General features: G+C 25.0%; 4 protein-coding genes across 5 annotated transcripts in view; 2 read left to right on the top strand and 2 right to left on the bottom strand.

The window, feature by feature from the left end:
* LOC145837019 (tRNA pseudouridine(38/39) synthase-like) overlaps positions 1-7,996 on the bottom strand; it is a 12,781-nt gene extending 4,785 nt beyond the window's left edge. Inside the window, exons 1-3 of the mRNA XM_082944789.1 lie at positions 7,876-7,996; positions 2,317-2,392; positions 47-179 (exon numbers count right to left, since the gene is read on the bottom strand). Coding sequence (XP_082800915.1) covers positions 47-104 — 58 coding nt within the window. The 5' untranslated portion in view covers positions 105-179; positions 2,317-2,392; positions 7,876-7,996. The remainder of the gene's footprint in view (positions 1-46; positions 180-2,316; positions 2,393-7,875) is intronic.
* An 8,195-nt stretch (positions 7,997-16,191) lies between these two features.
* Positions 16,192-28,572, top strand: LOC145844043 (uncharacterized). Its single transcript, XM_082951376.1, has 12 exons — positions 16,192-16,535; positions 17,995-18,076; positions 19,367-19,420; positions 19,649-19,695; positions 20,609-20,672; positions 20,870-20,963; positions 21,273-21,468; positions 22,208-22,275; positions 22,689-22,842; positions 23,207-23,288; positions 24,132-24,323; positions 28,359-28,572. Exons 1-12 carry the CDS (start codon positions 16,207-16,209, stop codon positions 28,374-28,376), a joined length of 1,380 nt encoding a protein of 459 aa, XP_082807502.1. The 5' UTR covers positions 16,192-16,206; the 3' UTR covers positions 28,377-28,572.
* Positions 28,573-34,256: 5,684 nt separating this feature from the next.
* On the top strand, positions 34,257-42,300 carry LOC145833529 (uncharacterized). Of its 2 annotated transcripts, none has more exons than XM_082940708.1 (17): positions 34,257-34,315; positions 34,523-34,616; positions 35,006-35,039; positions 35,575-35,599; positions 36,302-36,373; positions 36,553-36,618; positions 36,680-36,805; positions 37,031-37,164; positions 37,581-37,716; positions 37,773-37,805; positions 38,130-38,249; positions 38,482-38,597; positions 38,672-38,786; positions 39,249-39,325; positions 39,455-39,500; positions 41,689-41,786; positions 42,017-42,300. In XM_082940708.1, exons 1-17 carry the CDS (start codon positions 34,276-34,278, stop codon positions 42,116-42,118), a joined length of 1,434 nt encoding a protein of 477 aa, XP_082796834.1. In that variant the 5' UTR covers positions 34,257-34,275; the 3' UTR covers positions 42,119-42,300. The 2 variants fall into 2 exon arrangements, with proteins under 2 accessions (XP_082796834.1, XP_082796830.1); XM_082940704.1 differs by having other exon boundaries at positions 36,296-36,373.
* Positions 42,301-47,683: 5,383 nt separating this feature from the next.
* Positions 47,684-48,654, bottom strand: LOC145829093 (uncharacterized). Its single transcript, XM_082936825.1, has one exon. It carries the CDS (start codon positions 48,634-48,636, stop codon positions 47,929-47,931), a length of 708 nt encoding a protein of 235 aa, XP_082792951.1. The 5' UTR covers positions 48,637-48,654; the 3' UTR covers positions 47,684-47,928.
* Between the last annotated feature and the right edge of the window lie 23,435 nt (positions 48,655-72,089).

The following is a 72,089-nucleotide window of genomic DNA, read 5'->3' as shown; positions in this document are numbered from 1 at the left end:
CAAAAAATGTGTTACTCAAATATAGTTTAAGACACTTATACTAAACTATTATATTCCTTTTTTCCTGTAAGAGCATATGATTGGTAGTCCCAACCAGTATACATAAACTTTAAGGCAATTTTTCTAACAGATGTTTTTTCACGAACTATTTCTGAGACTTTAGGGACATCAACTTGAATCTAAAAATCAAGATTCTTCTTTAAAAGATTCAACAAATGTTTTCGCAACGTTTTAAAAATTTTATGCAGGTTTTTTAAAACTTATTTGTTTTCTTTGAATAAAAAATTGGAGTCAAAAAAAAACAGTATGATTGTCTCTATTTCAAAATTTTAATCTTGACTATACTCTTAGTATACAACATGTTTGAAGATTCTTATATAAGTCCATTTGTAACCACTGTTATTTTTAACTTTCAACTAAATTAAACAGCTTCTTACTTTTGTAGCAAACTTAAAATGTTAACCATGCACAAACAAAATTTAAAAATTTTACACACTTACAAAAGTTAATTCATAATACCTGCTAATTTTTAATATTAATAATCTATAACAGTAATGCACTAGTAATAATTTGTGGTATTTACTACCATCTAAAGCAACAACTAAATTTTATTAAAATTTATTATTATTTTCTTTTAGAGAGTTGCCACTCTTTCAGTCAAAAAACTATCCTGAGTGACCAAAAAATGTCCTGAGTGCCCTTAAACTATCCTGAGTTTGTTTTAAATCCTTCTAACCCTCTTGTGCAAACTACTTATTCCTAAGCTCATTCGAAAAAAAAATCATTTGTATAAGGTTCACATTTGATGTTTACTAAACTAAATTTTATATTTTAAATAATTTTTTACTCATTGTAGAAAGCTTTTAAATAAATCTGCAAAACAAAAACTGTAAATCATAAAAAAAATGTTCACACCAGTAAAAATAAATAGCATTAAAATTATTTTCATTAGATTACAAACAAAACTTTATTCCTTGTTTTAAAGTAAGACAATACTGGTCTATAATCATTATTTAGCATTGATACTGAATATAAGTATTTGTAAGTAGTTACAAACTATTTTATTTATGAGTTAACAACACATAAAACAATATAATTTTACTAAACTCTAAAAACAAAAAAACTTTATAATGCATAGTTTAACTTAATACCTCTAAACTTTTTTTGTATAACATTATAACAAATACTGATAGATATTAATTTCAGATTTAAAACAAAAACTACAATTTCAATAGAAATGCTAGCCACAAAACTAAAAAAATTTAATAAATATTTCAAAATCAATCAAATCAAGTTTCTTGAAAAAAAAAGTGGTTATACAAAATAATTAAATATTCGAACTGGATCAACTAAAGCTCATTCAAGATGTAGAAAAAATCTATCCAGAGCTTTTTATATGAAAACAAAACTATCCTGATTCAGCCTTAGTTAAAAAAAATCATAATATGCTGAGTTATACTGAGTTATCCCAAAATTATTTTAAATTTCAAAATAACTTGAGTATCCTGAGTGTGTGGCATACCTTAAATGTAGAAGTTCTTTATCTGTTTAAAATTATACAATACCTTAATTCTGAGTTAAATTTACAAAGCAATTGAAAAATTTTATATCTTTAAGCTGTTTTTTAAGCATACTTTTTTAGGTTTTAAGTCATTTAGTCTATGCTCTTACAGCAAATCGTTTATGTTTAAACTGTAAATATTTAAGTTTTACAAAGATTTTTTCTGGAACGATGTAGATTTTAATTTCTACTTCTTTTAAAAATATTGTTATTTACTTAGTTTTAAGTCTTAACAAACTATTAACATGTCTTAACACGCAGTTCTAAAAACCGAAAAACATATTTTCTACATTATTTATTATGATTGTATCTATGAAAATAAATAACATATTTTGTATTTAATAATTGAAAAATAGAAAAATATCTACATCTTTAATAAATATTTGATTTTTAGTTATAGCTAAACTACTACTACTTTTATACTATTGTATCAAAATGAACATTTGCTCCAGTTTGTAATTTTTTGTCTTGCTTTTGATAACTTTTAATTAACAATTAATTTTCAATGACTTAAATGTTTTTTTCAGAAATATTTATTCAATGCACTGCTGAGATATTTTAGAAAAACTTATTTTGTTGAATAAATTTTTGAAAAAATATAAATGAATAGTAAAAAGTGTGTATATGAAAGAACTAATAAAATTAGTTAAATTTGTTAAGAAATATAAATAAACCTTAATGAACATAAAACTATAATTAAATAAGTGTAAAATATACTGTAAATTGACTATTCAGTGTGATTAACTATGACATACCTTATCTCTACCATCAAAGTTCTTAGGATGATGTACTTCATGATAAGCATTTAGTTTTCTTTGAAGATCAACAACCCTAAAAAATTAGCATTATTGGAACAGTTTTTACAATTAAAGGTTTTTTTTTAACATTTAACTATATTCATAAGTAAATGAACACAACTTTAATATTATTATAAAAAACAATTAGCAACGTATTTATTTTTATTTAAAATGCTAAAATCCGATTTTTTTATCACAAATTTATTTAACTGTTTTAAATGTATATTTAATTAGATCACTAAACAGACAATTTAGTCATTGTAACTGTTTTAAAAAGTAGATAAAGGTTGAAAAATAAATCTTAGTTTATTAAATAGAAACTATAACAGTTTTCTAAACTTTTACATAACTATGAGAAGTTTTGTAAAAATAAAATAATTAAAACAAATAACCATTGAAACAATTTTAAAATAAAACAGACATATCAAACAAAAATTATTGACAACCATTCGTAAAAATATTAAAAATTATGAACTTACAGAAACAAATATTTTATTCTTGTTTAAAAAAAAAACATTAACAGTTTTTTTTGTTATTTTATTCACTTTTTTTTAATTAAATTTTATAATAAATATGTTTTTAAGAAATAAAAATTTTAAAAGTTTTAAAAGAGCAAAGAAAATATTTAACTTGTTTTGCATACATAAATGCATTATTTTAGTGTAAAAATAAACACTAACTTAAAGTTACAATTAAGATTTTTATTCATGTAGAAGTATAGAATTTGAAGTGTAAAACTGTTTAAATTTCTTTATATTTTCTTAATTTAAATGTTCCATTTAAGTTAGAACTAAACTTCGATAAAATAGTAAAATTAACCTGGATTTAAAGGATTATTAATAAATAAAAATTCTAAACTTACTTGAGAATAAATATTTTATCAAAGACTAGCATTTATTTTAAGTAGTAAAAAAAGATTTTAATGTGATAAAGTATTTTTTCAAATAAAATGATTGTTAAAGTAGTTAAATAACCACTTTTATTATTGTTGATTTAAAAATACTTTCATACCCCTGCTTTAAATGATTCACCTAAGTAAGCTTTTAAATTTTTATTATTCAATCTAAAATGTTTAGTTTTTAATTTATATTTTAAAACTTCCTCTAGTAAAACCTTATTAAATATTTATAACAAATTTCCTAAAAATTAAAGATCACTGACTCAACAATAAAAAGAAATAGAAAAATTACTGTTAAATTTTTTAATTGCTTTTATTAGCTTTTTTAATTTATTTTTACTTATTATTAAGAATTAGTATACTGTAAAGTATAAGTTTTTTTTTAAGCAAATAGATTCTAAATTTTAAGAGTTTAAAATAGTTTTAGAACTTTTAACAAGTAACGCCTGACCATATTACACTAACCTTTTTTTTCTGTTTAAATACCATTTATTATTTTATGGTAAATTAAGCTGAATTAGATATCACATGTTTTAATTGTATTTTTATACTTATTTTTTCTTAACAAAAAAAAAATTTTAATGCTAAAAAATAATTTGTTACAAAACTCAAAAGAATCAAACTACTATACATTAGCTGTATTATACATCAGATGTTTTGACTATATTTCTAAGCATTAATTCCAATACAAGTATATTTCTTATACTTTTAGTATGATATTCAATTTAAGACAAATGAGAAGTTTAGATAGTATTAACTTAATAAGAACCTAATTTTTTTTCAATCAACTTATAAATTGTGTTTAGGAGCTATACCTATTTAAGTATAAAAACGTCACAACTTTTAATCTTATGTATACAACATTTACACATCAAAAAAAAAACAGTTTTGTAGGTTGTTTTTTTCTCATTATATGCAATAATTGTCCCAAGCAATTTAAAATTCAAAAACATCATACATTAAATTCCAAAGTATTTTCATTTTAAAAGTGCTGTTTTTCTAAAAGGAATTCTATGTTTTGTTTTATTAGTTTCTGGAATGTATACAATATTTTAATGACAAGGTGACCACCTGGCTTATAATTCAAGTAAGGTTTAACAATAGTACCTTGTTAATTATATCTTTTAGTTTAAAAAAACTATCTAGAATTAAATTTTTATTACAACTATACAAACTAAATCCTCATTTATTTATTATTTTAAAATTATATGTTAGGGATAGTTAATGAGAAGGAACTTGTTTGCAAGGAATATGATTTACAGTGGTCTGATAAGAGGCAATTGAATATTTTTGTGACTAAAATATAAAAGTGTTATGTTTAATTTTTAGATTTTGAATTCTCCTTTTTAAAACTGATTTGAAGTATCTTAAGGGCATAGGGGAGTCTGACATTTTTTATACAAAAATTAACATTGGCTGTTATATGAAAGCTTAAAGTATAAACTACAAGTCAGTTTTCATAGAATATAAGAAATTTAGTTTGTTTTTGAGATATAGATGTTTTTGTAAAAATATTCCAATACAACCGTCTGGACTGCAAATTTTTCTAGGTCACTTATCTCGGAAGTTTAAAAATTCATTAAAAATCTATCTCCTTCATTTTTTAAGCTAGAGATCTATTTTTAGAAAACATTTCTTTTATAATTTAAAATATTTTTGATGTTGGGTTTTTGAAAATTTTGTAAAATAAAAGTTTTTAGATAAAAAAACAAAAATTGTTGGTTTAATTTTAATAAAATTTTTATATTTCAAAATTAAAAGAACTCCTGCATTAAGGACTTCGAAAGAAAAATTTGAAGATTTTTTTTTTAATGAAAGATAAGATAGATAATTAGTGAAATAGTCTATTTTCAGGTTTTTAGTTTGTGACTTCCATTAGGAACCAATTAAGGTCACTAACTTTGGTCACTTATATCTCAAAAGTTACTCTGAATTTTGTTAAGCAGTTAAAAATGTCTGATAGCTCAGATTAAACTGTATAAAATGCGATCAACTTGTAAAAATCAAAGTGGACCCTTTATCTATACCCTTAATAATTATACAAGTTTGAATGTTTTTTGTTAGATATAACTTCGTTAAGTACCAAAATTTATATAAATATATGTTAAAACTAAGGCCTGATACAACTAAACATAAATACTTATATATGAATAATTTTTAACATATTTATCGTATACTTATTTTAAAGGAATTTAAAGAGTTATAACGCTCTAAATAACACTAGAAAATCTAACCTATTTTTTATTAGATTATACTACTTATATTGGAGAAGCTGAAATATATTTTCAGGAATTCATGTTTTAAAGGACTAATTCTAATTTTAGGTTTTTGCAAGGAAAGTTTTGAAGCCTAATTACAATTTATAAGTAGCAATTTTAAAATCTAAAACAATTTATAAAACTTGATGTTTTCAAACTTATCTTTTTTATTTTTGATTAAACGCTATACCATTTTTAAAACAACATAAAAAACTATAAACAAACTATTCAGTTATTTTTGTGTAGTTTTTGCAAGCTATTTTTACACCAAAATCATCAGTATTTTTGAGTTTTTTTTCTTTTAAAACATTTTTTTTATCTTATTTAATATTCATACTATAAAGCTGGTTGTCTTAAAATTGCATTTAATAGAGTAAAATTAAACAGGGCTGCCACTCGTTTTTTCAAATTTTTTTCCAGGTTTTCCAAATTTCTTCCAGGTTTTTAAACATTAACATTTTTGGGTCTATTTTTAGTTTTAAGTAAGTTTCTATTTAAGAAACTGTGAATAATATAAAATACTGAAAAGATACTGTAAAGTTACTTAAAATGTGTTTTTTAATAAAAAAATGTTTTGATGATGACAAAAAATCTTAATTATATGATAGATTTTTTGTGTCAAATCAAAAATTTACAACTGAAAACGTTAAAATTATTATAAATTCTAGGTTTTTTGATCAAAATTCCAGGTTTTTTTCAAAATTTCTCAAATTCTAGGTTTTTCCAGGTTTCCAGGTAAAGTGGCAACCCTGAATTAAAAGAGTAAAGAACATTTGAAGTATTTATTTTGAAGTAGCACAAATTTTTACAGATCATATAGCCAATGAATTAAGCTACTGTTCATTATTATCTTTCACTTACTTTAAATAAAAGTTTCATAGTTAAGGGCATAGGGGGTAAAGCACCTTTTTCACAACTTAATCTTATATTATTGATTTTAACTAAGCTACAAGTTTTTTTTTACAGATTTTTAAAACTAAATATAATTTTTGAGATATAGCCGGTCGAAATCAGAGACAATAATAGGTTCCTTATGAGAGGCGCAAACTAAAACTGTATACAACTAAAAATCACTAAAAACTATCTCCTACATTTTTTGAGATAATTACCTCAAACTTTCAGGAAATGTTCCTTGCCATGTTAAGAAAATTCTGTCGTAACAAATTTTTTTAATGAAAAAACGAAAATTTTATTACCAAAAAAACAACTTTTTTTTTTGTTTATTTTCTTTTTTATAAAGTTTTTATTGTTTTATTTTTTTCAAGTTTGCACTGACAAAATTTTATAGTGTTGCAAGGAACGCTTTCTAGAAGTTTAAATTAATTATGTCAAAAAACATAGGAGATAGATTTTTAGTGAAATAGTCTTTTTTACCTTTTTAGTTTGCGCATTTGAAAAGGAACTTATTGTAGTCTCCGACTTTGACGGGCATACCTTAAAAACTATTTGTAAGTTTTAAAATCTGTAAAAATCAACTTGTAGCTTACTTAAAACTCAACAATATAAGATTAAACTGTAAGAAAATAATTAACCCCTCTTATGCCCTTAGTATAAATATTGTATTTTCTTTATCATAGATTTTAAAGTTATAGAATAACGTTTTCTTCCATAATGTTTTTATAAACATTCTTTTAGTATAAATGATAGTATCTACCAGAATAAAATTTAAAACAATAGATTTAGCATTGCTAAAATAAAAGCAGGAGTAGCATTCCAGTGGATGAAAAAAAAAGGCTTTTTTTTAATGTTAGAAAAACATCAGACTTCTTCTTCCCTCTACAACAATAAATGTTTTATATAGGTCAAGCAAGCAATTTGTCATCACATCTAATTTCATATGCCCCTTTGAAATTAACATTAAACTAACGAAAAAATAAAAGTAAAAAACTATCTATATAACTGAAAAAAAATTCTTTGGTGACACCTCATTCCACAAACACTTACAAGGTTAATATCTCAACACTAAAAACCACAAAGTGTGGTAAAATCATTAAGCTCAAATCCTCAAGCAAATATCTGCTGACCCAGTAACAAAAATACATCAACTATCCAATTGTGTGGTCACTAAAGGCTTAATCTTAATTTGTTTTAATAGATTTAATCTTATTTTGAGTCACTAAAAACTCAAAAAAATACTATCATCAACAGTTGTATATAATCAAAAAAATGTGCAGAAAATATTATAAAAAACTCAGGAAAACACAGCATTTTGTATATAAACACAATTATCCGGGGAAGAGAGAATCCTGATACTTTGATATAACCAAAAAAATTCATCATTAACATATATGCCTTATTTTTTATGTCTTGAATAAGACAATTTAAAATAAAAATATCTATTTTTATCTTAATTTAACTTACTTGTGTACAAGTTTAGTATGCTCCAGCTCCTGAAGATACTCATAAGACAAATTTTTGGAATATTGGTGATTTTTTGCAAGATTATTTATTTTATATTGATTGCTTTTTAGTATAAGCTTTGATAATCTAGCTTGAAAATTAAATGTCATAATACAAATAACCCAGTTTATTAATAAACTACTTGCAATAAAAATTTGATAATGGCAAATTTTTTGAATGCTGTAAATTATACTTATTTTTAACATAGAGTTATAATTTTAATTAAATACTAGTTTGCGTATTTGGTAGTTTACCTACAATGGAAAACTTTGAAAATTTCAAAAAACATGTTTGAGTTACGACAATCAAAGCCGGAATTAACCAAATATTTGCTTCTCAAATTTAGTTGTATAGTTTCAAACAAATGTTTCATAGTATTACATTCTATATAATATTAAATTTTTCTACTTAATAAAAGTTCTACACTTTTAAAAGAACTATTGTCTTTGTTTTTGATATAAACTGTTAAACATATATACTAAAGCTTTTAATAGCACATTAAGTTCAAAAAAAATTAATTACGAAATTAAATTAAAAAAATATATATTTCAAAAAAAATTGTAAATTCTAGTTTCAAAACAAACGATTATTTTTACTGAAAAAAAATAAATCTCAAATAAAAATAACAAAGTGCTACTCTTAAACCTTCCGTAAATACAAAATACTTAAAAATTAAAACTTTAAAAGCAAATAATCAAAAATATAATTTAATCCTTCACTTGAAAAATAAAATAGTTTCAAAAAATATATAGTTAAAAATTGCTAAAACTGTTTTATACTTACTAAAAAGAGTTTTAATCAGGTGTAAAGCTTGTCGCTTAATTTTAGTTTTGACCTAAAATTTAAATTAATGTAACAATAATAATAAAATTAGTATTTATAATTCATAAAAAATTTGCCTACTTGTTTAGAAAACTAGCACTGTTTTAAGTTTTTAAAAAATATGACTACAATGTTAAAAGTTTTTGAATTCTATCAGAATTCTCAGCTATATTTAAAATTATAGCACAATTAAGTCAAAAAAAAAATAAAGTATACAATACGTTAATTTAGTCCAAACTTATAATACCACAATTAAAGTTGTTTATATCGATCTGAAAGCTTTGTGGCACAGGAGTCTGTGCAGTTTGCAAACTTGCATTACATTGTGCGGATAGTTGCCAGATTTCTTTGAAAAAATGACCACAAAACTAAACAAGAAATAGATTCTAATCAAAGAAAAAAAAAGGTTTACTAGTGTTCAGACTTTAGAACTCAATATTTTTGGATTTTAGGCAACTATGCTGTGCGCCGCGGTTGCTTGGTGCGTACACACTTTATTTCAGTTTAAAAAAAAGTTTGTTTAAATTTTGTTTTGTAAAAAACTTAAATTCAATTAAAGTACAGTTTAGTTTCAAGGTGTATGATATTTCAAAAAGTATGTTTAGTTAAAAAAAAGTTTTAAAAGTTTTGAATGTTAAAAAATTCAAAAAATTAACGCTTTCGTAATTGTTAAATCGTTATTAGTTTTTATTTAGTCGTTATTGTATAAAGATAAACATTAAATAAATATCACGGTCACGATCTTTTTTTTGTTTTTTGCTATTATATTTTATATCAGAATAAGAGTATTAATACTTTTTAATCGCTTAGTAAATTTAACTTTCTGTAATAGTCATAATTTTTAACAACTTCTATAAAAAAACTAATAAATGAACTCAAGGTAGTCGACTGTTCTTAGAATAAAGATATAGTAAAATAAAACAACTTACTTTAGTGTAGAATTTGAACTTAATTTTATAGAAAATAGTTCACATTTCATAAAAAAGTGTTAACTTTAATCATTCAAGTTAAGAAAGCATAACATTTCTATTTGAAGATGGGAGAGTTAGTATGTACTGAACTGATGTTATTTTCATTAGAAAAATAAATCAAGGATTTTTCATCAAGGGTTAAGGGTTTTTCAATGTTGACTGTGTTTAATTATGACAATTTAAGTGACTTTCCATTTAAATTTTCTACAATATAAGGAATTAAACTAGTTTTTTTAAATGTTACAGAGTCTTCTAGATTTAAGCACAATATTTCAATAAAATTAAAAACATGTTGTTTAACAGTGTTTAACTGAATTTAAACATGTTGATTACGTTATTGTTTGGTAATCCAAAAAATATCAAACAAAATATCTTTAAATTACTTCTTCAATTCAGTAGAAGTTTCTATTGAACAAATAAAAACCTAAAATCATTATTTATAAGTAGATGATATTATACATTAATGCTATCAAAGCTAGAAGACAGTCAAACCAAATTTTAGTAATAAATACTAACAGTCTGATTTAAGTAAATGTCCAATTTGGCAATTAATCATAAAATATAATTCTAACACCTTTCATGGTTGCCACACACTCAGGGAAGTTCAGGGAATTTTCAAGTTATAGAAAACCTCAGGAAGACTCAGGGAATTTTGATTCTTTTTTATTAACTCAGGAAAACTCATGGCAGTTTTTTTTTAAGTTTCAGGGAAATTTTAAGTTTTACTAAAAAATCTCAAGGAAAATTTTTTCTGAACCATTTTCAATATTTTGTTCGAAAAAGGTAATTTTATTTAATTTTAAGTGCTTATTAGAAGTTTTTTAGCCTTGTGGCTAGTTCTTCTATACTCTTAGAATTAACATTGTAATTTTTTAATAAATAATAGAATTTTTACTGATTTGTTAAACCTCAGAGAAGTTTAAGGTTACTCAGGGAAGTTTTTGTCCGATCCGGGAAGAATTTTTGACTTAAAGAGTGGCAACCCTGACCTTTATGAAATGTATTATTTGTCTTCTTTTTTTGTTAAAATTACTCTGATTAAATTCAAAGTGAAGCTATCAATACATGTGTCCTGTTACTCCGGTTTTGTGTTTTTGTTTTTGGTGATTTAATTTTTTTGAAGGGGTAGTAGCCCTAACACTATTTTAATGTGTTTGTGTATATAAATACACCAATTTTATTTTGGTAACAGAAATAGTGTATAGTAAAAGTCTAACCTAAAGGTTGTCGGCAAATATTCACACTGAATTTACTAATAGAATATTCAATGTAAAAATTCATACAGCTATAAATAACATTAGATTATTATTCCAACATTTACTAGAAAAATGCACAATATTAAAAAAAATATTTTTTACTTGAAAAGATAACACTGTACTGTATTAATCATTGAGAACACCGCAAAATAAAACAATCACTGCACTGTATCATTAAATATTAATAACAATTTTAACAACTTATACTTAAAATTATAGCCTTTTGAAATAACTGGAACATAAAAAAAGCTAAACAAGCTAAAGCTCCCGCACAAGACATTAAACTGTATCTCTGGTGTGTGACTGGATAAACAAAATATTTTTTTTACACCTGGTCCTTAGACCAAACTTTTTGAGTACTTATGTTTCAAAAAATTGTAAAATATTATACATTTGAAACAATCAATAAATCATTGTATTTTTATACACTAAAACAACATAAAATATCCTGTAATTGCCTTTGAAAAATAGTTTTTCTACTAGTGATACATACTATTTGGGAATTTTTTCTCAGTATGATTTTGAAAGTAATTAATCTTTTATTTGAAACATTTTATTACCTATCAATTTTACAATCAAGATGCAAAATTAGCAAATTACACTTAAGTTGGTATACAATTTCAAATTTACTCCAGCATTATTTCTCATGAAGGGGTCTATCTTGTAAGTCCAACGTTTTCACCATCATGAGTGGAAATAGACCATGTGTCTGAAGACCCTTCAGTAACTAATGCTGCAATACAGTGCCCTACCACAAAGTCTTAGTTTTTGTCATCATGCATATTTGGAGAAGAGGCTTTGACAATCAATGATACATCAGAACCTGTTGGTAGTGAAAACTGTCATCACTTGTCTTTTCTTGTCATCTTCACTTGTCATCCTCTGCCACCAGAGCACATAAGTTAACTACTTTGGCTTGGAAATTTACTACTTTTTGACTAGATTAAGTTTTTAAAGTTGAATGCTGCTCTTCCAAGCTCACTACAGACCCACCACCACTTTTACGCAGTTTGAGATACTTGTGAAAATATGGATCCCTTTTCTTTCAATTCTTTACTATCTGTTTGAGCTCTATTTTTTGGTTTGCTGCTAACTGCTTCATCTCATTCAGAAAGTTTAAAACTTTGTTGATACCCTTTCTAGCTTTACAGATTTTTTCAACTTTACCCACAAACGGTTGCTTCAGTACTTAGTACTTAAGCCCCCTTGAATAAGATTACAACAGCAATTTCTCGTGACCATGCCTGCCTGATGAGTCCTAATTAGGACAAAACCGGTCATAGGTTGTCTTGGATGCTGTTGTTATTGATCTTGTGGTAAAGCTCATTATTTATATAGCTTTACAATGAAAAGAAAAGTATTAGTGGCAAGCAGTTTTTTCTTATCCTTTTTCTGTGAATATTTAGTCCCTGAACTGTGTTGCTGCTGCTTGCTTTTCAAATCCAGCAAGGTGCCTTTAAGATTACAAGTTATTGATTTGGAGACCAGCCAGTTTATCATAAGTTGAGCTCAGTAGCTGGTTGTTTAATTGACAAAGGAAAGTTTTGATAATCAATAAGTTAAGTTGCATGGAGACACTTCTTGTTAAGAATTTTTTGATACAACTCAGAAGTTAGGTACATTGATAATACAACATTGTCATCTTGGTTTTTTAAGCTTTATTTCAAAAGTATAAATGTTTTTGAAAAACAATTAGTCTTTAAAACAAACTTTAAACAAAAAATATAAAATAAAATATCAAAATTAAAAAACTAAACTTAAATTTTATAAAATATAAAATGTTATAAAACTATAAGAAGTAAAGTGCTCAATATATAAGAGCTTAAGGCCATAGGGGGGGGGGTAGGCCATGTTTGTTACAAGTTGATCTTATTTTATAGAGTTTTTATTAAGCTTCAAGTTGCTTTTTACCGTTTTTAAAAATTCGAATTAATTTTTGAGATATGACCGGCCAAAGTCGGACCGCATAACAGGTTCCTTATGGGGAAGGAAAAACTAAAACGGCGAAAAAAGACTAATGCATTCAAAATCTATCTCCTCCTTCATTTTTTAAGCAATCTTCTTCAAACTTTCACAGTCTATTCTTTATACAATAACAAAAAAACGTTATTTGTGACTTTAAAAAATTTCAAGTAAAAATACCTTTTTTTTGAAAAAAAAAATTTTTTGATAAAAAATCACTTTTTTTTTTTTTTGTCTTAAAATTTTTATTTTTTAAAATTATTAAAATTCACAAATAACGTTTTTTTCTCATAATGTAAGGAATATTTCCTGAAAATTTGAAGAAGATTGCTTGAAAAATGAAGGAGAAGATAGATTTTAAAGCCCGTTTTTAAAAACTTGAGAAAAACGGCTTTAAAGTTACCCTTTATAAAGACAACCCTTTATATAACCGGTCATAAAAAAAAAGTTACTTAATATTTTTAAAATCTAAAAAAAGCATCTGAAAGATTATGAAATTTACTATAATATAAGTCTATATGTTATTTTTGGTCAAAAAATGGCTTTTACCCCCCCCCCCCCCCCCCCCTATGGCCTTAATTATTAAAACATATTTTTTCAACAATTTTCAACTTAAGCTTACCCCGTTTCACCTAGAATGATCTTCAGAGTTTTTTTAAGTGACAATAAAATGATATGAAGCACTCAAATATATATAATGAGAAAGTAATTAGTAATCAATTAATAATTGTAATTAGTGCTTGAGCAAATACAAGGGAAATTAATTAATTTGTAGTTATGTGCTTGAACAAATACAAGGGAAGTTAATTAATTTTTTAAAGTAAAATTTAATATAAAATAATTTGAAAAAAGTTATTTTATCAAGCGTTAAAGTAGAGTTAAAAAGTTTGGCTGGTTTTCAAAGGATCAACAACTTAAACAAATTCAGCTAAAATTTAAAAAGTACTTTTTGTTGGGTAAAGATGTATATTATATTATTTGAAAATATACAATTGAGTAATAAAAGAGTCTTTTAATATATTAGCCATAAAAATTAAAAGATGGAATAATTAGCTACAGTATTTACGATTTTTTCAACTACACTGGTTGTTTCATTCCTGCATATTTGCTCTTCCATAACGTTACGAAAAAGTCAAGTAGGAAAATTACATCATGTCTTTATGTGTCCTTGCCCCTTCAATAAATACCACTAGTTATCTAAATTAAAAAAAAAAAACATCTTTTTAGATAGAAACTTTTGATCAATCGTTATTTGACAAGAAATATTTAGATTCAAGCCTCAAAATCACAAAGTATAGGGAAACTCTGCAGCTAAAGTACCCAAGCAAAAAATAATTGAGCAAAAACTAAAAAAAAAACATCAAAAATTAAACTGTGTAATTATTGCCACCAAATCAACCAACAATCAGTTGATGTAAATTACACATTAAAATAAATTAAATTCTGGGCTAAGGGGATTTTACCTTGTCTTTTAAAGTTTAGCTTATTTTGTAGAGTTTTATCTTAGCTATCAGACATTATTGACCATTTAACATAGTTTAAAGTAATTTTCGAGATATAAGCAATCAGATTCATCAAGCTCAGTAGGTTCCTAATGGAAGGCACAAACCAAAATAACAAAAAAAAACTATTTCATCAAAATTCTTTATTCTCCTTCATTCTCCAACCAATCCTGTAATTTCCACAGTAGGTCTATTACCAATAGTTAATTTTTTCAATGTTGAATTTTTTAAAATGTCATTGTTATATGTGTTGACTAAAAAAAAAAAGCTTAATTTATATATTAAAAAACTTATTTAAATAATTATAAAAATGCAAATTAACATTTCCATTTTTTACCAGGATTCAAGGAAAAAAGTTCTGGCCCTATCAAAATACTATCCATAACTGTTTATGAAAAACATTTTCAATAAATGTCACTATCTTAAAAGTTGATTTTAATTTTAATAATACTCTATTAAAACTGACTTTAAGTTTATATTTTAAGCTTTCAAACAAGAACAAATGTTAAATAACAACAAAGTTCTTACCCCTTTTTGCCTTAATAACTTTATCTAAAAACTAAAAGCTAAAGATAGAAAAAAAAAGTGTTATTTATGACACTCCACTAAGTCTTTGTTAGTAACAATCGCACGAAGTTAATTGCAATTAAATGTTATAGGTCATCTGAAAATTAATCAGTGAACTGTATAAACATTTGCAAATTTATTATTAACTCAAAGAATTGAACACTGAAAATTTTAAAACTTTTGATCAACAAAACATGTAGTAAATATCTCTGATGGCAGAAAGATTTTTTTCCTCATCTTTCTAATATTTTTGAGTGCTTACATTTTTTGTCATGCAGAGGTTTTTAGAAAATATTTTTAAATATCTAGAATATTTTATGCTAAATCTTTTGACAGTTTAGACTAATTTGAAAAATTTTTCAATTAAAATTAGTTTAAATCTGACTAATTTTATAAATTTATGTTATCAATCATTTTTCCTTTAAAATTTGTTCTAATTAAAACTCTTATCAACATTTTTTTTTGGTTAAACAGTAATAAAGCTTTTTTTCAATTTAACACATACCTGATTAGGCATTCTTTACAACTTTTATGCAAAACTAAGAAAAAGCAATTTTTAAATCTTTTTATGTATTTTGGTTAAAAGAGTCAATCTTTATATTTACAAAGCTTGTTCTAAAAATTAAAATTTTAAGTCATAAACTAAGTAAACTATAGTGATGATATATGAATATATTTACCAGCATATATGCAGTTTATATAACTTTAGTTTCCCAAGAAATTAGTTGCATTAAAATCTACAATTTATATACTTTTTTACCTTCAACAAAACTGAGTTAACTGCTCTACAGATTTTTATGTAGAAACAGATTTATTATTTAAAGTCATACTAAAATTTAATTACTTAGTTGTTAGTTAGATAAACTAATTTGATCACATGATACATATGTTTATTAACTATTTGAAAAAAAAAAGAAATAAATAAGTTAATAAAATTATTTCAAAATAAATTATGTTTATGTAGGTCCTATTGACTTATTTGAAAACTCTCTGAGTTAAATGTTGCATGATCAAAACAAAGTTGTTCACAGATAGTAAAAAATACAACAAAATACAAATTTATTTAAAATCATAAAAAGATTGTATATATATTTATACATTCTAAAACATCTAATATATGGAAAAATTTTGAGTTTTTAATTTAGACCTAAAAATATATTTCTTTTTAATCATAATTGTATTCTTACAGATGTAAATTGTTATCATCTCTAAATGGATGTTGACAAAAAAGATAGTTCATGTAACATGATTTGGTCTTCTATCAATAAAGATCAAAACAAATCATCATCTAAATCTAACCCAAAAACAATTTCTGATGACTGGATGATCAGAGCTCCTAAACCAATAAGATTTCCAAAAAAGAAATTTGATGTTTCCGAAGACAAGCTTAAATGCCAATTTCAGATTGACAAGGAAGTATCTTCCTTTTCACAAAAGAAAAGTTTTTTAAGTCCTGTGTTAAATAAAAATAAACAGGTTGAAGAAAACTTTCAAAGCTTGTATACGAGGTGTAGTAGTGCACCTTTACCAGAAGAAAAAAGGTATTTTATTTTAAAATGTTTTGTATACATAGTGTAAAAAGAAATTAATTATTTTATATTACCATTATGTTTTTCAAAGTAAGTCATTGCTCAACTATTTCAATACAAACTGTTGTATGATTGTTATACAGGGTAGGGTGTAGATCAGTGGTCGGCTGTCTTTTGTAAATTGCGGGCCGATTTTTTTATAAAAAAGTCTTCAAGGGCAGCAGGTATAAAAAATAGTTGTAGTAATCAGTAGAAGAATAGTACTTTTGACCAAAAATATGACAAAACAAGCAACATTAGAGAATTAGTAAAGAGTAGTTATTGAATTAAGAGCCAAACTGTAAGTTTTTATTGAGAAACATTTAAATTTTATGGTTTCAAATAAGTTTTTTTTAAGCTAGAAAGTACTTCACCAGCCGCAGGTTTTGAATTTAAGGGATGCATTTGTCCCGCGTGTCGCAGTTTGCCAACCCCTGGTGTAGACTATACCCTAATAAATTTGCACTTACAATGAAAAAAGTATTTAAGAATTTAACTTTGCATTTTACAAGTTGAACTGATTTTGTAAAGTTTTATTTTAGCTGTCAGACAGACACTTTTTACAGCTGAACAAAGTTATTTAGTTTTTTTGAAATTAAGCAGTTGAAAAGGGTGAATTTAATATGTTCTATGTAGAAGGTGCGAACTAAAAAGGCAAAACAAAGTCTTTTTTTAATTGAACATCTATTACATTTATTGTTTAACATATACTCTTCATACTTTTCCAGTTAATCTTATATAGTTAAGGTATCTAAGTTTGAGATTTTAAAAAATTGTATTGTAACAATTTAAGGAATGTTTACTAAAAGTTTTAGGTATTTTTCTAAAAACAAATAGTTGATAGATTTTTAGAGAATTTCAAAGTTTCTGAGAAAATTATGACTACCAAATAACTGTGGTCTGAACTTAAACTTTTTACTAAACTGAATATATATATATATCAAAAGTTAAATGTTATTTTTGAATTGTGTAAAAACAGGCTTAAAGTTTGTATTTAAAGCTTCCATTAAAAAGCCATAGTTAATTTTTGTAAAAAAAAAATGTTGGACTCCCCCCTATGGCCTTAAGCTAATACAAATGTAAAATACATATCAAACTTAAATAATGATACTTTAAAAGGTAGTCCAATTAGCCGTAGATAAAATATTTAAATGTTAGCTTTCTTATTTTCACTGTTAAATTATACAAAAACTAAAGCTTCAAAAACATAAATTAACTTGATAAAAAATGCTTATTTATAAAAGTTTATTGCATAGCATTAAACTTAAAATAATTGCACCAACTTCATTTTTATTCAAACACTTCTTAGAAACCACTTTAACATCATTAGTATTGACATATATTGAAAACTTTAACATATATATATACAGAGTATTATATAAAATAAGGTTATAGTTTCTACTATTTTACTTTTATTATTGTTTTCAAGCAGTTCCAACGTAAAGACTTTGCCTGCGATGAAAAGAGTAAGAGTTAGAACATCAAGTGTCAACATCGTTTCTCTTAATAATATTGTAAGTGGATTATTAAAAAAGTAGTTTTTTACAACATATATTGTTATTGCTATAAAAAAGTTAAATTTTACAGCTATAAAAATATTTAAAAATGAAATGTTATCAGAACCAGGGTTGCCACACACTCAGGGAACTCAGGGAATCTCAGGGAATTTTCAAACTGTAGAAAATCTCAGGGAATCTCAGGGAAACTCAGGGAACTTTGGCATTTTTCTTTTAACTCAGGGAAACTCAGGGAAGTTTTGATTTTTTCTCTAAATTTCAGGAAGTTTTTGAAAATCTCAGGGAAATTTTTTTCTAGATCTAGAATGAGGTTTAGTTAATCCAGTTTCAATATTTTGTTCAAAAGTAGTAATTTTTATAATTTAAGTGGTTATTTAGAATTTTTTTTAGTTCTTCAATATTCTTAGTATTAACATTGTAGTTTTTTTTAAGTTTTAAATTTATATTTACTTAAGTAAAATCAAACAGTTTAGAGAATTGAAAGTTGTTCTTAACTATTCATTGAAAAGTTCTAATAAACTTTTTGTTTTTAGTTACTTATGTAGTTTAAAAAACGCTATGTTGTACTATTAGTTCTTATTTTTTAAATAATAAAGTTATTTGTTATTTGTTTACAACTACTTGTTTTCAGTAAAAAAAATTAAAATGAATACAGATTAGTGTTGTATTACTTGTGTTAAAAAAATAGAGGTTAAATTTTTTTTGATAAGTTTAATGCAGAAGCATACACATACAACCTTCCTTTTATTATTAAAGAAGAAAAATGAGAATGAGGTATTAATAATTTGTGTTAGAAGAGAAAATTTTTTTTTTAAGATTTGAAAAATACTCAGGGAAACTCAGGGAAATATAAGGTTACTCAGGGAAATTTTTGGTCACTCAGGGAAGATTTTTTGGCTCAAAGAGTGGCAACCCTGCAGAACATAAAAAAATGTTTAAAGATATTTAAAGTTTATGAAAAAGTATATATTTGTTAATATGACATTACTAAGTTATTAAATATTTAGATTTTATTTCAAGTGACTCTTAAGTTACCCATAAGTCTATAAAAACAAAGTTATAAAGTATTTCCTGATAAATTTGCATAATATACTAAATTAATGTAAATTTAAGTAATAAAATGTTTACTCAAACATTTTTATATCTTTGAAACAGATGTATACAATAAAAATACGTATTATATTAAATAATTGTGTTCTAATATTAATTTTAAATGTATCTATATTTCTAAAAAACATTTGAATATATTTTTGTATGAATTTTGTTTAAATTAGTATATTATTGCAGTCACCCTGCCCAGGAAATGTTAATTCCAAGCACAGAATAAGCAAACTAAAGCTGGTAATTTTTTTTACTATATTTTTATTTCTTTTAAATTTCAAATGAAATATCTTTTCAACGTAAATATATAAAAGTATATAGCTTAATTTTTCAAATAGAATAAAGCGGTTTAAATTATTTTTTTTATAGTTAAATTATACATTCAGTAGGTTGTATTTAACTATTCGTAATTATAACGTTATTTTTTACCTTGTATTTTTCACTTTACTCTTAAATCGTTTTTTTTAGGAGGAAAGCATATCAGGAATGAAGTTTAAAGAAACAGAACATGAAAGGTAAATAAAGTTTACTATTTAGCTCTTTAGTCTTTTGGGTATAAAAAATCTGTTGTAGTTTTAATTTTTACAACTTCTTTTTTTTAATTTTAAGATTTTTTAGTGTTCCATAACAAAGCTTTATTTAATACTAGAATATTTATTAGACGTTATTCTATGCGCAATCTTGTTGTGTTTATCTTGATCTTATAAGATTCAATGCCTCGACCTATTTATAATTTATCTATAATTTTTATGATATAAATAGTGTTGCAGAAACAATTTAATTGAAATACTTTACAAATAATGAAGTTTCTTTATTAGGTTTTTCCTTTAAGGTTTTTTAACATTTTTTTCAAGTTACTAATACTATAAACTTTAACCATTTTCTTAGATTTTAAATTAAGTGATCTATAATATTATTTCTAAAAAGCAACTAAATTTCGAATTGTACATTGATTTAAAATATGTCTAACAAATTAATCAATTATTACGTCATATCATATCAAATAAACAAAGCTTCAAATGTGAAAGAATCGTAATCTGTTATTTTTTGTTTATAATAAAAAATACAAATAAGTAAGATAGTAACTGTACTTTATCCTCAAATTATAGAACATTCTAAACCATATAAAAAATAAAACAACAAAATTGGTATCTGTAGTATTGTACATATTTTTAAATAATGTTACTGAGATAAAGTTACCTTTAGGTTTAAATTTAGAGTTTCACAGTAAGTATTTACAGTAGTAATTTAAGTATATCATAATATATTTTATATTTGAAGATTATAAATCTAAGTTTGATTTTGTAATAAATGTTGGTTTGAATTAAACTTATAAATTTATACATAAAATTATTTGTTTTCAAAACGTTTATTAATGATACTAAATATAATTTTAACCTAAAAAAATGTTTTTATTATTGTTTATAGAAAACTACAAAGCAACATACAAATAGAGTGTTCACTTACATCAGATTGTAATGATCTTTCATTGGTAAGGTTCAAATAATAATATTTTTTTAAACATCAGTATTATGCACAATTTGTTCCTCGATTTTTTTACTTATTGATAATTATGATAAGGAAACAAAATAGCTTTAGAAAAAGATAACTTTGTTAATTACTAAATTAAAAACAACTTTCATTATTCTTAGTATTTTAAATAATGGTTTATTATTAATTGTTAAACAGACTGATGAAACAAAGCCAAAGAACAACGTAAACATCTTATCTAGTGTAAATAGAACTACTCTGAAAGCTTATAAAAAACTAGCACGGTCTTCAGGTAAACTTTTTATTTTTTTATAAACTAAGCTGACTATCAAAATATTAAGGGATTATTAACAAGTTTAAAAGTTTGATATTAGTAAAACGATTAATAATATTGTAAGAATAATTTCATTAAGTTTTTATGTTAAAATATTATCATATGCATAACTTCATTTTTAAGATATTAAGTCGTTAAAGTGATTTTAATTGTGTATCAATTTCAACAAAAGCACATTTTGTTCTCATACGAAATAATATTTGTTTCTGATTAGTGTTAGTACACTACTTCTTTCAAACAACAACAAAATTGTAAGTAATGTAACAGACAATGTCTCATGTTTGAACCCGTCAAGTTCTCCCGCCTCTCTCGGTTCAACCAACTTGCCCTCCCCCCTCGTCGGCTCCTCGCCCACCCCTCTCTCCCCCACCAGATCCATGTGCTGCGCCGTCGGCAGGCAGCTCTACTCTCCCTCCCTCAACAACCGCACTCCGTCTCCCAGCCCGACTAAAAAGTTCATCAAGTCAGTGTTTGTTAACAAAGTTAACTTCACAGTTTTTATTATTGATAAATTTCAAAGTAGTCATTCTTTTACAGGACGTTTGTAAAATATTTTAGGGTTGGAAACAATAGTTATAAAAATATAGGAAATGTACGATAAATGTATCTTTAAAACTTTTTGTAAGAATAGTTTTTTTATTGCGTTTCATTCAACAAGTGCTTACAAGTGCCTTTGTGCTGTTGTACTATATTCAAATTTTCTTTCACAAAAGTAGTTTGAATGTTTTTCTTAACTAAAGCTAAAGTTATACCTAGAAATTTTTAATTATCAATAATATAATTTTTTACTAAAATATTACATAAATTTATACGCATTTATACATTGCGTTGGTATAAGTCGTGAATTTAATAAATTTTTTATGTGTATATCTGTATGAAGAAAACGGTTTCATAAGAAATTTAATAACCGTTAAGTTTTATGTGTTTGTAGATTTTGTCTATAAAAGTTTTTTTTTTTTTAGTTTAATTAATAAGTATACCGATTTTACTTATAAAATTTATTCAAAACCTTTTCAAAAAATAAAAGTAAAACAATTTTACAGTTAGTATCACGTTGAATCAAACTTAAAAAAAAAGCTCTTACTTAGATACTTGAATTATGTTCATTTAAAATAAATTGTTTACTATGAGAAATTTATTTATTTAACTCAGATGTTTTCAATTTTACAAAAAAAAAGTTTATAAATAATTTCTACTTGAAGGCGCCGAAGCCAGAGTCCGGTTGTGATGCGACCCAGCGTTTTAGTCACTGGTGGACCGAAAAGAAAATGTAAGTTTGTTTTGTGAGAAATGAAACATAATAGTGCAATTCTCGCTCTAATACTTTACAATGTAAGCAAACGTTTAACTTTCGATAAAATTGGCGCCGCTTAATGCTGTTGTGGCTGACTATTTGAATTATGGTTAACATTTTCTTAGTTCACTTTTATTTATAAACAATATAAATATTCTATAGCCTTATATCATTTTATGAGCAAAAGTTTACAACTTTATTTAGGAATAAAAACCACCTAAAACAGAATTTAAAGTAATACTCTTGTATTATTTCTAAAGCATTTTTTACTCAAGTTGGGTAATTTGAATAAAAGTTAAATACAGTTTAGTAATGTTCTTATGTTTCTATGCAGCTTTTAGTAAAAAATAAGCAGTTTAATAATATTTAATTGTACTTTTCAAAAAAAGGGAATGGAGAAAGCAGTGAGTTCACTCTGTCTCCGAAGCGTCTTAATTTTGTACCGATGGCTTCATCAGCAAACAACTCGCCAACTGACGTCATAAAGACTTGTAATAATAACTGCTGGCCGTTACATCGCGTCAATCAACACCGACCTTCAAAGTTTATAATTGCTTTAAATTGATTTAAAAATAAAACTTTTTTATAAGCTTCTATCAGTGTTGTCTACAATTTTAGCGGAAATTATATACTGTTTATATTAAGATGCGTGATATTTATATTACTAACAATTTTTTTTTTGGCTGTTATTTTATCTTATCATTGAAATATTTTTGTCACCTTATACTCATTGGATATTTTTTTATCTTTAAAAATCTATCCTTAAAAATTAATGATTTTGAAATTTAGCTTAGTTTTTAATGCTTATTATTACATTTTACATGTTTTATTTGTGATTTTTTATTTAAAACAAGTTATTTTGTTGATAACACTCAGTCTAAAATTTTAAGTGACAATATTTTTTAAGTTTGGTGCATCCAACTCCTATGATGGTAAATGAAAAAAGTTCAACAAGTACCACTTCTTTTAAATCACACCCACTACAATTTGTTAGTTTTCATTAATTATTTTTAAAGCTTTTTTTTTTTGTTTGGTTTGTATAAACAGGATTGCCACTTTACTTAAAATCCTGGAAAAATCTGGAATTTGACAATTTAGATAAAAAAACCTGGAAAAACGTGGAATTTAAGAAATTTTGAAAAAAAACCTGGATAAGCCTGGAATTTTTAAGAATTTTAACATGATCAGTTGTAAAATTTCGGTGTGACCCAAAAAATTTATCATATAGATAAAAAAAATTTGTCATCACCAAATTTTTTTTTACTTAAAAAACACATTTTAAGTAGCTGTATAGTATCTTTTTAATCTTTTTATACTATTTAACACAGTTTCTTAACTTAAATTTAACTTAAAACTAAAAATAGACCCAAAAATGTTTACTTTTAAAAAGCTTGAAGAAGTTTGAAAAACCTGGAAAAAAATTTGAAAAAACAAGTGGCAACCCTGTATAAATTACTTAGTTCTTATTTCACAATATCATCGCTAAGTCTTGTGTGTACTTATCTCCATTTCTGTCTATAAATATAAAAAACAGAAATTATTGAAGTTAATCATACTTATTTTGATAGTAATTGAAATACTGTTCATAATTTTCTTTTTTTTTTCGATCTAAAGTAATGACTAAGATAAAGCATAAAAAAATGATAAGTAATTTTTAATTTATCAATTAAACCAGATTTATTATTATTATTTTAAAACCCTTATAAATGCCGAAAGTTTAAACGCCTAAAAACATACTTCGTAAGCAGTTAAGTTGCAGTAAAACATTAAATTTTTTCTCACTTATTGTAGGTAAAAAAAATATTATTTATACGAGAACTGTAAACTTTTAGATAACAAAAAATCACAACTCGGTTGACTCAGTTAGAAGTTTGTCTCCAGCTAGCTCAACTTGCTCGGTCAGCTCTCTAGAGCCTCTAGCGACAAGAATAATTGATCAGAAAAATTCCTTATATGACGGACTTAATAGCTCTTCGATGTTTAGACCTTTAAATCGAAATTACGCATTTAAATTTGAAACCAAGGTAGTTAGTTATAAAAAAGAACTAACCTTTAAACTTAATTTAAGTAGTTAGACTTTGATAATACTAAGTTTTTCATCAAATAGTTTACGTCTAATACAAAAAATTACAATAGTTTTGTGATGTTGCATAAAGTTATAACTATTACTTATAAAAAAAAATCATTAAATTTTATAAAGGTTTTAGCTTACTAGCTCTAATAATAGTTATAGTTGACAGGTATAGTTAATTATATTTTTCATACATAAATATACAAAGTGTTGTAAAACTGACTTACAAAACTTATGTAAATAAACTTATACGGTTTTAATGTTTTATTTATAACAAAATCAATAAATAAATAAATAAAAATAAAATATAGCATTGTTTTAATTTTAAAGTACATAAAACAAAGTGTAACAAGTAGTGTAACTAGACTATAATTAGAATGTTTAATTAAAACTGTTGTTTTTAGCGAAGTTTCAAAACTCACTATTACTATAGAATTTCAGAAGTTTATTTGGTATACTGTTAAGTTATTTTGTATTTGAATGTTGTCATAAAAGAGATGTTGTAAAAACAAAGAAAAAATATAAATTAGTTTTGAAAACATTAAAAAGTTTTTATTTATGTAGAAAAAAAAGTTTTAATTTAGTTTTAGAAAGAGATTGAAAAACATTTTTTATTTTATTTATGTTTGTTTTGCAAACAAAAACAGTTCAATTTTCTACTTTGTTTTATGCTCTTGTTTGCTGTATTTTAAATCTATTTTTTCAAAACAACTATTTAACTTACATAATACCATCAAAGCTTATTTTAATACTTTATTTAGAAATAAATAATTTAATATTTTTATTTTGTTTAATTTGTTTTATAAAATAGATTTTTAGAAAAATTTGTTATGTTTAAATATTCTTTGAAAAAAATCACGCCCAACTAAGATATTAGAAAATATAATTTATGAATAGGTCGAAAAAGGTTGTTTGATAAATTTATTCTATTTATTACTGATCAAGTTATACAAATAAAAGTTAAAATTCTCAATTTGGTCGGCTAGAAGTTACATGATATTTATTAGTAAGATTTGAGTTTAAGTAAATGCCTTTAAGACATGTTTTTATTTCAGATGAAAAATAACCTGGAAAATATTTCTTTACTTTTGAAAATGTGTATAGTTTTTAAGCAACGTAAATTATATTATTATACTAACTATTTGTCACAGCATTAGGGTATTTTTTATATATAAATAAAAATTTTATCCTAAATGTTAAATTTATGTATAGCTATTCCCTATATAATAGAATTTTGTTTGAAAAACTAATAATAAAAAGCTGTCTAAATTCTTGAAAACAAAGCACTATAGAAATCTATTGTTTATCAAAACATTTTCAATTGTACTGAAAATTACTTACTTAAAGAGTATTATTATACAATATATTATTTGTTTAGTTATGTTTAACAACTATTGAAATTTAATTTCGTTATTAAACAAAAAATTGAATTGAAAACGTAAATAAAATTTAGAAACAGAATGCTATCAAAAACTCAAAATAAAAATTTTAATTAAAAAGCTACCACTAAATTTTTTTGTATTGTACTGTAATTAAGGGTAACTAAATAATAATGAAAGTAAGAAACATAAACTAAGTAAGAAATCCCCTTGAAAGAGTACTTAAAAATAATAAACACTTATGTCATATTTCCTTTTTTTTTTGTACAATGTTGTATAAATATATTGTTTAAGTTAAGTTATGCTTTAGACATTTTAGTTTACTATTGTTCTGTATATTCTTAATTATTTCTTACTGGTCTTTCTAAAACTGCTTTACATATATGTATCTTCTACTTTTGTTAAGGTATTTTCTTTATGTTTTTTAATGAACAATTTACGCATATTGGTCCTTAGTTCATTGTTTGTTTTTATTTTTACAATTTTCTGGCAATTTATAACTTCCCCTAACTACTGTCTCCTTGGTTCTTAAATCATAAATAATGTATTTGTACTAAAAAAAATTAATTTAAAATTGTTCAGCAATCAAAAAACAGTTCAATTGAACTTTTAAAAAATAGACTAATATTTTAAAAGAAAATTGTTTTTTGACTGTCTGAGAATTAAAAATTAAACTTTTAAATTGAATATTAATTAAAAGTTTGTGTATTTTAGTGTAAAGACATATTATAAAAACCAGGTATCAGTACTTTAATTTTAGGAAAGATACGGACCATTGTCGTTAGTTCTAATAACATAGTCAAAGTCAATTTCTATTCTAAATTAATCGTTATATAAAATACTTGAAGTTGATTATTACCAATCATAAATATAAATATGTAATGCATATAACTAATGGAAATTTTTATAGCACAGCAGAGTAAAGTTTGACAAATGAAGTTCTATTCTTGTATTTTTATGTTGTTTTTAAGTGAAAATTTTATTTAAAGGTATAAAAAGTAAGTAAAAATAATGTTCTATATAGATAAATTTTTAAACATTAAAAAAAATTATATAGAAAAATGTTTGTTATTATATTTGAAAAACATTTTAACAATAATTTTTCTATATTATTCTAAAAAAGAAATGTTTTAGTAGTCATCTATACAGAATATTTTAAGTAAAATATGACAAAAGGAACTCTTTGGGAGCTTTCGTTTTATAACAACATTTTCAATGAAATACTGCTTATTCAAATAGTGAAATAATTTTAAGTTTAACTACTATTACTAAATAATATTCTATTTCAACAAGCAGTACTTCATTAAAAATGATGTTACAAAACGAAAGTTCCCAAAGAGTTTGTTTGGTCATATTTTGTTTGACAGTTGTTTTAAAGCTTTTATAAACACTCGCTTCTATAAATTAACAAACTGCAACCTGTCTGAATATTTAATTTTAATACTTAGTTTTCGACCCAGATTTTCCGGCTCTCGAAGTTTAATTATTTAAGAATATTATTCGCAAGTTTTAAACTATTATATTTTGGTTTTTAAGAGTGGCATTTTAGATCGAAAAATATTTTTGCAAAAAAGGTAACTTGTGCTTTACAAAAAGAAAAGCTAAGTTTTACTTTGATGACTAATATTATTAAGTTACTGGAACATTAAAAGTTTTGTAAAATGCATAAAAAAAGTAAAATTTTTATTTCTTTTAGACTTAAAACTTAAACAGAGCTGGTTTTAATTTATACTCTGAAAAATTAAAAGATTATTATATGTAAAAATTGCAAAAGTGACAAAGAAAAATTCTTGTAAAACTGTTGCAATGCTTTATACTAATTAAAAAATGTATTAAGTTTTACAACAAAAGTAATACAATTATTTATAATTAACTTTATCATAGTGTTTCAGATATATTAAGTTGAAAATATAAAAACGAAATTCTTAAAAGTATATACTTTTCTATGCTTTTAAGATATTTTTAATACTTTTCATTATGTCTGTTACAAAATTTATTATTTCAAAGTGTTCTTTGTTATTGGAATGGGAAAGTTTCATAACTGTTTCAGAATTTACAGAGAAAAGTAGATATTTTTTATGAATAAATATCACAAAACTTAACTACACCATTAAAGCTATTATATCAGTAAAGTCAGTTATAAATTTAAGAGTTCACCCAAGAAACTTTTTTTAGAAGAAGTAATTTTTAAACAGACACTATTTTTTAAAATTTAGACTAATAAATTCAGTTAAAATTGTTTTTTAAGCAACCATTTAATTAAATGGGATTTTTATGTTTAAGTTGTTTAGAAAAAATTAATGAAAGTTGACGAACAATTAAGTATTGTGAGGAGTTTTAATTAATAACTTAAAGATTTTTTATAAAATTACAGCAAGGTTTCCCAAACTTATTTTAATGTTCGCCAGTTTGGCAAACAAATAGTTATCAGACAAAGCCTGATATAGCTAATTACCAATTTATTTTCTTCTCAATAATACTTATTTCCTTATGATAGCGAAAATCGCCCTCATGGTACGGTATCGCCTTTTTTGGGAAATCCTCAATCAGAGGTACTTATTTAGTTGCAAATTTAAGCATTTTGTTTTAACATTTAATAATTTTTTCAGAATGACAACGGAAGATGAATGCGTCTTTACAAATGAGAAAATGATTTAGCTATTTTTCTATGAAACCAGATAAATGTATTCTAAATTAAACTTCTAGTCTAAGTATAGTACTTAACATTAACTATTTAGAATTAATATTATAATTAGCTAGTAATAAGTTTTTTAAATTGTTTTAAATTCTTATATTTAATGAAATTTATTTACTTTTCTATAAAGATCCTGTTAATATTCTTCAATATTATAAAAACATTGAAAAAAAGATATATATGTATTAAATTTTTCAACTGTAAATTTCGTAAAATAAAATATTAGATAATAACTAATTAAAAGTTTGATTAGGATAATATATAGGTTGTTAAATCACTTTATTAAATATTTATACCAAGACAACTGTGTTAAAATAAAAATTTATGCAGATTATTATTGAAACATTTACATTTCGTTGTAGCTGTAAAACTTGACAAAAACTTTCAATGAGGTAATAAATTTGCACACTAAGTTTATCAAGTTTTTTTTAAATTTCTTGAAATTTAAAAGTTAAATTAGTTTTCGAATTACAATCAATTATTTTTTTTAAGTTAAAAGTTGTTGTTTTTTCATATATTTATTGTTTGAACAAGAAAGATACCTCTAAGCTGTTCAATTTACAGCTAATTAGTTATTAACTAAATTATTTCTAATTTATCAATACTAAACAGTAAATTCGATGGTTTTTTTTTTATTTCTGTTGTGTTTATTCTACAACTAATTATCTTGGTGGTAATTTAATTTTTTACTGTTTTATTCAATCTGTTTAACGAACTTTTTTTAACATTTGTTTCTATCTACATAAAAGTTATGTTAACATCATCTTAATGTAATATTCTGTGTAGAATACTTTTATTTATTTTACAAATGCTTAAAGTTTTGTTCGGAGATGCTTTTTTTAATGTTTCAAATCCTTATATGCTTTAATTTTCTTACGTTAAAAATAAAAAACCCATTAAGTTTACTTTTTAATTTTGTTTGTGTTTTATTGTAAACTTAATAGAATAAAAGAAATTAACATTTATACGTATAGTTCTAATTTTTCAGCATTTTTATTAAATTTATTAACCCCAAACAATCAATCAACAGATATTATCTTGATTTTCATTTAAAATAATTAAAACTGTTTACTCTTGTGGATTTCTGGATAACTCAAGTAGGTTTTTAAAAAATAGGCAAGTCAAAGCTAGTATAAACATAGATTTATTGAAAAAAGTGTATAGTTATTTACGGTTTCTTTAACAAGTTACTTCTTTTACTATCAACGGATTTCAAAATGCAAGTATATATAACTTAATCAAGTTGATATAAATTAAGAAATTGTTTTAGTAGTTGAGCCCATTTTTTATAAACTTTAATAACAAAAAAAAAAGTTATTAGATTACACTTTCGCTTTCTGGATTTTTTAGTATTTTCAATTTCAAACTCAATAAATATTCAAATAAGTATTTACAAGAATGGTTTCAAAGCTTATACTTTTGCCAACCTAGCCTAGTTGTTAAAATTATTTTATTCTATTAAGTTAATCTTGTGGAAAAATTTCATATTTTATGACATGAAATTGCATTTTATTTTTTTACTCGACTTTATATTTTAAGACTTCAATTATTTTTTCATTTAGTGTCTAAGACGACAAGAATTTTGTTTTGTAGTTTTATTAATAATAAGTTTGATAAAGATGCTATAAGCTTTCTAGAAAGATCAATAATTACTGAAGATGTCAATTAATTACATATTAGTTTTAAACAAATGGTTCAGTTTTGTTTATATTACATACAAAATACATACTGTCTGTTTTTCAAGTATGTTTACAATGTAAGCCTCTTTCAGTCTGTTAGTAATCACCTCAAAATTTAATTAATCAAGTATCCTAAAAATAAATACTTGTTTAGACACAAAATTTTTGTTAACTTAAAACTAGTAATGTACCGGACTCACTATCCGGATCCGGCCGGATATTGCCATTTTTGTCTGATATCCGGATCCGGCCGGATCTTGATTTTAAAAAAGGTTCGGATCCTAACAGAGATCCGGCCGATTCAAATCTAGTTAGTTAAAAGAGCATACAGAAAAGTATTTTTTCAAAAACAAACCCTGTGTAAATTAAAAAGTCATTTTCGTCAGTTAAAATTAAACACCTACCGTGATTGGCTCATTTTGTACACGTGACTAATTTACATTTGTTTACATTTAAACTATGAAATAAACATTTTAGAAATGCAACTCTTTACCTATGTTGTAAAGTTAAAAATTTTACTACCAAATTGTCAACCTTTATTCTAGCTAGCTATTCTACTGATTATTAGATTAAAGTTATTTTTTTCAGTTTTTTAAAACCTCATTCTGACTCAGGCTAGTTTATACTTACTCTAGTTAGTTTTTTTTTTGACTTAAGCAGTGGCAACCCTGCTAGTTTGAAAATTTTTAGGAATTTTTGAAATCTTAGGCTGCCTCAGGCTAGTTTAGTTTTTAAAAAACTCAGGCTAGTTTTAAGATTTTTTGAAAAACTCAGACTAGTTTTTTTTTAGATTTTAAATGAGTTTGAGCTGATCCAGTTCTCAATATGTTGTGATTTTCTAGTTAATTTTTTTCAAGAACTTTATTTCAGATTGTTAATTGTAAATATTACCTTAAATTGTCAACCTTGTGGCAAGCTGTTCTACTTATTAGTAGATTAAAGTTTTTTTTTTCAGTTTTTAAAAACTTCATTCCGACTCAGGCTAGTTTATACTCACTTTACAGGTTTCCCATATCCCTAGATTTCTCTAGATTTTTGCAATTTTCCAAAAAAAAAACCCTAAATTTCACTAAATAAAATTGAAAAATTCATGAATTTCCCTAGATTTTACTTTTTTTTACTATTTAGATAGGACTCACTATCCGGGTCCGGATCTTGCCATTTTTGTCTGATATCCGGATCCGACCGGATCTTGATATAAAAAAATATCCAGGTCCGGTTCCGGCCGGATCCTAATTTAAAAAATCCGGTTCCGGCCGGATTCCAATTTGAAAAATAGTCCGGGTCCGGTACATCACTACTTAAAACATGAATTCAGACTACAATTATGTCTTAACGGTGGCAATTCTGTTGCTAGTAAAATTTTATTTTTATGACAAGATAATTAAAGTAAATGTATTTGTAGTAACGAAATAAAACAAGTAGAATCAGCCAATGTTACAGCTTCTTTTATATGTTTACTTCACTACTCGACTATATAGTTACTTACAAAAGCGTTTGTTACAAATTCTGGCAGTTTCAGTGCTGAGCGTATTGTCTGCAATTCTGTAATAAAAAATTACAAAATCACAATTTATGAAAAAAATGTAAATAAAACTTATGAAAAAAATCTTTCACAGGGTTGCCACAAAGTCAATAAATTTAGAAAAAAAGTGGTTTTTGGGAAAAAAGTCTGGAAACTTGATATAAACATGCTATTAGTAAAAAAAATTATCATCACTAAAAACTGCATTTTCCTTTTATTACTTGAAAAAAAATTTTGATTTTGCAACTCATCTATTTTTTCAGGGTCTAATTTATTTTTTGAGATAAATTAGAATCTTTTATGGTTAAATTTAATTCAGAATTTGGTTTAGAAAAGTGAGTAAATTTTTTGCAGCTCAATCTGTGGCAACCCTGCTATCTTGGAATAACTTCTCTATAAATATGTTTTTGCCAAACATTTAATATAAAGTTATTTGTTTTAATAAATATGTTTGTTTTCTTATAGATACTATGTGAATAAAATGTCTTTTTTTTCAAAAAACATTTAATTGTAAGAAAATATTTTAATTAAACTATAACACATTGAGCTAGATTAATCATTAATTCTTTTATATACAAAAGTTGAACCACTTGAGTGAATAATTTTACCGTGAAACAATATGTAACTAAAAAATATTTTTAAACTTATGTATTCGAATCATTTATGTTCTGTAAAATAACTGCAGCATAGTATTACGATTTTATTAAAACATTTTATCGATTTTTTTCTTTCTAGAAAACTTAATTTTATAATAGTAAATGCCTGATCAGTCTTATGCCGTATTGTTTAAAACTATGACAAATTTAAAAGTCATAAATAACTTATTAAAATCCCCACGTGACTATTAGTAATTGGTTCGTATAAAAAAATAACAGCTATATTTGCAATAAAACTTACTAAACTATTGTTAGGCAACTTACAACTTATGTTATTTATAAAGCATTAAGTCTTTGAAGATCTTAATGACATAAATATGTACGAAAAGTAACGGTACTAGTATAAATTTATTTATTGTTTAATTTTTTTTTTCACACAGGTCGATGATCACAAAAAAAAATATTATTAAACTTTTAAACATACTTCATCTTGTTTGTTAAATGTTTTATTAAAAAGAAAATTCTTAAAAACAAATAAATATTAAAAACAAAACTCTGAATTTTTACGAAGAGTAAAGGTTTAATAATATTATATCTTTATTTTACTGGAGAAAATTTGATAATGTACACATGCTTAATATTTGACTATAAACATACTAACTTATTCCAAATAAAATTTTTCCGAGTTTTTAATTAAAAAAAATTAATAAAAAACTTATTTAAAAAACAAACTGTATATAAAATTTTAAACATAAACACCTTTGAATCAGTTTATTGTACAACGAATTAGCAAAATTTAATAAAGGTAATGAAGTTTTTCTTTTCTAAAATAAAAATATACTTATTGGAGTAACTACTAATATTAAATAGCTTTAAAGTCAATGATAATTTATATAATAATCAGTTCAAAACTAATTTATTAGCTCACATTGTTTTATTATGTTGAAAAAATAGTTACAAAGTTATCTTAATTATTTATGTTTCTTATTAAAGTTACTTATTTTTTTAAACGAAATAAACCTATTAAAACTTAAAAACAATAATATAATATATTTATAATTCTGTAAAAGCCTTGATCGACTGATCTTAGAAATGAACTTAGTTTTGCATATTAGTATTGAAAAGCTTTTGAGTATATATCGAGAAGTTTTTAAACTTATTTTTATGCTTCAATAATTGCTTGTAAAGTGCTGATAGTTTTTTGAAAACTTAAAACTAAAGTTTCTTATAAACAACTAAAGTTTTTTTTTATCTCATTTGTTAAAGTTATTGTGAAATCACAAAGATACGTCAACATGCGTGTTATAACAGATATAAGGAAATGCGTTTACTTTTCAAAAGTATTTTGTGATTTTTGCTGCATTTTGCTTTTTTTAACAATTTTTCTTCTATTGAGTTTATTTTTTTGCTCATCCTTTTCTTAGTGACTAAATTGTTTTTTGTTATATAAACAGTTTTTTTGTATGAATTGTTACCAAGTTAATATTTTGTGTTATAAAACTGAAAGGTTTTTAAAAGAATCAGCACTCCTTTTAAAGAGTGATAAATTAAAATATTGTTTTCTATATATTTCTATGTAGAACATAATCTATTTATTTTTGAAAAGTATAACAAAAAAAAACATAGAAACCGTAGAAATTTTAGGTTCTGGTAAATTCCTAATTTTTCAAACTTAGTTATTTAAAACGTATATATATATATGTTCAAACACTGTACACCTTTTTTAAAATTTTATCTAACTTTTATACTCAAAATTATTCAAGTAACATATTGATAAAAATAAATAAACTACTTTAAAATCTTAACTAAGTAAAAGTCAGTTTAAAGTAAAAACTTGTTAAAAAAGTTTTTAAAGCTTGTTTTGTAAACTTTAGTTGTAGGTAATTTTAACAACTCTTAACAAAGGAGTAAGTTATTAACTTTTGTTTATAAGCTTTGTGTTGCCTTAGTAAAAAAAAATAAAAGAATTTCTTAAAAACTTTTAAATACTGTTAATTTTATGCTGTTTTACTAGCTAAAAATTAAACTTAAATGGAGGAAGTTATAGAGGCATGCGTAACTCAACTTGCAGGTAGCTTATGAAACTGTAATAAAAACAATACTAGTTTGCACAGTTTTGAATTAAAAAATTTTCATTTTAGAAAACTATGTAGCTTTTAAATAATATATGATATAAAAACAACACTAAATGAGTTTATTTTCTCAAAATAAATCTTAAATAGGTGATTTTACTTAATGTTTATTATTTGAATATAGTTTGTTTTTATTTACTTTGTAGAAGTTTTGTCCTTTTTGGAGAAAAGCGATTTTAAAGGAAGTCAAAAAAAAGAAAAGGAAAAACTAGTTCCCAAAATATTAGCAACTCTAGAATCGTCAGTAATATTAGAATACTTAAGAAATAACTTTGTATTTAATTAAAAGTTAATTTTATAAATTTTTATTTTTTTTAATGTTTTTATTTAACTTACGTCTTAAATTGCATACTTTGGTTTAAAACCCTTATTGAACTACTAAATACTTAAGTTTTTTTATTTGATGTATCTTACCTTTAGGAAAAACTCGGATTTATTTTACAATTTTGATATTCATAGCATTTTTTCTAACTTAAACTTCAAAAACTTGTTTTAATGTTTTTAATTTTTAGCAAAAAGATCATAATGTGATGTTATACGAAATTTAAATATTTTAAAAGAACATTAAAATAAATAAGCGAGAATTGTAGAATAGAAAAACAACACTGAACATTTTTTTTATTTTATAGGTGTAAACATTACGTCCCCTTGGAAATAAACAAGGCGAGTTTTCTATGTAGACTTTACTATTGCTGCCAACACGAATCTATTTACATTTCTGCTGTAACTTTTTAAATCAGAATCTTAATAAGTACTACTTCTTTAAACCAGTTTTGTTTAACAATCTAATCTTCATTCTAGACTAAGGGTGGGCAACGTATGGCCCGCAAAGCTAAAGTATCTGTCTTGCGACGTAGTTTACAAAAAATAACTAAAACTGAACTGTTTTATTTTTAATACTGAAATCGCCTTTTATTTGTTTTAGTGCAGTGTTCTGCATATTAACCAATTCTTTTATTACAACTCAGATCATGAAAAACTTGAAATTTTTATAGTTCAACTTTTACGCTGCATGCAAAGGTTTTTTTTAAACACGTTTGGCCCTCGAATGACTTTTTCTGGTAAATTCGGCCCGCTGCCCAAAATAGTTACTCTTTCTTATTTTAGAGGCATGATGATCTGAGTGTAAAATAAATTTAATTTATTTATTATTATAAATATAAAACTGTAAGTTTGAATAATTAAAAATTTTGAACAGAAAACTTCAAGAACTCGCTTAAGAGGTAAGTGTGTTATAAAGTATTTATGCATTGCTAAAAGTCTTTATAAATATTTAAAGAATAATTGAATTACGCTACAATTGAATACAATTTACTGTAAAAAAAAGAAGCGTAAAGTTAGGTTATTTTTAAATAGTTATGGTTAATTTTATACGCTCTTTTACAATATAGTCTAAAACTAAAACTTAATTTTATTATGTTTATGTTGTTTGAAAACACTCGGAAAATTTAAATATGTTGGACCAAAGTATCAATCCTCTTATTATATGCTAACTTACACAAATCTATTCTTGTGTAAAACATATAAATATAACTTTAGAAACATTTTAATGAAAAGTTAAATGAATGATAGGATCTTTCTACATCGTTTAAGGTTTTTACCTTTTGGGTTAGGTTTTTAGTAAAAATTAAAAAGCACAAATATAGTAAAAACGATAGAACAACATGAGTAGCAAAACTTTACTTGGAGTGTTTTTTATAGACATTTAATACTTTTTGTTCGAGAAAATGACAGATTATTTTAAGAATTGATTATTTCTATGATTTAGATAGTTTTTAAGATAATTTGTATTTTACTTTTTTAATTAATTTTTTTTGGAATTTTTTTGTTTATTTTTTGATTGTAATTAATATATGTTAAAAATGATTAAAAAAACTATTAAATCTATATTTAAAGTAAAAAATAAAGTTAATGTTAAGAAACAGAAACTAAAGAAACAAGTAATAATGTTGTGGCTGATGTTGGATTGTATGAAGACAATTTGACTTTAGTAGAAGGTTAGTTGTTATAAATTTAATCACACAATAAAAGACAGTCATTTAGTCAAAATTATTATAAAATTTCCTAAAAACCTACGGTTAGTCTTTATGACTGCTATTTTCCTTAAAGTTAATCAATGAAAATTAATTAAATTAAAGCTTGTTAATGGTTTTTTTTTTAAACAACCTTACTTTAGAAAAACCAAATGAAGACATTTACGAAGAGGAGTCCTACTATGAAGACAATGTTGTAAGTTATGAAGGTTAGGACCAATTTAGAAAATAGTAAAACTCATTTGTATAGCTTAAATCTTATTATAACAGACTCGAATAAATTAATAATACAAGAAGAGTTGGAGTTTAAAAAGGAAAGTCTTTTAAAAGTTTCTTGGAAACGTAGATTTTGTGTTGTCAAAACGGACCAAATGTATATGTTTGAAACTTCGAAAGGTAACAGTTAAATTTAAAATATATAGACTTAACTTCCTTTAAACTTTGCAGGAACTATTAGCTTTATAAGATATTGTGTACAAAAAAAAGAATGTCTAAATGATACTAAAATTTTGTGAAATTTCAAATTTTGTTTTGTGAAATGGTTTTTTAAATACTTTATTCTATTAAAAGCTATATTTTCTTAATTTTTACCATAGTAAATAGAACTAACTTTTCTTTTAGATACTCAACCGAAGCAAACTATTTTGCTGAGGGATTACCAAGCTTTTATAGGAAGTACAGACTTGATACAAGATTCAAAACGAAAAGATAAATGTTTTTTTCTTAAAAACCTTAACAGTGGTAAAGTATATGAGGTATGAATATAAATAAGTATATTTTGATAAAATTGTAAATATAACTTAGAATATACTTGGAAAACAAAAACAAAGTTTACATAAGCATGATTAAAAAATTAAGGTATTTACAAATATAATAAACTTCTTCAAATTTTATTGTTTTTATTAAGTTAATACTATTCTAATTTAAAGTTGTTATAGGTTTGGTAAAATTAGAATTTTTAAGAAATAAAACAAGTATTTTAAGTAAAAATTTTTTAAGTTTGTACTATTCAAACAACATTAGTGCTATCAACTGTTTGCTATAAATTTAGTATCTTTAAATGTCAAGATTAAACTCAAATTCAAAACACTTTTTTATTTTAATATTTATAGAAAATACATGCGCTTTTTCATTATTCAAATAAAAAACCTAATTTGTTTATTAATTTAAGTTTTGTGCAAAAACTGTTGAACGTGTTAACGCATGGAAAGTAGCAATTGATTCTTTAAAAGCAACAGAATTTTCAGAAAATACAACTTTATCTAAAAATTCAACTACCATAAAAAATAAAGAGATTGAAATAGAAGGTTAGTTATAATATTTTTATAATGTAAAGAAAATAGTAAAACAATATTTTTTACAGAAGAAACCTACGATGATGTCGCATTTAACTCAGGTTTGGATTTTTTATAAAAGTTTTGGTTTTATAATACAGTTTAAATAAATTAAAAAAAAATAATTTAGTTGTTTAACAACTTTATTTCAAAGTACCTTACTTACAGCGTTCCCTGATCTAATTTTATATTACAGTTTTTACAGAGTTTTATGTCAGTTATTATGTATTTGCTAATTTGTATTTAATGTTAATGTTTTGTTTGTTTTTGTATTAAAATAGACTTATTTTTTTAATTCTTTTAGTGTAAAAGTCGTTAATTAGTATATGAGTATATAAAAGCATTACAATATTTTATTATTAATTTACTTGATGATAAATTTATAGAAAACCTGATTGTATATGAGGATTACCTTTTCGTTAAATCTTCTTCTCGACTACGACCTTGGCAGAAAAAGATGTGCATATTAAGATACGGACTTTTCGAAGTCTACGAAACTAACAAAGGTATTTCTTATCCTCTATAATGTTTTTTACATAATTTTATGGTAATACAAATACTTTTAATTAATGAATATACTCAAATACTTATAAATTGCTTATAAAAATTATAGAATGCCCTACTACTTAATAGAAAAATTACTTGTGTTAAAAATTAGTAGATAAATAATTTAATTTATAAGTATAATGGTCGCTTCGTAGAAAGTTTAAAGTTGTTTTGACTTTTGTAAACTTTAAGGTTTCCAACAGCTTAAACAATCGTTCAAAATTAACAACTGTAGGTTTGAGCTTAACACAAGTAAAAAAGACTTTGGTTTCAATATTGTATCAGAAGATAATCAACTAACTATAGAGGTTTGTTTATTTATATTAACTTAAAATTTGATGCTTTATTTTTGAATTAAACGTTAGAAAAAAAAATATTTTAGCTTGCAGCAACACAAGACAATTTCTTTACTTGGAAAAGTAACTTTTACAAAGTTTTAGATGAAACAAGTCAATCAATGGAAGAAATTTATGATGACACTGAAAACGAACCTTTTGGTTTAATTATTTTTTTATAAAAAATTAGTTTTATGGTAAAATTTAAGCAACTAAGATAATTTTTTTCTACGTTATATTTACTTAACAGCAAGTTGATTAGCACTCAATATCTTTTTCGAAAAGAAGTTTCTGTAAGGTTGAGTTTTGTTTGAAAATTTTTGTTTAAAAATATTTGACTTATGTTTTTTTTTTCAAAAATTATTATCATTTTGTTTTGATTGGTATAAAATCAGACTATAATGCTAATGCCGAAATAAAAAATGCTCCAAAGTATTATGAAAAGCAAAAAATTAAAAGTAACAACACCCATTATAAATAGTTTCATGTCTTGAGACTTGTGCAGTAGTTATAAATAAAAATAGCTTAAAAAATAATAATTTATTTAAAACTTGAAGTAACAGTAAGTACACACAAAAAATACATCTGAAAGCAAATATTTTAAAAATATGTTTTTTGTTTAAGATAACAATGAAGTAAAAGATAAATTAAACGCTGTTGCCAAGGAAAAGTCATTGCCTCAATCGCCTACTCAACTTAGCGTAAGTTTAATGAATTTGTAAAACAAAGTTTTGCTTTTTTTACTCAAAAACACATAGCTAATAGTTTTTAAGATACTGCTTTAATTTAAGATGTTTACATTAAAACAGTCAAATTAAATACATTTACAGCTATCGCCTTGTGAAAGTATTAAAAGCGAAGACGATGATGACATGGGTGAGTTTTTACAAATTTAGTTTAGTCTCAAGTAAACAAGTAGTAAAATTGTATATTCATTTTTGTTAAATGTTACTTCTTATGACAAGACTAAGTAAAACAAAAAAAAAATAGTTGTAAGAAGTTTTTTAACATAAAAAAAACTCCAAAAAGTTGTAAACATTTAATACAAATAGAATCATAATAAACATAAAAAAAGTACTGTTTTATATTATTGATATAGTACTATTTACCTTTTTTTGAAGTTAAAGCATATTTAAATACAATAAACGTACAAAATTATATACTTTTTAAGTAGTTTAACTTACTATAAAAACAGAAAACATATTATTAAAAAACAAACTTTATTTTATAATAAAATTTTTTCTTCCAAGCTTTTGATTAACGCAATTAACTATGGTTAAATAACTAAAATTGACATTTAAAACTTTCATTCATTTTAAATACTTGACGTGATGTATTTTTTGTTTATAAAACGTTGTATTCAATAAATTAAGTATTTTTGTAGGTTGTATTTACTTTAATCATTACTTTTATATCCGAGCCAGATTTTTTTGCATTTTTAAAGCCATACTCCATTCGTTTTTTTTATAACTTGTTTAGAGAAGTTATAGAAGTAAAACAAGATTACTTTTAAGTTTAAGAGTTTAGTTTTACTTTGAATTTTTAATGATAAAGCTTCTAAATTACGCGAAGTTTGTTTATTACAACCATTACTGTTTCTTTTATGGTTTTTTTAAATAATTTATAGATAAACTTACTGCTCTTTTTTAAGAAGTTTTTATCAAACAGAGCATTCATTTTTTTAAATGATAGTTGTTAATGGCTCATTTCAAAACAGTTTTTAGGTCTAACTTATATTCGTATTTAGCTTTGTGTTAGAAGTATCTAGCTAGAAGTGTTAGTTTAAAGTCAGATAACCTACCGAAAATAAAGTTTTACTGTATTTATTCATACGTTTGTAAAAGTTATTTAATTTGATGTTATACTTTATAAGCAAAAGCATGTTATCAAAAAACCTATGTAAAACTATTAAACTATATTGTTATTTTTTAAGTCGATGTTAGTATAGTGCTTTATATGAAATAACTGTTTTTCATCCTTTTCCGTTATTAATGTCTCTATTTTTTAAAAACATAGTTAGCAAAAAGATAAAGTTCTTCATGCGATGTTATTGAACGAATGAAAAAGTTAGGTTTCTAAAATACAACCAGTAGAAAAACGTTGACTTTATTGCATTTTCTAATAATAATTTCTTGTGTCTATATATTGATCTAATAATTTATCTTTTTAAATAAATTACAATTTATGAAAAAAAATAAATTGGTTGAATATTTTATTTTAATCTAAAAACTTTTTTTTTGAAAAAAACTTTTGCATAAGTTAAGAAGTATCAGACATAAAACTTTATTGAAAGGTGTAGATCAAAGTGTAAACTGGGCCAAGTGGCCCCCTGGGAGGCATTACAAGAATTTAGGGGGCCATCAGCAGCAAATGAACAGTAAAGGGGGCATGAGATATTTGATTCATAATTTGAAACTTACACCAGATGTTTGAAGTTGATGATGAAGAGCAAAAAAAAGTCTTAAGCGCGTTTAAGTAGTAGTTTTTTGAGAAACTTTGTTGGAGGGGGCCATAGCTTTTTTAATTTTTCTAAAAAGGACCTTTTGAAAACCAGTTTGGGAAATCTTGGTATAGACTAATGTTGTTTTAGGACGTAAATGGTATACAAATACTATAAAAAAAAAGGTTAAACTTTTTATGTAAGTTTAAATACTTTAAAAACTTTAAGTAAAACAAAACAAGATTTTATGGGAATATATGATAGATGTCTTCGTGTAGTTGACATAAATAACCAATAAGTTCATAACATTTTAGACTAATATTAAATGGTATTTTGGTTAAAGAATATTTTTATTGTTATTTAAGCTTGCACTATGTTTAATTTTAGTTTATCTTGTTCATAATTTTGAAAAAAAGTATTTTGTTTTTTTTTAATAGTTGTAATTTGTGTGTTTTATCCACTAGAATATATCACATGTTATGACTTTAATTTTATAAAGATGGATAGAAATTTTTGTTTGAAAGTTGTGTTTTAAAATATGGTAAAACGTTCACTAAAAAATCCAAAATAAACTTACTACGAAAAAAAAAATAGTAGGTAAATAAAAAGTAAAATGTTTTAAAGATTTTTCTTCTATGTACTTGTGTATGTGGGATTGTGAAGCAGATGAAGATAATGAAATTAGTTTTAACAGAGGTGATATGCTCAAAATAATCTCAAAAGTTAGTCTAAAAAATAGATAGAATGTTTATAAGTATGGTAAAAGTTTATGTTCAATTATTACATAGCAAACCCTTTATAGTTATTTAAGTAACGTAAAAATGCATATTCCTTCAAAAACTTTTTTTTTGCATAAATGTGTTTAAATACAGATTTTTAACTAAAAAATATTTTTTTTAGAATTTCTAAAAAAATTTAAAAATAAATTCTCAATATCCTACTACTTTTTAAGGATCATGACTGTTATGGATGGTGGGAAGCAAAACTTAATTCTGTTGTTGGTTTCGTTCCTAAAAACTATTTGATGAACGCTTATGATGTACAAGTCAAATAAATCTTTGTATACTAAAGTAATATTTTGTAAAACTCAAAAAAAACTTTTTTGTCAAATATTTAATATTCATGATATGAATTTTAAATAATTAAAAAAAATATTTTTGTTAAACTTGTTTTATCAACCAATTGAAAATACTTACTTTTAAACAACTATATCTTTTTTTTTGAGAAAAAAATTAAACAACCTTTGTAATAAGCTTAGAGTAATGTTTGTATGTATCAATAATGATCGAAAAATTTTAATAAAATAGTGTTAAATAAACTCTACTAAATTTAATCGTAACCAAGATTTTGCTGTTAGTGAAACACTAAAAACTATTAACAACTTCGAAGGTAGATATGATAATTTTGTTTTTGCTTATCTTATAACATTTAAACTAGTCTATGTAGTTGTATTAAAAGTGATGTTTTTGATAAATTGTAAACTTAAAGTTCGTACTATAAGGGTAATATAAATGATAACTTGCATTTTAATGAGTTTCTACTTCTTGATAAAAAACTAGCCGGAATTTATTTAGAAACCTTAAATACATTTGGGCCTTAAACGCAACTGGCTTTCCTTTAGGCAGCCATTTGGAGGTCGCGGGCCACAGTTGTAGTTTTTACTCTTAATACCAGAACCGAAATATCTAGCACAAAATTCAAATTTCCCGTAAGACCATTTTTTGCTTTTCACCTTAAACCCCAGAATATCTAGTATTTTTCAATTGTTCCCTTGTGGGCTAAACTTATGCTGCAGGGCCGCACGTTTACCTTTCGCAAGCCGCATGTGGCTTGCGAGACACGCAATTTTCGGACCCTGCTTTAGACATTAGTATGCCTATACTAAACTGAAACATAACTAAGAGTATGGGTGTACTTAAAGGTGTTTATAAAATCAGCAACTTTTGAATATTCAGCTGAATTTTTTTTTAACTTGGCAAATACCACAAAAACACCCTGTGTAAAGTTTGAGCTGATTTATAAAAGTTTTATAGAGGCTATTTTCGGTTTTCGGAAAACGACCCCAATGCAAACTTTATGGGACCCAAAAAATTCAACCTCAGGCTTGAACAGGGGTTCCCAATCAGGGGTGCTCGCACCCCCAAGGGGTGCGAGATGGCTTTTCATTTTTGTATGATAAATAAGGAGATTTTCACTCTCTGATAAAGTTTATAAAGTTAGAAAATACATTCTGTTATAAAAAGAAGTTGGTGCTAATTTTCTGAATAAATTAACTTTATTAATACGTCATAGAGCACGAGCGCTTTTCTAGAAGTAAATTCATTATATTAATTTCGTTTAATAGCTATTATTTTAGAATTAATATTTCAGTAAAGCTTTCTTAGAGTTTTACACCCGTGAATATTAATCATCTATTCTTTAAATTTTTATTTTTTTCAACTGGCCATTAATTGTTTAAAACAGTTTAAGAGCTAGCATCTATTTTAATAGAAATATTTAGATGAAAATAAGTATCTTCAGCAGGTTTTTTATTAGCTGTTTAAACAGGTTCTGTTAAGTCTATTACATTTATAATGTAATCTTTTATTAAGCTTAGTTGTGCAAAAATTGGTGCTTAAAGATTTAACACCAGTAAATTGTAAAGTTCACAGCAATTACTGTATGTTATACCATTTAAGAAAACTTGTTTTTAGATTTAGTGAAACCAATTTTTGTAGATCAGCAAAAGTATTTAATGCATCAACTTTATTTTTATTCATTCCTTTTTTGAACTTAAACCGTTTACCTTTTTCAATCTACTTGTTTCTATTTATGTTGGAAGTATACAAACTATTTTTTTTGTGTTTGCTTTTATATAAATCTTTTTACAATTCAATACTAAATATATTTTAACTTTTAAAAATCTTAACTCAATCCTTTATTATTTTGAAACCTCCTAGCTGATAAAAGTTTTGAAAATGAAACATTACATAAGCTTAACTTAGAACAGATAATTATTATTTTTTAAGTACATATATGCATAACAAAATGTATAAAAAGTTTCTAAGCCTAATATTTATTACTTTTCTAGTGCTTTTTCCTCACTTCTAATTTTTTTTCAAACCTTTAAAAACTAAATGACGAAGTTATAGGCTGAAGCATTGTTTCCGATAAATTTTATAAAAAAAATGTCTTAGTAATTGAATTTTTTTGTTTTTCTTAGAATACAGTTTATTTAATAAGTACTCAATCATGTCAAAGATAAGGAAGTGGAATAATAGTTATGTAAGTAAAAAATAAATAATAATAAATATTTTTTAAAGGTCGTGAAATAATAAATGCTTTAAAAAAGTTAAATCTCTGGTGTCGACGAGTTGAAAGAGGCAGTTTATCAAACTTTCCATTACTCGAAGAAGTGACTGATGAAGATGAGTGTTTAGTTCCAAGTGTACGTGAAGAAATTATGAACCATTTGGAAATACTATCCAAGTCATTTGACGGATATTTTAGAATAGGAGAACTGGAAATTTTGAAGAATGGATAATAAATCCATATTTTTTAATTTGAATCACATGTCCGATGATGAATCGTTAAAAGATGAAATTATTGAATTATGCATGAACCGTTTTCTAAAAATGCAGTTGAAAGCAAACCTCTTGAATAATATTGGTGTTGTTCAATGAATATGTTTCCAAAACTTGGTGAAAAAGCATTAAGTACTCTCATTCCATTTGCGACGACTAACTTGTGCGAGTCTGGATTTAGCACTCTTTTAAAAAATTAAAACAAGAAACCGCTTGAATGCACAGGCAGACATGCGAATTGCCATCAGCAACAAAATGCCTTGTTTTCAGAAAGTTTTGTGCAATAAACAAGAACAAACAAGTCATTAACTTTAGAGTAGATTTAAAATCATGTTCTTAATCTTTTCAAAATAATATACCATGAATAGAACTTTAATAACTTGTTAAATACCTTGTGAGTATAACGATGTGTCATTTAAGATTTTTTATTAAATATATAAGATAAATTTAGTTTTTGTTAATGTTAATTGATTTTTTTTTTTTTATAAAGATAGATTGTTTTTTTTGTTTTATTGAAAAGTAATTAATTTAGTTAGTTTAAAAATGAGCAGGTAGAATTACAAGTGATGAGCTCCAAACTCACTCGCTTGACCTTCAGAAAACGTTTATCGTTGAAGAGTGAGTTCTGATGTTTTCTACCTTATAAAAATAGATAAAACTTCTTCGAATATAGTTTTTTTATGTTTTTAAGTTTACAAGTATTTTATTTTTGTTAATATAGTACTCTATCATAAAAATTAAAATGCAAATTATTAATTAATAAAATCAATGATTTTATAATCAAATTATTAATAAACAATTATAGCATGTAGTGTTGGGGGTGCGAGATCAAATTAAGAAACTTTAGGGGTGCGGGGCATCGAAAAGGTTGGGAACCACTGAGCTTGAATCTCTTTTTAACTGATTTTTTTTTAATGTTGCCAATTATCATAAAAACACGTTGTGCACAATTTAAAGAAATTTTTATGCTTGCATTTTTTATTTTTTGAAAAAAAATGAAGGAAACTCAAGAAAACTTATAAAAAAGGATAAATTTACATAACACCAAGAATTGCCTCAATAAAAATTATTTTAAATTGTGCACAATGTGTTTTTGTGATAACTGGCCACATGTTAGAAATGTTTAGCTGAAAATTCTAAGTTGAATTTTTCCGGTCCAGTACAGTTTGCATTGAGGTCGTTTTCAGAAAATCTAAAATAGCCTTTATAAAAACTTTTTAAATCAGCTTTAAATTTGCACAGGGTGTTTTGTGGTATTTGCCAAGTGTAAAACAATATCCAGCTAAAAATCTAAAAGTGGCCGATTTTATAAGCACCCTAGTGTATATATGTGCTCGTACACTCTTATTTTACAAAAGACTATAAAATGCTTTTGTTGGAGTTAAAACAAATAAGAAAAAAACTTTAATTGAATATTCGAATGAAATGAGCGCTTCAAGAAATATGTAACAAATGGTTTACAGAGTTCTATAAGTAATTCTATTAGCAAAATATATATTTTACTTAAGCCTGTTACTCCTAATAGAAATAAAGTGATTATTTCCTTCAAATAACTTCAACATTTGGCAAATAATAAAACTATCTAAAAAGTCGATTAGTTTTGTATTAGCTAGAATACATAAAAACATAATGTTTAATTACTTACAAAAATAAACTATTACTTATTATAACAGAATTTTCTTAAACTAAAAAGGCAATGAAGACAGTTACATATTTTATGAGTTAAGTTGTGTTGTAATATATCCTAAACTTTTATACAAATAGTTTTCGTGAAATACTTAAGGATTAAATTTAAACTGAGATTGTGCAGTATAACACAATGTCTAATAAAGCTTTAAAGTTATTGTTTAGAAATAATAATAAATATATAATTTGTAAAACTATTAATTTTAAAACCTATAAAACGGTTGTAAAAACAACTTATTTTTTTTCATATATACACTTATTTCTCCAATAAGTAAACTAATAGTAAGTGAATAAGTATCGTCTAATAAAATATATTTGCTTACTAAACAAAAACTTGGTATAATGCTGAAAACAAACAGCAGATCATTTATAGCTGTTGTTCAAGATAACACAGGCGTTCAGCTCAGAAAATACTGGTGTTAAGATGTCAGTAAAGACATATAATTAAGCATTGCAGAAAAAATTATATATTAAATGTAGGAATTATTATAGTTAAGTTAAGTTTGTTTGAAATAAGTTTAAGTCAAAGTTACTTTTAAGTGGTATAATTTAAGAAACTTGAAAGTTATTTTGTAAGAAGTAGAAAATCTAAATTATATTGAAGTTTTGATACTATAAATAAATAAAGTTAAGCAAAAGAATTTTTATATATCAAAACTATTTAAGCTGAATCACAAAAATTATACCGACCTGTAACTTAGATTAAATACTATTTGTGCGGAAAGTAATATAAGAAGTGGAATAACTTAATACAAATCAAAGATATTGAATAATTAGATAACCTATCAAGCATCTAGCGTAATTAAACTGTTAATAAAATTATGTATTTTTATTTTTATTTAAGAAAGGGAATTGATACCTCTGATTTCAAAATCTAAAAGCTAGTAAATATTATAAAGTTTTTAGTTTTAAACTTAGTGTAAAAAGAAGACTTATATATGTGAAAGTTGCGAAGAAAAACTTACATGTCATGAAAAAATTATTGAACTTATTTTATTCGAGTAAAAATTTTTTTTGTAAAAGTAGATAAAACTTAGTCTTATAAAAGTGAAAATATAGGTATAAATATGCAAAAAAGCTGTTAATTAATAGTCATAGTGTTTTATATAAAAATATGCTTGCTTAAAAAATAACAGAAATTAAAATTTCAAATTTTCTTAAAGAATTAATAAATGAGACCAAACTTCAACCATTATTATTTATCTCTACTTAACTTACCTATATTTTTTCTTGTATTAATCACCTAAATTTCGGATCATTTAAAAAATTGTTGCTTAGTCTAAGACGTCATGATATAAATTAAAAGTATTATGTAATTTAGAATACTAACATTTTAACCTTTAAAATCAAATTATATTTAAATAACAAAACATTCGTACAAAAATTTATTAAAATTAAAAAATACGGTTAATACATAGGCTGTTGTAATTAGCTATAAGACTCTTTTTAAGTCTATAACACCATGATAATTTATATTTTTATATAATTTATAGTTACTAAAAACATTAAAACTTTCAGTTTATATATTTGGCTTTAATAGATGTATTATATTAAACAACAAAATATTTGTTACAAAACTTCATTGAATTTAGAAAACTACAGTTAATACGTAGTTCTAATGATCAGTTGAACCATGGTGAACAACATACTTGTTTGGATCCCATTTGTACTTAGAGTCAAATGTGTAGTTGGTATTTTGTTTCAACTCTTTCATCTTTGGATTTATGCCAGTATCTACCTCAAACATGGTCTCTTTTCCTGTGTCTAGTTTGTCTTTAGGTCTTGTTTCGGGATAGCTCTTGGGAGCTTCAAACGAAAACAACCATGGAATGTGGTAATAAGTTACATAAGCAAACCCAAAGAAAAGAACGAACCAAAACACCTGTCTTTTTCTTACGGTGGTGTTGTCTACAACACCAGGAGTTGTATCACCAACAACGGCATCATGGCCATCAAGAAAATAAAACATAGGCTCACCCCAATTACGCTTCAAAAACGGATCATCCCAATCTTGGCTGGCGTCTCTTGCTCTTGTTGACTCCAGAGGTAGATCAGGGTAGTCACCAACGTTGAAAACTGGGTTATTCATTGGCTTGTAATCTTCTGGTCTCATGTTCCATTTAGCAGCTCTCAATGCTCTTTCCCTTTCTGACAACTCAACTTCATTATCCAGTGGCTCAGCCAACTCATGATCTCTCAATACAAAGCTGTAGTATTCTGGAGGGCCACCAGGAGCTGTTGCTGCACTTCTGCCTGACAAACGAAACACAGCTACATGCTGTTTGTAGAGAGCTTGTGCAGGTTTGGTTAATTTACGCAGCATTTTGCTGCAATAATAATACTTTCTGAAAAGTATAAGTTTAAAATTATATAGATTTTAACAATTAATATGAACAAGCTTTTTCAACCATAAATCAAATGCATTTTAGTGCAACAAACATCAACTTTTTAAAGCAATAAGTAATCTAATAAGTTTATTAGTAAAACTTTAGAACTATTTTGTACAGTTTTTAACAGATTATTTGGCGTATTGACTTACAACTTATTTGTGAAAAAAAACTAAATAAAAAAATATATATGAACATTTTAATAAAAATGTGCAGTTTTTGCTGTATTCTGCATGATTTGCAAAAGACCAGGGTAATTGTTTTCCATTTTTAAAGTACTATAAAAAATATATAGGATTTATATTTATTATATTATTTGTTAAATTTAGATTCATTTTTAAATGTTATGTTTAAAAATTATTTTAAACCTAAAACACATGATTTATCAAAAATTCAGTATGAAACATGTATAAAATAAAATCAAAAAATTCATCTAAATTTATTAAAATAGTATAGTAAATGTATCAATTTTAAAATATATCTGTCAGAATCAAACTGCTAGTATAAATGAGTGAATTGGCAAATAATTACTCTAAATATTTACTTTATCAGTAAATAATTTCTATAAATTTTAGTTTTTTGCTTTACCCTACAACAAACTGTTTCTAATGTTACTGACTAATCAAGACTATATTAAAGTGACTTCTTACTACAAGTGTACTTTAAATTTCATAATGTTTTATATACAATTACAAACATTAACAACATATTCAATTAGTATTTGTAATATTATCTAAAATTAATACTGTTAATTTTTTAGTTCTTGATAGTTTGCTTAAATCCTATGTCTTTTCAATGTACTTTTGGTACTAAATGTGATTATTCTATAAGCTTTAAATTATTTTATGAAAAAAAATTCAAATTATACTATATGGCATAAATTGAAACTGCCAGATCCAATAGTTAGCAAAAAAGACTTGATCTCCAGATCCAGTAGATTACTACTTTTAAGTAAAATTGATTTTTCGAAGTCTTCCAGCGCAGTGGAATCCCTGTTATCAGCTGTAAGTTTATTAAACAGGATGGTCACACCTTTTATTAAATTCTATGAATTGATTTAAATGTTTTAAAGTGAGTGTTTTTTTTACTCTTTTTGCAGGTTAATAATTTATAAAGACATTAAAAAAATTAAATAAAATATACTTTATAAAAATTTTCAGTTGCGTTTTGATGCATCTTCTTCTTTAACTTTAATAGTTTATATTACAGCCATCAAAATAAAAGCTTAAGGGCATAGGGGGGTAAACACTCTTTTTTGGTTTTTGATCTTATTTTATATAGTTTTTACTAAGCTACAAGATGCTTTTTACAGATTTAAAAAATTCAAAATAATTTTTGAGATATAGCTGGTCAAAGTCGGAGCTAACAATGGGTTCCTTATGGAAGGCGCAAACTAAAACGGCAAATAACAAGAAATCACTAAAAATCTATCTCCTCCTACGTTTTTTGAGATATCTACCTCAAACTTTCAGGAAGTGTTCCTTGCAGTATTTAAAAAATTCTGTCGGAACAGAATTTAAAAAACTTAAAAAAAAATAAATAAAAAAAAAAAACAAAAAAAAAAATGTTTTTTTTGTTTATTTTTTATATAAAATTTTCATTTTTTATTTTTTAAAGAATTCCTTACAACAGAATTTTCTAAATATATCAAGGAACATTTCCTGAAAGTTTGAGGTAGTTATCTCAAAAAACATAGGAGAAGATAGATTTTTAGTGAAATAGTCTATTTTTGCCGTTTTAGTTTGCGCCTCCCATAAGGAACCCATTGTTGGCTCCGACTTTGACCGGCTATATCTCAAAAATTATTTTGAATTTTTTAAATCTGTAAAATGCATCTTGTAGCTTAGTAAAAACTATATAAAATAAGATCAAAAACCAAAAAAGAGTGTTTACCCCCCTATGCCCTTAATTACATTTTGTTTTCAATATTATCATGTTTATAAAATGACACAAATTCATGTGATATGCAACTTTTAAAGTTTAAAGCATGTTTATCAAGCATTTGTACAAACAATTATTAAAAATACTGCAGCATCAAATAAGCTAACTGATGAAACACTAAAGTTAGAAAATAAGTATTCAAGTAGATTTAAACTATAAATTGATTTGTAATATGCATCAGACAAAAATACATTTAAACACTGTAGAACAAAGCAATAGAGATCCAACACTTTTACTTGTAATAGCTAATATATGTAGATCAACTTTTTCACAATTTTGTTTCATTTTATTGAGTTTTAATCAAGCTACAGGTTGCTTTTTACAGATTTTTAAAATTCAAAATAATTTTTGAGATATAGGCAGTTGTAGTCGGAGACCACAATAGGTCCATTATGAGAGGCTTTTTTTTTAATTTTGTTCTGACAGAATTTTCTAAATATTGCAAGAGACGTTTCCTGAAAGTTTAAGGTAATTATTTCAAAAAACATATGAGAAGATAGATTTTTAGTGAAATAGCCTTTTTTTGCTGTTTTTGTTTGCGCCTCCCATAAGGAATCTATTGTAGTCTCTGATTTTGTCCGGCTATATCTCAAAAATTATTTTAAATATTTGAAATCTGTAAAAAGCAACTTTTAGCTTACTTAAAATATAACAAAATAAATAGTGAAAAAAGTGATTAACCCCCCACCCTATGCCCTTAAAACTAAAGAATAACAAAATGAAATATCATAAAGCAAATTATATAGTTTTTAGACTAGTTAGATAAAATTTTGCAAGTGAAGCTAAGTTGAACTTTTAAAAAACATACCAACCATTTGTTTGTACCACAAACTTTGTCATAAATGTCTACTCCTTAAAAACTAAGTATTAAAAAAACCCAGAGCTAAATATGAAGGATTTTTTTTTGTTAATTCTTAAATCTCTATTATTTTAAAAGATACTCTAATAAAAAGGTTGTTCTTCCAATAAAATGTTTCTTATTAAGCAAGTTGCAGTATTAGTACTAAATATCCCTAAACTTAACTTTACCAGTTAGGTGAAAAATAAAATTTCCTGGTCATTGAGCTGGAATCAAGTATGCAAAGATGTTACTTGTGGAAAAATGATGTTGTGTATACTTTACTTGTTCCAAAAGTTGTCATACTTAGTTTGTTACTTCTTAAGGATTTATACATCTCCAGTACAAGTTGAAATATGTGCATTAAAATTATTATCAGGGTTGCCACTCTTCAAGTCAAAAAATCTGTTCTGAGTCATCAGAAGTTTTTTAAAATTATTACTAAATTAGTTAAATCTTATTCTGTCCTGAGATGTTTTTGATCTTTAAACTATCTTGTCTTTTTTGTCTTTTTTATAAAACAACATTCTATCCTGAATCAACCTGAGTTAAGAAAAAAAACAAAATATCTTGAGTTATCCCCAGATTTTCAAAAAGTATCAAGAGTTTTCTGAGTATGTGGCAACCCTGTTATTAGACGACTACAAATAAAATCAGAAATGTATAGTTGAATGAAATTTTAATTATAACTGAGATCATAACTGATAAAGGATCTCATTGATTAAATGAATGAAACATTGTTTTATAAAAAAAAATTAAATTAATAAGTTTGTTTTTATCTCTTAAATTTAAGCTAGAACTTTAATTGTAACTCAATAGGCCAAAGTGCATATTAAATCTTTTTACATTCCTGGATTTCTATGATTTTTGTTCAAATTCTAGTTTTTATACATTTTTTAAAAGTATGGAATTCCAGTTAAAAAAGCCACTCTTAAAATTAGTGTTGAAGTACTTTTTTTTAAATAAATAATTAATAAAATATTGTGGGTCAAATATTTTTTTTTACAAAAACTAACATTGAATTTTATTTTAAAGCTTCAAGTATTAAATATAATATATTTTTATAAACATTTTGATAAACTTTTGAGATATAATCAATTATATAGAAAAAATTTTCATGCAAACAAATGTAATTGAAGTTTTTTGTCAGTGTTTTTCATAATTTAGAAAGATTTTCTAGAAATCTATCTCTTTCTTGATTTTCAATATTACAAATAACTTGAACGAAGAAGCGGATATAAAAACAAAAATTAAAAATTTGATGAATTTAGAAATATATCAAATTTTGTCAATAAAATATAATTAGCAAGAAACTTGAGAAAAATCTATAAGTTGTATATAAATTAGTAAAGATTATACCAAGAAAGTTTAAAAACAATTGCTAAAAGACTATAGGATAAATTTAAAAAAAAACTCAAATTTTTGCCTTTTTACCTTGTGCCTATTATAAGGAATCTATTGAACCCTTAAACTTTGATCTTTTATATCTTAAAAGTTTCTTTGAATTTCTTAAAATGGTTAGAAAACTAGTACCTTAGATTTTTAATTAAAAAATAAGATTACCTTTAAGCATTAAGTAGTAATGTCAACAACTTCAAATTTATTACTAATCGAACTAAAGTATCATAATAATAATAATAAAAGGTCAACTTGATATCTAGAAAAATAAAAGATATCTCAGAAATAAGTAATTTAAACTTTTAAAAACTAGCCTGAGATATCAAAAAATATCTCAATTTTAATGAGTTTTGCAAAAACAAAAAAGTTCACACTATTCAGTTTGTACTTAAGTTTGAAGCAGGGGCCACCAACTTTTTAATTATTAGGGTGTTTTATTAATATTTTTTATTTGTTTATCTCAATTTATGTTAGGTTAGTACTGTGTATATTTATACTGATATTGTTAGCTAGTTATGGTTTATTGATAAGGATAACTAACATGTGAAGACCTATTGGTATGAATATGTAAACACTTACTATTCTATAATTTGTTTTATTATAATTTATTTTAGTTTTTTTGCTATAATTAATTAAAAACAATTATTTTTTCACTTGTTTAGATTACATTTTAGTACTACATAAGATTAAGAAACTTCTATTTTTATTAGATAATTTATAAATATTTTTTTGTTTTAACTACAAAAAATAGTATATAGTTTTTTTTTGTTAAGATAATGTTTTAAAGTTTGTATTTGTTATAGTAATAGTTTTAAGTGTTTGTCAACAACTGATTGTCGCTTAATCCGGTGGCAGAGATCACTTTGTTAAAATTTTGGGTAATTAACTAGGATGATGTTGCACCAATATTGAACTGAAACTGTATTTATATAACTTAGGCTCTAAACCAGGGGTTGGCAAACTGCGGACCGCATTAAAAAAAATTTTCAACTAGTCTAATTTTTTAATATTCTCAAAAAACAAAAATAAAGTTTTAGTGTTATCTTTAAAGGATAATCTATTGCCAATTTTTTTTTCCAAAATAATTATTTTTAAATATTTTTTTTAAAGCACATAATAAACGTTCCTTTTTAACCTGTTGACCCCTGCTCTAAACCTTAATTTAAGACTGGTGTTTAACAAAATAAATACATCTATAAGGTACGCACTTTAAAATACACATCTACATAAGGTACACACTATATTTTTAATAACACATTTATCTGTTGTATATAAAGGTTTTCTTTAAGAAATACGCACCCGCATAGAGGTACTCACTAAAGGTTTATCTATCAAGAGGTTATACATAATGCATGGAAACTTATCTTTTTATCGAATGGTGTTTTTGGGAATTTTAATAAATACAAATAACTATAACTATTTAAGGGCATAGGGGGGGTAAACACCCTTTTTTGGTTTTTGATCTTATTTTATATAGTTATTACTAAGCTACAAGATGCTTTTTACAGATTTAGAATAATCAAAATAGTTTTTGAGATATAGCCAGTCAAAGCCGACAATAGGATCCTTATGGGAGGCGCAAACTAAAACGGCAAAAATAGACTATTTCACTAAAAATCTATCTTCTCCTACGTTTTTTGAGATAACTACCTCAAACTTTCAGGAAATGTTCCTTGATATATTTAGAAAATTCTGTCGGAAGGAATTTTTTAAAAAATAAAAAATAAAATTTTCTAATAATTTAAACATTATACTTTATTTTATAATTTTTTTATGAATAAAAGAACACTCTAATTTTTTAGTTTTTTTTTTTGTTTTTTTGTTATAAAATTTTTATTTTTTAATTTTTTTAAATTCCTTCCGACAGAATTTTCTAAATACTGCAAGGAACATATCCTGAAAATTTGAGGTAGTTATCTTAAAAAACGTAGGAGGAGATAGATTTTTAGTGATTTCTAGTTATTTGATGTTTTAGTTTGCGCCTTCCATAAGGATCCTATTGTTGCCTCTGACTTTGACCGGCTATATCTCAAAAATTATTTTGAATTTTTTAAATCTATAAAAAGCATCTTGTAGCTTAGTAAACACTTTATAAAATAAGATCAAAAACCAAAAAATGGTGTTTACCCCCCCCCCCCCCCCTATGCCCTTAAAGTGACCTTGTATCAACCCTTTGAGGGCCATTGTAGAAATTTAGGGGGATGTAAGCAGCAAAGGATCCAAATGGGGGGAGGGCATTAGCAGTAAAGGGGCTACAGGGGGCCATGAGGCCATAAATTGAAATTTAAATTAGACATTACACTTACACTGGAGTTGATGAAGAAGAGCAAAAAAAAAAGTTCTAAGCACGTCTAAAGTAATTATTTACTACAGTTAACAACTTTGATTGTACTTGTTTTATTTTTAGAACATATTCTTCACCAAATGCTTTGGTCCACTGTAAAATGAGAGCTGTTGCATACGCCTTAACACAATTTTTCATCTTTTGTGATTTTGGGTTAGAACAAATGTTAAAAATGTTAATAGCAACATCATAAGTTGTTGGTAGGCAATCTCCCAGAATTATACTTAAATTACTACTATTATTCATCTGTAAAAAATTAACAAAAACTGTTTTTTTAATCTTTAACAGTATAGTGAACTTTATAAATCTTTAGTACAAAAGCAACGAAGAAGTAAGTAATCAAATTTTTTGAGTCAACTATAAAACACTTGAAGATCTTGTAGATATCTAATACTTTTCAAACCACTTAAACAATAAACTAAAAATTAAATAAATTTCTATCTAGTGTGTAATAAAACTATAAAAAATTTAATAACTATTAAACTTTTAAAATAAATAAATTAAAGCAGATAACATATAATTTAACTTTAACTTTTTATCTAAAACTCAAAATTAATATATTGATGATTTGTTGCACTAGCCAGTTTTACTGCACTGATAAAATAAAACTGATAAAAAGTTGCATCATTGATTTTAAACTTCATTTCTCATAACTGCAACAAGCTCTAAATATTCTCTTGAGTTCAACAATGAATGATGCAAGCATTAGTTCATTACACTAATGTAAAAGCACAACAGCAGAATAAATTAGCTCTTTTTAATAAAATGTACCCTTACAGTCAACATTTACATATTTTGTGTGATTATGACGTCATAATGTTACAAAAACAGTTAAAATGTCTTTAAATGTTTGCCTATAACTGTAAACTTTAATTTAAGATAAAAATTATAAGTATAGGACATGTATAAGTGATTTTATTACTATTTAAGTCAAAAATCATGAAAATAAGTGATTTTTGGGGTCAAAATCAATTTTTGGGTTCGGAATTTTTTTTTGGGGAATTTTTTTGTTTTTTCAATATCAAATTCTTCTTAATAATGCTAAAACACATCTAAATCGAAAAGAAAAAAAAGTCTAGCAAACATCACCCAAGTACTCCCTACCCCTACTGCACTTTTAATGATAGTTTTGAAACTTATACTAAATATGATGGAAAATAATTGGGAAATGTAGGGGGCCATAAGCTGTAAAAGGGGGAGCCACTAGGTCATACTTTGAAACTTACACTAGATATTTTGGAGTAGATGATGAAGAGCAAAAAAAGGTCTTAGGTGTTTTTAATGGTAGTTTTTGAGAAATCTTGTTGAAAGGGGCCATAGCTTTTTTTACTTTCTTTAAAGGGGGCCTTTTGAAAAAAAATTTGGGAAACCTTGGTTTAGAGCAGGGGTCGGCAAACTGCAGCCCACTGGCCTCATTAAAAAATTTTTAAACTAGTTTACTACATTAATATTATCAAAAAACAAAAACTAATTTTAGTGTTATCTTTAAAGGATAAAATTGCCTAAAAATGTTCTATTGCCTAAATTTTTTTTGTTCAAAAAAATTATCTTTAAATCTGTTTTTTAAAGCTCATAAAAAATCATTAAAATTTTTATTATTTATTAAAAAATTACAATGTAAATTCTAAGAATATTGAAGAACTAGCCGCAAGGATAAAAAATTTCTAAATAAGCACTTAAAAATAAAAAAAATTAACTTTTTTGAACAAAATATTGAAACTGGATTAACTAAATCTCATTCTAGATCTAGAAAAAATTTTCTGTTCTTTTTTAAAAAAAATTAAAATTTACCTGAAATTTTTAGAAAAAACCCAAAAATCCCTGAGTTAAAGAAAAGAATCGAAATTCCCTGAGATTTTCTATAACTTGAAAATTCCTTGAGTTTCCCTGAATTCTTTGAGTGTGTGGCAACCCTGTTAATGTTCATTTATCAGCATTTCTAAAGTTTGAACATCTTTGCACAAAACATTTTAATTAAGAAAAAATGTTTGTTTTGTTGTATTAAAATTATAAAAAAGTTTAAACTCTACTTAAACGATTATTCTTACTTCAATAATATGTTGTAGTGTATTTAATTAACTTTGAAACTTATACTGATACTAGAGGAAAATTTCCGAGATTTAGAGGCCAAAAGTTGTAAGGTGGGCACAAGGCCATAATTTGAAATTCACTCTAGATAATAAAGAGCAAAAGAAGGTTTTAAGTGTATTTAAGAGTGGTTTTTTGAGAAATCTTGTGCAAGAAACTTTTCATTTCTTCAAAAGGAAACCTTAATTTTGGGAAACCTTGATCTAAAGTGTAAAGAAAATTATATTTTGTGTGATTTTTTTTTATTGTAACTCATTTGTGATAGACACTCACAAAAGAGTTAAACTTTGCTTGTATACCATTTGTTGGAATTCTATCAAAAGGTTGTATTGACTTCATTGAATTCAACATTCAGAGTTTAGTAATACTTTGTTTATTGGTAGCAATGTGTCCGAAACTGATATGATTTTGTCATTATTCAAGAAGCACTGCACGACTATCAACAATCACGGACGTTCTTCTAAATCTCAGGGTATAAATATTCGCGAGAAACCGCAGTTTAAGTTAAATCAAACGGGTGAGCAACTTAAACTTGTTTAACAGAAAATATGAATAGATAGCAACATTACTATTAAAAAAATGAGGTTTTGTTGGTGCAAAATGTTTTAATTTATTTATTTTAACTGTCCTTGACAAGACTTTAAAAAGTATCCGTCGTGTGCGACTCGATAACCGAAAGGTTTTTCGTACACCAGGTCCTTGGACTAAATGAGCGTCTTTTTTTGTCGTTCAATAAACTGTATCTTCTTGCTTATCAATGGCTTATCAATGGCCAACTAGAGTTTTCTCTTTCCTCATTAATTTTTATAACAATATGATATATAAGTCTTATGAAGTAGTTGTTGAAGTATTTTCTTATCTTAAAATTAAAAACTGATCTGTTTAGAATGAAAGTCTTTTTTAACTTAACATCAGACTTTACGTGTACTTTTAGGGCGTAAACTAAACTTTTCTATTAAAGTTTTCGTAATCTTACACGTTATCTTTAGTATAATATTTCTAGCTAATTTTTTTTTTAATTTATAGCTGTATTTATTTATTTTTGTAAACAAATTATCATAAATGACCGATTAAGCTTAATAAAATACAAATTTAACTATTTTAATAAATAAATAGACATAAAACTACTTTAAACTAGTGATCTACTAGAATCAAGATTCTGATCAGATTGAATTCAAAATTTTAGAATATCCGGATCCTAGCTGAGATTTGGCCAAATTCGGATTCAGTAGTTTAAAAAGACTAAAGCTCATTCTTTATAAAAACAAAACGTCTATTATTTTTAATAAATTCTGATAAAAATAAAAATCCAACCAAGCAAAAAAAAATCCTGTTATTTTAATTTTTACAGATTGTAACTATGTAGGTTTACAGGCATAAAAAAATTCGTTTTAGTTGCTATATAATAAGTAAAAGTTTATTCAAAAATGTAAATTTTTTTTATCTAGTATCATTTACTACGTATTTTGCAAAGACTGGTGTGCAGTTATTAATCTTTTTACTTTAAATTCTATATAGTTATTTGTTTTTTTTTCATTTTAAAATATTTAAAAAGAACTTTAATTTGTTTTTAAGCTACACAATTAGAGTTCAAACTAAAAGTTAGCAGTTTAAAATTTTAATTACTTAAAAATCATTATTATTTTGTTAAACTATAAAACGATTTTAACTACTTAAAAACAGTCTTAACTAAACAATGAAGATTACTTAACTTTGAAAAGCAAACGTTAACTTAAATTAGATAAAGTAAGTAAACTTCATGTTGTACAATAATGTAAACTTGCAAGTAGATTGAAAAAGTATTTAAATTAAAATAAGTCAGATAAAAGATTGCTTATACAAAAAGTTAAGGGTTGTAGTTTTAGTTACTTATAGTTTTACTGGAAAGAAACTTAGTTTTTAGTTGTTCATAAATAATTTTACAAAGAAAACGATTAACAATTAAAATAAATCAGTTATAAATACTTTTCGAAACTTTTGGAAGTTTTTGTGTTGATAAATGTTAAAAAATGTTAACAGCTAATTGTAATTTACTTTAATTAATAGAAAATATACTACTTAAAGCAGGGATGGGCAATGTACTACCCGCAAAAGGTAAACTTAAAGAAATTAAAGCTATTTTAAACTTGAATTACAAACACAAATTTTTTTGTTATTAAAACTGACTATTCTAAGATCCACTATGAAAAGCAAAAAATAAGTATTCAAGGTTTGAAATTTACACCAGGTGTTTTAGAATCAGTGATATTTTTAACTCATTAAATATGATTTTATTGGCATTTGTTTATATTTTATTTCTAGTTAAGTTAGCTCTCTGACTGATAACATTGTTTACTTACGATTAAGAGTTTTATTTTAGCCTTAACTTGCAAACTATAGCAAAATTTCAATTATCAAATTTAATTTGTAAAAGAAACGCTACAAGACTTTCTAATTTCCATTTATCACTATTACAAAAGATTTTACTTTGATATTTATCTAAGTTTTACCAAGCTTTTTTTTTGTTTTATTCAGAATGTTTTTGCATCATGTATATCTTATATTATTTTTTTTCGGATCTATATTTATATATTGCTTTTAAAAGTAGTCAAAGAGTTTGTTTCTAATCCTAAAAAACCTCTTTTTAATTTTTGTACATAGTTTTATTTTAAAGCTTTATAAAATAAGATTAATTAGTTTAAAAAGTTCTTTAAAAAAGTCTGTAACAAAATTAATAGTTTGTTTAAATTACTAGACTAATTTTCTTTTATATGCATCAGAATTTTAGTATTTGATAATTAATACTAATTAAGTTTAAAATACAAATTTTTTAAGAAGTGATCCATCGGATCCAAGATCGAGACCCGGTTCTGGATACGGCTGGATCCAACCATTTTTTGCTCTGATCCGGATCGGCCGGATCTTGATTTTAAAAATTCGGATCTTAAATTGCTTAAATGTATTTAATTGGACAGGATCAAGTATCTTTACATATTTCTAAAATAGTTAAAAAAAGTAAGTTATTTATAAAAGTGTTTCAGTTTCCATCTAATTACACTGTTTGTGTGTTATACACTTTAAATTTATATCAAACTAATCAATAGACTAAACTAAATAATGTTGTTATCGAAAAGAAACTTGACAAAGATTTTGTAATGCATTCTAGCAAAATGATATTTTTGGTTTAGAATGGTTGTTTAAAAGGTTTTAAATCAGGGTTTCCCAAAGTGGGCGATATCGCCCCCCTGAAGGCGATTTTAGTAATTTGGTGGGCGATAATTAGTAAGGGGGCGAAAGGGTGGGCGATAACTAGTAAGGGGGCGAAAAGGGGGCGATTTTAATATTTTGGGCTGTCATAAAATTTTTACTTTATATCTTGCTATTTTACTAATTTTAACTTGCTATTAAATATTTGACCCTGAGGTAAAACTTAAACAAAAAAGTTTATTGTGTTTATGTAAAATATAGTGATAACAATCAAGTACTTATGATTCCTACTTTCAAGTAAAATACACAATTTCATCCATATATTTTCTTTTTTAACAACAACATAGATCATAGACGATCGGAATTCCTCTCCCTATTTTTTAACCTGAAATATATGTAATTTAGTATCATAAATGGTTTGTAAAAGTCTATGTATTCTATATTAACTAAACCTCATGATACTTCCAATTGTTTTTTGAAAAGTCATTAAGTTAGACCAGGGTTTCCCAAACTCATTTACTATATCGCCCCCTTTTCAGAAATTTGAAAAATAATCGCCCCCCACGATTTTAAAAAGTAGTTTTTCTCTTGAGTACAAACTTTTGAGCCTAAAAATTTGTGTTCGATATGTAATTTAGTCTGGTATTTCTTATGCACGCACTTTTGGGCTGTGTTTAAAGTAGTTTACAGGGCTTGGGATATTAAGTTACAGTTGTTTTCTTATAAGCCCAGTAAAGTGTATTAAATTATTTAAATTTTAAAAAACATTGTTTAATCAGTAATCAATCCTGATTAAATATAAACTGTTTTGAAACTAATGAAACTTTTAGGGTTGTGGTGGACAACTTTTGTAGTCAGCATTTCATGTTTACTAAAAAATCTTTTCTTGTTTCAACTCGTTAAAAAATTGTAATTGCAGGCTGCATAATTTAAAAAAAAAATAACATAGAGAAGATTAAAAAGCTCGAGCATAATTGTAATAAAATTATTTACTATTATTGTGATCTAGGAAATACTAAAGTAACTGAAAACCAAATCGAAAGTGTATTTCAAAATCATAAACATCAAAAAACTTAATTTTGTTTATTTTGCACAAGTAGTTTTCAAGTTACTTAGCGGGTCGAAATTTGATTCGATCTGGACCGTACGCTACCCATCTGAAATCTTAACTGAAACCTGAAATTATAATAATTTCTCATTTAACGAATTTCAGACATTTAGTAGTGAATACTAAGTAACTTATTTAAGCCGCACAAAATACTTAAATTATTTTATAAATAGGCATGTTCTAAAATTAAATACCAGAGATTAAAAGTCTATGTATTCTATATTAACTAAACCTCATGATACTTCCAATTGTTTTTTGAAAAGTCATTAAGTTAGACTAAGAAATAAAACTATACATGGTTGCTAATTTACCTAGAAAAATCTGGAATTTGACAATTAAAGTAAAAAAAAATCTAAAATCTAGAATTTTTAACAATTTCAACATATTAAGTAGTAAAAGTTCGATTTGACACATAAAAGCTATCATGTAGATAAAAATATAGATCCTTTTCGTGGCAGATCTTTTTGAAGTAAACGACTCACAGGAAACCTTCTCAGACTTACAAACTGGCCTTGAATTTAAAGTGATTTTTTTCCCAAGAACGATATGAAAGCTTTTGGACTCAACAAAAACAAAGGCAAAAGTATCCAATCATTTGAGAGGAACTTAGATTGTTGTGTATAGTTTTTCCTTCTAGCTATGTTGTTGAGAAAGCTTTTAGTTTAGTTATCAACATCTTGAGCAAAATATCTAATCTAGATATTTGTAAAGGAGGTGACTTGAGGCTTTATTTGACTGATTTAGAATCAGATTAGAAAAATTTGCAAGCATTCATGAACCTCATCCTTCGCATTATATTAGAATTCAGTAGCAGACATTATTTTATGAAAGTTTTATTTATTTATTTGATCTTTTAAAATACTTCTTATTAAACCTAGTTTGTATTGTATTTAAGTAGTCTTTTTATATTAAAAATTATTCTAAGTTATTCATTTTATAATAGGTTTGCATAATTCCTAATAAATATTAATTACGGTAGACTTCCTCTTGAGTTCGCACTTTTTAACCAAAAAAAAAGTTTAAATTTATATTTTCTTAAATTTAACTTAAATATAGTCTATTACTAACTAAGTATTAATAAAGCAAAAAATACACAATATTTAATAGCTTATATAGATCTTTTTTTTTTATAAATGTTTGTTTTATGTTTTACTTGATTTCATGTTTATTTTTAACGTTATTGCATATAAAATATTTAAATTTATCATTTTGTATAAAAAATGGTAACAATTTTTGAGTTTAAACTTTTTGATTTTGTTCAAAGTGTGAACTGAAGAGGAAGTCTACTGTATTTATAAAATGGTTTATGTTTTAAATATGTTAATAGCTTTGTTTTGACCTGGTTAATTTTGTAGTTTATATTTGTCGATTTACATTACACTAAAAGTTTTTATAGCATAGTGGTTAAAGTATTTGTTTGAAAGAAATTTATTTGACATATTTTGTCATTACTTGTTTAATCTGTACAAAAAAAAATTGATAACCATTAAAGTTTTTATTTCAAAAATTATTTTTTGGCTTTAAAAGAGTATAGATTTGATGTCTCTATTTGAAATGACTTCAAATTTTTTATTTAAAAGATTGTTAAACTCAAATTTATTTTCTAACTTGATTTATCATTGTTAGAAAATCTACATATTAAATAATTTTAAACTATTAATACAACTGTTTTTGTTTTATCTTATTTTTTAGTATATTAGCAATTAGAATATGTTGTTTAATTTAATACTTCAACAATAGCTTTTAGTTTTTCACTATTTTCTTCTGGTAAACTATTATAGGCTAATAACTAGAGAAAAAATAAAATTAAACAGTTTTAAATAAGCCATCAAAAAGACTGCTACAGTGACAAAACAAAGTTTAAACATAATTAAAAGAATTTTTTAATTGATTAATTTCTGTTCCCAGAACTGACTGGAAAACATTTGAATAAAAAAAAAAGTTAAAATTAAGGTTTAGTTTCCTAAAGGTTATTCCAAGTCAAATACTATTTAATGGTATTCTACTACAAAAAATATAGTTTAAAATTAAATTATTAATTTTACAGCTAACTTGCTTATAATACATCTTAGCATTGAAATTAATAATTTTAGTGCATTAACAGAAGCTATTGATAAAACCACTTTTCATGAGATAATAAGCCAGTCGGTCAAACTTCCTAAAACTAGATCAGCAATGGTGTTTTAATATTTATTTTACTATGTGTAAAATAATCTGTTCATTCTTTTATAGTTTTTTAATCTCTGGTATTTAATTTTAGAACATGCCTATTTATAAAATAATTTAAGTATTTTGTGCGGCTTAAATAAGTTACTTAGTATTCACTACTAAATGTCTGAAATTCGTTAAATGAGAAATTATTATAATTTCAGGTTTCAGTTAAGATTTCAGATGGGTAGCGTACGGTCCAGATCGAATCAAATTTCGACCCGCTAAGTAACTTGAAAACTACTTGTGCAAAATAAACAAAATTAAGTTTTTTGATGTTTATGATTTTGAAATACACTTTCGATTTGGTTTTCAGTTACTTTAGTATTTCCTAGATCACAATAATAGTAAATAATTTTATTACAATTATGCTCGAGCTTTTTAATCTTCTCTATGTTATTTTTTTTTAAATTATGCAGCCTGCAATTACAATTTTTTAACGAGTTGAAACAAGAAAAGATTTTTTAGTAAACATGAAATGCTGACTACAAAAGTTGTCCACCACAACCCTAAAAGTTTCATTAGTTTCAAAACAGTTTATATTTAATCAGGATTGATTACTGATTAAACAATGCTTTTTAAAATTTAAATAATTTAATACACTTTACTGGGCTTATAAGAAAACAACTGTAACTTAATATCCCAAGCTCTGTAAACTACTTTAAACACAGCCCAAAAGTGCGTGCATAAGAAATACCAGACTAAATTACATATCGAACACAAATTTTTAGGCTCAAAAGTTTGTACTCAAGAGAAAAACTACTTTTTAAAATCGTGGGGGGCGATTATTTTTCAAATTTCTGAAAAGGGGGCGATATAGTAAATGAGTTTGGGAAACCCTGGTCTAACTTAATGACTTTTCAAAAAACAATTGGAAGTATCATGAGGTTTAGTTAATATAGAATACATAGACTTTTACAAACCATTTATGATACTAAATTACATATATTTCAGGTTAAAAAATAGGGAGAGGAATTCCGATCGTCTATGATCTATGTTGTTGTTAAAAAAGAAAATATATGGATGAAATTGTGTATTTTACTTGAAAGTAGGAATCATAAGTACTTGATTGTTATCACTATATTTTACATAAACACAATAAACTTTTTTGTTTAAGTTTTACCTCAGGGTCAAATATTTAATAGCAAGTTAAAATTAGTAAAATAGCAAGATATAAAGTAAAAATTTTATGACAGCCCAAAATATTAAAATCGCCCCCTTTTCGCCCCCTTACTAGTTATCGCCCACCCTTTCGCCCCCTTACTAATTATCGCCCACCAAATTACTAAAATCGCCTTCAGGGGGGCGATATCGCCCACTTTGGGAAACCCTGATTTAAAACCTTTTAAACAACCATTCTAAACCAAAAATATCATTTTGCTAGAATGCATTACAAAATCTTTGTCAAGTTTCTTTTCGATAACAACATTATTTAGTTTAGTCTATTGATTAGTTTGATATAAATTTAAAGTGTATAACACACAAACAGTGTAATTAGATGGAAACTGAAACACTTTTATAAATAACTTACTTTTTTTAACTATTTTAGAAATATGTAAAGATACTTGATCCTGTCCAATTAAATACATTTAAGCAATTTAAGATCCGAATTTTTAAAATCAAGATCCGGCCGATCCGGATCAGAGCAAAAAATGGTTGGATCCAGCCGTATCCAGAACCGGGTCTCGATCTTGGATCCGATGGATCACTTCTTAAAAAATTTGTATTTTAAACTTAATTAGTATTAATTATCAAATACTAAAATTCTGATGCATATAAAAGAAAATTAGTCTAGTAATTTAAACAAACTATTAATTTTGTTACAGACTTTTTTAAAGAACTTTTTAAACTAATTAATCTTATTTTATAAAGCTTTAAAATAAAACTATGTACAAAAATTAAAAAGAGGTTTTTTAGGATTAGAAACAAACTCTTTGACTACTTTTAAAAGCAATATATAAATATAGATCCGAAAAAAAATAATATAAGATATACATGATGCAAAAACATTCTGAATAAAACAAAAAAAAAGCTTGGTAAAACTTAGATAAATATCAAAGTAAAATCTTTTGTAATAGTGATAAATGGAAATTAGAAAGTCTTGTAGCGTTTCTTTTACAAATTAAATTTGATAATTGAAATTTTGCTATAGTTTGCAAGTTAAGGCTAAAATAAAACTCTTAATCGTAAGTAAACAATGTTATCAGTCAGAGAGCTAACTTAACTAGAAATAAAATATAAACAAATGCCAATAAAATCATATTTAATGAGTTAAAAATATCACTGATTCTAAAACACCTGGTGTAAATTTCAAACCTTGAATACTTATTTTTTGCTTTTCATAGTGGATCTTAGAATAGTCAGTTTTAATAACAAAAAAATTTGTGTTTGTAATTCAAGTTTAAAATAGCTTTAATTTCTTTAAGTTTACCTTTTGCGGGTAGTACATTGCCCATCCCTGCTTTAAGTAGTATATTTTCTATTAATTAAAGTAAATTACAATTAGCTGTTAACATTTTTTAACATTTATCAACACAAAAACTTCCAAAAGTTTCGAAAAGTATTTATAACTGATTTATTTTAATTGTTAATCGTTTTCTTTGTAAAATTATTTATGAACAACTAAAAACTAAGTTTCTTTCCAGTAAAACTATAAGTAACTAAAACTACAACCCTTAACTTTTTGTATAAGCAATCTTTTATCTGACTTATTTTAATTTAAATACTTTTTCAATCTACTTGCAAGTTTACATTATTGTACAACATGAAGTTTACTTACTTTATCTAATTTAAGTTAACGTTTGCTTTTCAAAGTTAAGTAATCTTCATTGTTTAGTTAAGACTGTTTTTAAGTAGTTAAAATCGTTTTATAGTTTAACAAAATAATAATGATTTTTAAGTAATTAAAATTTTAAACTGCTAACTTTTAGTTTGAACTCTAATTGTGTAGCTTAAAAACAAATTAAAGTTCTTTTTAAATATTTTAAAATGAAAAAAAAACAAATAACTATATAGAATTTAAAGTAAAAAGATTAATAACTGCACACCAGTCTTTGCAAAATACGTAGTAAATGATACTAGATAAAAAAAATTTACATTTTTGAATAAACTTTTACTTATTATATAGCAACTAAAACGAATTTTTTTATGCCTGTAAACCTACATAGTTACAATCTGTAAAAATTAAAATAACAGGATTTTTTTTTGCTTGGTTGGATTTTTATTTTTATCAGAATTTATTAAAAATAATAGACGTTTTGTTTTTATAAAGAATGAGCTTTAGTCTTTTTAAACTACTGAATCCGAATTTGGCCAAATCTCAGCTAGGATCCGGATATTCTAAAATTTTGAATTCAATCTGATCAGAATCTTGATTCTAGTAGATCACTAGTTTAAAGTAGTTTTATGTCTATTTATTTATTAAAATAGTTAAATTTGTATTTTATTAAGCTTAATCGGTCATTTATGATAATTTGTTTACAAAAATAAATAAATACAGCTATAAATTAAAAAAAAAATTAGCTAGAAATATTATACTAAAGATAACGTGTAAGATTACGAAAACTTTAATAGAAAAGTTTAGTTTACGCCCTAAAAGTACACGTAAAGTCTGATGTTAAGTTAAAAAAGACTTTCATTCTAAACAGATCAGTTTTTAATTTTAAGATAAGAAAATACTTCAACAACTACTTCATAAGACTTATATATCATATTGTTATAAAAATTAATGAGGAAAGAGAAAACTCTAGTTGGCCATTGATAAGCCATTGATAAGCAAGAAGATACAGTTTATTGAACGACAAAAAAAGACGCTCATTTAGTCCAAGGACCTGGTGTACGAAAAACCTTTCGGTTATCGAGTCGCACACGACGGATACCTTTTAAAGTCTTGTCAAGGACAGTTAAAATAAATAAATTAAAACATTTTGCACCAACAAAACCTCATTTTTTTAATAGTAATGTTGCTATCTATTCATATTTTCTGTTAAACAAGTTTAAGTTGCTCACCCGTTTGATTTAACTTAAACTGCGGTTTCTCGCGAATATTTATACCCTGAGATTTAGAAGAACGTCCGTGATTGTTGATAGTCGTGCAGTGCTTCTTGAATAATGACAAAATCATATCAGTTTCGGACACATTGCTACCAATAAACAAAGTATTACTAAACTCTGAATGTTGAATTCAATGAAGTCAATACAACCTTTTGATAGAATTCCAACAAATGGTATACAAGCAAAGTTTAACTCTTTTGTGAGTGTCTATCACAAATGAGTTACAATAAAAAAAAATCACACAAAATATAATTTTCTTTACACTTTAGATCAAGGTTTCCCAAAATTAAGGTTTCCTTTTGAAGAAATGAAAAGTTTCTTGCACAAGATTTCTCAAAAAACCACTCTTAAATACACTTAAAACCTTCTTTTGCTCTTTATTATCTAGAGTGAATTTCAAATTATGGCCTTGTGCCCACCTTACAACTTTTGGCCTCTAAATCTCGGAAATTTTCCTCTAGTATCAGTATAAGTTTCAAAGTTAATTAAATACACTACAACATATTATTGAAGTAAGAATAATCGTTTAAGTAGAGTTTAAACTTTTTTATAATTTTAATACAACAAAACAAACATTTTTTCTTAATTAAAATGTTTTGTGCAAAGATGTTCAAACTTTAGAAATGCTGATAAATGAACATTAACAGGGTTGCCACACACTCAAAGAATTCAGGGAAACTCAAGGAATTTTCAAGTTATAGAAAATCTCAGGGAATTTCGATTCTTTTCTTTAACTCAGGGATTTTTGGGTTTTTTCTAAAAATTTCAGGTAAATTTTAATTTTTTTTAAAAAAGAACAGAAAATTTTTTCTAGATCTAGAATGAGATTTAGTTAATCCAGTTTCAATATTTTGTTCAAAAAAGTTAATTTTTTTTATTTTTAAGTGCTTATTTAGAAATTTTTTATCCTTGCGGCTAGTTCTTCAATATTCTTAGAATTTACATTGTAATTTTTTAATAAATAATAAAAATTTTAATGATTTTTTATGAGCTTTAAAAAACAGATTTAAAGATAATTTTTTTGAACAAAAAAAATTTAGGCAATAGAACATTTTTAGGCAATTTTATCCTTTAAAGATAACACTAAAATTAGTTTTTGTTTTTTGATAATATTAATGTAGTAAACTAGTTTAAAAATTTTTTAATGAGGCCAGTGGGCTGCAGTTTGCCGACCCCTGCTCTAAACCAAGGTTTCCCAAACTTTTTTTCAAAAGGCCCCCTTTAAAGAAAGTAAAAAAAGCTATGGCCCCTTTCAACAAGATTTCTCAAAAACTACCATTAAAAACACCTAAGACCTTTTTTTGCTCTTCATCATCTACTCCAAAATATCTAGTGCAAGTTTCAAAGTATGACCTAGTGGCTCCCCCTTTTACAGCTTATGGCCCCCTACATTTCCCAATTATTTTCCATCATATTTAGTATAAGTTTCAAAACTATCATTAAAAGTGCAGTAGGGGTAGGGAGTACTTGGGTGATGTTTGCTAGACTTTTTTTTCTTTTCGATTTAGATGTGTTTTAGCATTATTAAGAAGAATTTGATATTGAAAAAACAAAAAAATTCCCCAAAAAAAAATTCCGAACCCAAAAATTGATTTTGACCCCAAAAATCACTTATTTTCATGATTTTTGACTTAAATAGTAATAAAATCACTTATACATGTCCTATACTTATAATTTTTATCTTAAATTAAAGTTTACAGTTATAGGCAAACATTTAAAGACATTTTAACTGTTTTTGTAACATTATGACGTCATAATCACACAAAATATGTAAATGTTGACTGTAAGGGTACATTTTATTAAAAAGAGCTAATTTATTCTGCTGTTGTGCTTTTACATTAGTGTAATGAACTAATGCTTGCATCATTCATTGTTGAACTCAAGAGAATATTTAGAGCTTGTTAGATTTTTTTTTACTTTAATTGTCAAATTCCAGGTTTTTCTAGGTAAATTAGCAACCATGTATATTTTTATTTCTTAGTCTAACTTAATGACTTTTCAAAAAACAATTGGAAGTATCATGAGGTTTAGTTAATATAGAATACATAGACTTTTACAAACCATTTATGATACTAAATTACATATATTTCAGGTTAAAAAATAGGGAGAGGAATTCCGATCGTCTATGATCTATGTTGTTGTTAAAAAAGAAAACATATGGATGAAATTATGTATTTTACTTGAAAGTAGGAATCATAAGTACTTGATTTTTATCACTATATTTTACATAAACACAATAAACTTTTTTGTTTAAGTTTTACCTCAGGGTCAAATATTTAATAGCAAGTTAAAATTAGTTAAATAGCAAGATATAAAGTAAAAATTTTATGACAGCCCAAAATATTAAAATCGCCCCCTTTTCGCCCCCTTACTAGTTATCGCCCACCCTTTCGCCCCCTTACTAATTATCGCCCACCAAATTACTAAAATCGCCCCCAGGGGGGCGATATCGCCCACTTTGGGAAACCCTGAGTTAGACTAAGAAATAAAAATATACATGGTTGCTAATTTACCTAGAAAAACCTGGAATTTGACAATTAAAGTAAAAAAAAATCTAAAAATCTAGAATTTTTAACAATTTCAACATATTAAGTAGTAAAATTTCGATTTGACACATAAAAGCTATCATGTAGATAAAAATATAGATCCTTTTCGTGGCAGATCTTTTTGAAGTAAACGACTCACAGGAAACCTTCTCAGACTTACAAACTGGCCTTGAATTTAAAGTGATTTTTTTCCCAAGAACGATATGAAAGCTTTTGGACTCAACAAAAACTAAGGCAAAAGTATCCAATCATTTGAGAGGAACTTAGATTGTTGTGTATAGTTTTTCCTTCTAGCTATGTTGTTGAGAAAGCTTTTAGTTTAGTTATCAACATCTTGAGCAAAATATCTAATCTAGATATTTGTAAAGGAGGTGACTTGAGGCTTTATTTGACTGATTTAGAATCAGATTAGAAAAATTTGCAAGCATTCATGAACCTCATCCTTCGCATTATATTAGAATTCAGTAGCAGACATTATTTTATGAAAGTTTTATTTATTTATTTGATCTTTTAAAATACTTCTTATTAAACCTAGTTTGTATTGTATTTAAGTAGTCTTTTTATATTAAAAATTATTCTAAGTTATTCATTTTATAATAGGTTTGCATAATTCCTAATAAATATTAATTACGGTAGACTTCCTCTTGAGTTCGCACTTTTTAACCAAAAAAAAAGTTTAAATTTATATTTTCTTAAATTTAACTTAAATATAGTCTATTACTAACTAAGTATTAATAAAGCAAAAAATACACAATATTTAATAGCTTATATAGATCTTTTTTTTTTATAAATGTTTGTTTTATGTTTTACTTGATTTCATGTTTATTTTTAACGTTATTGCATATAAAATATTTAAATTTATCATTTTGTATAAAAAATGGTAACAATTTTTGAGTTTAAACTTTTTGATTTTGTTCAAAGTGCGAACTGAAGAGGAAGTCTACTGTATTTATAAAATGGTTTATGTTTTAAATATGTTAATAGCTTTGTTTTGACCTGGTTAATTTTGTAGTTTATATTTGTCGATTTACATTACACTAAAAGTTTTTATAGCATAGTGGTTAAAGTATTTGTTTGAAAGAAATTTATTTGACATATTTTGTCATTACTTGTTTAATCTGTACAAAAAAAAATTGATAATCATTAAAGTTTTTATTTCAAAAATTATTTTTTGGCTTTAAAAGAGTATAGATTTGATGTCTCTATTTGAAATGACTTCAAATTTTTTATTTAAAAGATTGTTAAACTCAAATTTATTTTCTAACTTGATTTATCATTGTTAGAAAATCTACATATTAAATAATTTTAAACTATTAATACAACTGTTTTTGTTTTATCTTATTTTTTAGTATATTAGCAATTAGAATATGTTGTTTAATTTAATACTTCAACAATAGCTTTTAGTTTTTCACTATTTTCTTCTGGTAAACTATTATAGGCTAATAACTAGAGAAAAAATAAAATTAAACAGTTTTAAATAAGCCATCAAAAAGACTGCTACAGTGACAAAACAAAGTTTAAACATAATTAAAAGAATTTTTTAATTGATTAATTTCTGTTCCCAGAACTGACTGGAAAACATTTGAATAAAAAAAAAAGTTAAAATTAAGGTTTAGTTTCCTAAAGGTTATTCCAAGTCAAATACTATTTAATGGTATTCTACTACAAAAAATATAGTT

Source organism: Thalia democratica, chromosome 1, assembly GCF_965202585.1.
Source record: "Thalia democratica chromosome 1, ktThaDemo2.hap1.1, whole genome shotgun sequence".
In the NCBI taxonomy this organism is placed as follows: domain Eukaryota; kingdom Metazoa; phylum Chordata; class Thaliacea; order Salpida; family Salpidae; genus Thalia; species Thalia democratica.
Note: the sequence above shows the minus strand (reverse complement) of the source record. Positions and strands in the feature narration are given on the sequence as shown.

Bases quoted from the DNA above. Each gene is read 5' to 3' on its own strand.
- LOC145833529 (XM_082940704.1), top strand. From the start codon at position 34,276: ATGGAGGAAGTTATAGAGGCATGCGTAACTCAACTTGCAG. The intron at 35,600-36,295 runs GTAAGTGTGTTA...GTTAATGTTAAG, and splicing joins TTCAAGAACTCGCTTAAGAG to AAACAGAAACTAAAGAAACA. The intron at 37,165-37,580 runs GTATGAATATAA...TATTAATTTAAG, and splicing joins ACAGTGGTAAAGTATATGAG to TTTTGTGCAAAAACTGTTGA.
- LOC145844043 (XM_082951376.1), top strand. From the start codon at position 16,207: ATGGATGTTGACAAAAAAGATAGTTCATGTAACATGATTTGGTCTTCT. The intron at 16,536-17,994 runs GTATTTTATTTT...GTTTTCAAGCAG, and splicing joins CCTTTACCAGAAGAAAAAAG to TTCCAACGTAAAGACTTTGC. The intron at 18,077-19,366 runs GTAAGTGGATTA...ATATTATTGCAG, and splicing joins TCGTTTCTCTTAATAATATT to TCACCCTGCCCAGGAAATGT.
- LOC145829093 (XM_082936825.1), bottom strand. From the start codon at position 48,636: ATGCTGCGTAAATTAACCAAACCTGCACAAGCTCTCTACAAACAGCAT.